The following is a 72,089-nucleotide window of genomic DNA, read 5'->3' as shown; positions in this document are numbered from 1 at the left end:
ATTGCAATGTGAGGGCAGTGTGGGGGCAAATTGCAATGTGAGGGCTGTGTGGGGGCAAATTGCAATGTGAGGGCAGTGTGGGGGCAAATTACTATATGGGGCAGTGTGGGGGCAAATTACTATATGGGGCAGTGTGGGGGCAAATTGCAATGTGAGGGCAGTGTGGGGGCAAATTGCAATGTGAGGGCAGTGTGGGGGCAAATTGCAATGTGAGGGCAGTGTGGGGGCAAATTGCAATGTGAGGGCAGTGTGGGGGCAAATTGCAATGTGAGGGCAGTGTGGGGGCAAATTGCAATGTGAGGGCAGTGTGGGGGCAAATTGCAATGTGAGGGCAGTGTGGGGGCAAATTGCAATGTGAGGGCAGTGTGGGGGCAAATTGCAATGTGAGGGCAGTGTGGGGGCAAATTGCAATGTGAGGGCAGTGTGGGGGCAAATTGCAATGTGAGGGCAGTGTGGGGGCAAATTGCAATGTGAGGGCAGTGTGGGGGCAAATTGCAATGTGAGGGCAGTGTGGGGGCAAATTGCAATGTGAGGGCAGTGTGGGGGCAAATTGCAATGTGAGGGCAGTGTGGGGGCAAATTGCAATGTGAGGGCAGTGTGGGGGCAAATTGCAATGTGAGGGCAGTGTGGGGGCAAATTGCTATGTGAGGGCAGTGTGGGGGCAAATTGCTATGTGAGGGCAGTGTGGGGGCAAATTGCTATGTGAGGGCAGTGTGGGGGCAAATTGCTATGTGAGGGCAGTGTGGGGGCAAATTGCAATGTGAGGGCAGTGTGGGGGCAAATTGCAATGTGAGGGCAGTGTGGGGGCAAATTGCTATGTGAGGGCAGTGTGGGGGCAAATTGCTATGTGAGGGCAGTGTGGGGGCAAATTGCTATGTGAGGGCAGTGTGGGGGCAAATTGCTATGTGAGGGCAGTGTGGGGGCAAATTGCTATGTGAGGGCAGTGTGGGGGCAAATTGCTATGTGAGGGCAGTGTGGGGGCAAATTGCTATGTGAGGGCAGTGTGGGGGCAAATTGCTATGTGAGGGCAGTGTGGGGGCAAATTTCTATGTGAGGGCAGTGTGGGGGCAAATTTCTATGTGAGGGCAGTGTGGGGGCAAATTGCTATATGGGGGCAGTGTGGGGGAAACTATTGTGTGTGGGGAAATTGCTATGTGGGGACATATTACTATATGGGGCAGTGTGGGGGCAAATTACTATGTGGGGGCAGTGTGGGGGAAATTGCCATGTGGGGGGCAGTGTGGGGGAAATTGCCATGTGGGGGGCAGTGTGGGGGAAATTGCCATGTGGGGGGCAGTGTGGGGGAAATTGCCATGTGGGGACAGTGTGGGGTAATTTCTATGTGGGGGCAAATTACTATGTGGGGCAAATTACTGTGTGGGGGCAGTGTGGGCAAATTACTGTGTGGGGGCAGTGTGGGCAAATTACTGTGTGGGGGCAGTGTGGGCAAATTACTGTGTGGGGGCAGTGTGGTGGAAATTACTATGTGGGGGCAGTGTAGAGCAAATTACTGTGTGGGGGCAAACTACTATATGGGGGCAGTTTGGGGGCAAATTACTATGGGGGGATTACTATGTGGGGGCAGTGTGGTAGAAATTACTATATGGGGGTGTTGCTATTGGGGAGGCACTGTAGGGGCAATTATATTATTTCTGGGGACACTATACAGGGATTATTGCCTGGAGCACAATATAGGGTGTTATTATTACTCGGGGAACTCTAAGGGACATTATAGCTGCTGTGGACACTATAGGAACATTTGGGGTAATTTATCAAACTGGTGTAACGCAGAACTGGCTTAGTTGCCCATAGCAGCCAATCAGATTCCACCTTTCATATTTGACAGCTCTTTTGGAAATCCAGTTCTACTTTACACCAGTTTGATAAATTACCCCAATTATGTCTATTAGGGTCACTATTTTTTCAGCAGTATAGTTCCTGGGGCATTGGGAAGCACAACGGGCACAGTATTGGGGGTGGCAGGATGACGCTGTGGGGACACCAGGATGATGAGGTGGATGGAAAAATTGAGAAATCTAACCTGTCTGTGTTACAAACTGTAGAGACGAGATGTGGCTGAAAGAATTTGCCATGGTGGTCTGGGTCAAATGGAGGAGAAGAGGAAAGAGAAGGTCTACATGACAGGAGATGTCACTGGATGTAAGAGGTATGTGGTGCTGTATTCTCCTCCATGTCTTTTTTATTACAATTATATGTATTTTAAATTTGGTGACTAAATTTTTCAGTTTAGGACCCAATTTGGGGTATTTATTTTTAGTCTGAAGATGTCATATGGCCTAAGAAGAGACTGTGGCGCCCATGAAGCACCGCAGCCTCTTCATACAAAAAAAAACACAAAAAACTAAAATGGAGGAGGAGGAGGGGGGGGGGGGCCCAAGTTAGGTAGACAGCCCCGGGCCTATCATGCACTTAATCCGCCCCTGGTTACAGACACAGGGCGTACAGGTACGCCCTGATGTCCTGGTACTTAAGGACACAGGGCGTACCTATACGCCCTGTGTATTTCCGATCACCGCTGCGCACCTTGGCTACATGTGAGGGGGGGGTCCCGTGACCCTCCCTGTCAGCGATCGCCGCAAACCGCAGGTCAATTTAGACCTGCGGTTTGCGGCTTTTACCTTATGTGGCGGCAGTGATTGGAGGTGCCATCGGGTCCCCATGCGGCTGTAGGGGGACCCGATGCCTTCCTTAGGCATCGGCTGGCTTCCGGTGACGAGCCTGTGAGATCCAGCCCCCTGGATCTCACAGGCCGGAAGCTGTATTAGTAATACACACAGTATTACTCATACAGCCAATGCATTCCAATACAGAAGTTTTGGAATGCATTGTAAAAGGGATTAGACCTCCAAAAGTTGAAGTCCCAAAGTGGGACAAAAAAATAAAGTTAAAAAAAAGTTGAAAAAATAAAGTTTTCACAAAAAAATTAAGTTTCAAGAAAAAATAAACAAAAACGTCATTTTCCCCAAATTAAGTTTATAAAAATTGGTAAAAAATAGGGGGGGAAAAAAATTGACATATTAGGTATTGCCGCGTCCGTATAGACCGGCTCTATAAACATATCACATGACCTAACCCCTGCGATGAACACCGTAAAAAATAATAAAAACTGTGCTAAATAAACAATTTTTTTTATCACCTTACATCACAAAAAGTACAACAGTAAGCGATCAAAAAGGCGTATGCCCACCAAAATAGTACCAATCTAACAGTCACCTCATCCCGCAAAAAATGAGACCCTAAGACAATCGCCCAAAAAATAAAAAACTATGGCTCAGAATATGGAGACACTAAAACATCATTTTCTTTGTTTTAAAAAAGCTGTTATTGTGTAAAACTTAAGTAAATAAAAAAAGTATACATATTAGGTATCGCCGCGTCCGTATCGATCGGCTCTATAAAAATATAACATGACCCAACCCCTCAGATGAACACCATAAAAAGAAAAAAGAAAACACGGTGTAAAAAAAAAAGCAATTTTTTGTCATCTTACATCACAAAAAGTGTAATAGCAAGCGATCAAAAAGTCATATGCACCCCAAAATAGTGCCAATCAAACCATCATCTCTTCCCACAAAAGAGACCCTACCTAAGATAATCGCCCGAAAACTGAAAAAAACTATGGCTCTCAGACTATGGAGACACTAAAACATAATATTTTTTGTATCAAAAATGAAATCATTGTGTAAAACTTACATAAATAAAAAAAATTGCATACATATTAGGTATCGCCGCATCCGTGACAACCTACTCTATAAAAATACCACATGATCTAACCTGTCAGATGAATGTTGTAAATAACAACAAAAAAAAAAAAAAAAAACGGTGCCAAAACAGGTATTTCTTGTTACCTTGCCTCACAAAAAGTGTAATATAGAGCAACCAAAAATCATATGTACCCTAAACTAGTACCAACAAAACTTCCACCCTATTAGTTTCTAAAATTGGGTCACTTTTTAGGAGTTTCTACTCTAGGGGTGCATCAGGGGGGCTTCAAATGGGACATGGTGTCCAAAAAAACAGTCCAGCAAAATCTGCCTTCCAAAAACCGTATGGCATTCCTTTCCTTCTGCGCCCTGCCGTGTGCCCGTACAGCAGTTAACGACCACATATGGGGTGTTTCTGTAAACTACAGAATCAGGGCCATAAATATTGAGTTTTGTTTAGCTGTTAACCCTTGCTTTGTAACTGGAAAAAAAATATTAAAAATGGAAAATCTGCTAAAAAAGTGAAATTTTGTAATTGTATCTCTATAGTCCATTATTTCTTGTGGAACACCTAAAGGGTTAACGACGTTTGTAAAATCAGTTTTGAATACCTTGAGGGGTGTAGTTTCTAGAATGGGGTCATTTTTGGGTGGTTTCTATTATGTAAGCCTCACAAAGTGACTTCAGACCTGAACTGGTCCTTAAAAAGTTGGTTTTTTGAAAATTACTGAGAAATTTCAAGATTTACTTCTAAACTTCTAAGTTTTGTAATGTCACCCAAAAATAAAATGTCATTCCAAAAATGATCCTAACATGAAGTAGACATATGGGAAATGTAAAGTAATAACTATTTTTGTAGGTATTACTATGTATTATAAAAGTAGAGAAATTGAAACTTGGAAATTTGCTAATTTTTCAAAATTTGGGGAAAATTTGGTATTTTTTTATAAATAAAAATGCATTTTTTTTACTCCATTTTACCAGTGTCATGAAGTACAATATGTGGCGAAAAAACAATCTCAGAATGGCCTCAATAAGTAAAAGCGTTTTAAAGTTATCACCACTTAAAGTGACACTGGTCAGATTTTAAAAAAATGGCCTGGTCCTTAAGGTGAAATAAGGCTGTGTCCTTAAACAAAGATTATTATTGCAGGATTTCTAGCTTGTATGTCACACTAATAAATGCTGCAAAGGCCCCAGATGTAGGGTATTGCCAAAAAGGGGTGTTTTTTTAAACCCAGAATATTATTGCAGTATTTCAAGCTTGTATTTCACACCAACAAATGCTGCAAAGGCACCCTATGTAGGGTCTTGCAAAAAATGGGTGATTTTTTAAACCCAGAAAATTATTGAAGTATTGCAAGCTTTTATTTCACACTGATAAATGCTGCAATGGCACCAGATGTAGGATATTGCCAAAAATGGGTGTTTTTTTTTTTTTAAACCCAGATTATTATTGCAGTATTTCAAGCTTGTATTTGAATGTCACAAATGCACATATGCTGTGCTGGTGCACTGAGCTTGCATAAAATGGCCGCCGCCGCCCACATAACTAACAGACGGATAAAAGTTATTTTTCTGTGTCACTGGGCTCAGGGCAGGGTAAAAAGATTGTGCACTGCACCCACAAAACTAAATCTATGTAGATTGCTGAGTTAACAAGCACTTCAGATTAAAGATTCTTTCCTATTCTCTCCCTAACAGCAGCAGCATCCTATCTCTACAATAATCAGAGCAGAGTGACGTGCAGCGCTACGTGACTCCAGCTTATATAGAGGCTGGGTCACATGCTGCACTGGTCAATCACAGACATGCCATAGTAGGCATGGCTGTGATGGCTTCTAAGGGCACAAGAGTAAAACGCTTGTTGATTGGCTGCTCTGCAGCCTTTCAAAAAGAGCCATTAACTCGCCGAACACTGAACTCTAACTTTTACTGAAAAGTTCGGGTTCGGGTCTGGGGTCCAAAAATCCTAAAGTTCGGTACGAACCCGAACTTTACAGTTTGGGTTCGCTCAACCCTACTTGCCAACAATCAGTGCTCTTCAGAAAATATACTATTAATATTTTCACAATTTTATATGAACTTGTCAGGTTGATTTTAAGATACACTCCTTAAATATGTTCTTGTAGACATTAAAATAATAAAGGGCGAAGAGCTACAGACATAACAGTGAGAAAGTCTAGCAACGGGTCATTCGTGTTCATTTGACTAACACTGGCATTGCAACAAAATAGCAGATGACAGGTTACTTAGGGCCAAAACCTGGTAGAAATTTTAATTATTATAAATGTCTGGAACAAAGGACTCCTTCACTGATCCTTCTGTTAATTAAAATCCCAGGATCAACCCCGGAGATGGAAAAATGGCTATGTTTACAGAAATGTTGTATACTTGGGCTTGGCATACATTACAGAATACCATTAGTGGTTGAATTATCTTTATAATATAATATTTTCACAATCCTAATGGATTTTTTTTCCAGGAATTATTTTGATTCAGTTAGGTAAGGTAATCCAAGTTTATATAGCTCTACTGAATTATATATTCCTAATAAATCTTTGTTTTTCCATTTTAACAAGAAATCCTTTCTGTTTAAAAGTTTTTCTATGCTACTTTTAACAAAGTGAATGTTCCTTTCCTCCTCTATAAATTTAGTTTCCACAGTATGTGTAGGTATGTGTTTTCTTATCCTAAGACAAATTGCCTATAAATATGAGAAAATAAATCCATGCTGCTGGTCGATGGTAACATGCATGAAGAGCATGCTACATACTGTGGCATGCAAAAGTTTGGACACTCATGATCAAAATTACTGTTACTGTGAACAGTTAAGCAAGCTGAAGATGAAATGATATCCAAAAGGCATAAAGTGAAAGATGAAAATACACTTTCAACATCTTGAGTAGGGATGAGCAAATTGAGCTTCAGATCATAGATCCAAAGTCAATTCGTTCAAAAACTTTGTTTTTAATGTTGTTTTCGTACAGCATTGAAGTGTATTGACTCTGTGTAGGTAAAGTTCGTATCCCCTAAAGTCACGAAATTACTTTGATATTCCTATCTGTGTCTTACAAAACATTTTAAAATTTGAATCCGAAGTAGGCTTTGGTACTGGCTGGTACCTCGAGACCAAAACCCGCTTCAGATTCCTATTTTAAAATGTTTCTACAGATGCAGACTTCGGGAAATATGAACTTTGCCGACACAGAGCTAATACATTTTAATGCTGTACGGAAACAGCATTAAAAATTAAGTTTTTTAACAAATTGACTTCGCATCTATGATCTGAAGCTCGATTCACTTAAGCCTAAAGCAATATCAGAGTATTATTTTGGTTTTATACAATTTTAGAGGAATAAAAAGGAAAGGAGTACCTTGCAAAAGTATGGGAACTCAAGGAGATTTGAGCACTCAGATAACTTTGACCAAGGTCTCAGACCTTAAATAGCCTGTTAGGGTTAAGGCTTGTTCACAATCATTAGGAAAGGCCAGGTGATGCAGATTCAAAGCTATATAAATAACTAAACTTTTCTAACCTTGTCCCAAAAAAACATCAGCCATGGGTTCTTCTAAGCAGCTGCCTAACAGCCTGAAAAATGAAAATGGTTGAGGCCTACAAAGCAGCAGAAGGCTATATAAGAAGATACCACAGCATTCTAAGGTTGCCATTTCTTGAATTCAAAATGTAATTAAGACAGCTAACAGAACCATTGGAGCTCAAGAGAAGGTCTGTAAGACCAAGACAATTTTCAGAGACAGCTGCTTACAGGATTGCTAGAAAGGCAAATCAGAACCCCCGTTTGCACAAGACCTTCAAAAAGATTTAGCAGACTCTGGATTTGTAGTATATTGTTCTACTGTTCAGCGACACCAGCACAAATATGGCCTTCATGGAACAGTGATCAGAATAAAACCTCTCCTGCGTCCTCAGACGTTTGAAAAAGAACATCCAAACAAGCCTGATGCATTTTGGAAACAAGTCCTTTGGACCAATGAGGTTAAAATACAGCTCTTTGACCACAAAGAGCAAAGATACAGTATGTTTGGAGAAAAAAGGGCACAGAATTTTATGAAAAGAACACCTCTACAGCCACTAAGCATGGGGTGGATCAATCATACTTTGGGGTTGTGTTACAGCCAATGGCACAGGGAACATTTCGCAGGTAGAAGGAAGACTGGATTAAATGAAATTCCAGCAGATTCTGGAAGCAAACTTAACACCAACTGTAAAAAAAAAATGAAGTTGTAAAGAGGATGGCTTCTACAAATGGATAATGATCCTAAACACACATCAAAATCTACAATAGACTACTTCAAAATGTGCAAGCTGAAGGATTTACCATGACCCCCACAGTCCCCTGATCTGAACATCATTGAAAATCTGTGGATAGACCTCATAGATAGAGCAGTGCATACAAGACATCCCAGGTATCTCACAGAACTGGAAGATTTTCTCAAGGAAGAATGGATGAAAATTTCTCAAACAAGAATTGAAAGACTCTTGGCTGGCTACAAAAAGTGTTTACAAGCTGTGATACTTGCCAAGAGAACTGCTACTAGGTACTAAACACGCAGGGTACCTAAAGTTTTTCTTTAGGCCCTTTTCCTTTTTTGTTATTTTGAAAATGCAAAAGATGAAGGGGAATGTGTCATCTTTTTGGAGATCATTTCATCTTCAACTTGATTAACTCTTCACAGTAACAGTAATTTTGACCAGGTGTACCCAAACTTTTGCATGTCACTGTATATGTACCTTTGTTTTAAATGTCAAAATAAAAAAACTTGAAGCGCTGCCTGAGAGATGGAACACACCAGCCATAATTTCTATGCTTGGTATGACATCTTTGTCCTGTGCTTGCACCTCACCTTGGCTGCATGGAAAGTCACATGTGAACCTGCTCGCAAGTTATGGTTTGGCTCATGATAAAGATAGCTGTGAGTCAAACAATGTTTTGTCTGCCAGATACAAAAGAACATCGGTTAAACCAGTCTAGATGTCCCCCATATACACTTTTGGAGTTACAGCAAGTGAGGTAAGAAATGTAGCACAATTTTTCTCTGGTGGAATAAAATCGATGTTGCTTCCTGTTACAGCAGTAATCCTAGGCTTGTGAAATTTTGTTCACATTTAGGCCTCATGCACACGACCATTGTGTGTTTTGCGGTCCGCAAATTGCAGATCCGCAAAACACGGAAGGCGTCCGTACGCGTTCCACAATTTGCGGAACGACACGACAGCCATTGATATAACTGCCTATTCTCGTCTGCAAAATGGACAAGAATAGGACAGGTTAGATTTTTTTTCCGGACCACTGAACAGAGCAACGGATGCGGACAGCACACGGAGTGCTGTCCGCATCTTTTGCGGCCCCATTGAAGTCAATGGGTCCGCATCCAAGCCACAAAAACTGCGGCTCGGATGCGGACCAAAACAACGGTCGTGTGCATGAGGCCTTAAGGGCATATGTCAGCAGATTTGTACCTATGAAACTGGCTGACCTGTTACATGTGCGCTTGGCAGCTGAAGGCATCTGTGTTGGTCCCATATTTATATGTGCCAGCATTTCTGAGAACAATGATGTTTTAATATATGCAAATGAACCTCTAGGAGCAACCTAGGCATTGCCATTACTCCTAGAGGCTCTGCTCTCTCCGCAGCTGCCACTCCTTCTGCATTTTGATTGACATGGGCAGGCGTGATTACATTTACACTGCCTAGTTGTTAATTAAAGTTCAGAGGGCACGGCAGTTGCAGAGAGGGCAGAGCCTATGGGAGTAATGGCAACGCCCCAGTTGCTTCTACAGGCTCATTTGCATATATTAAAACTTCATTTTTCTCACCAGTGCAGGCACATATCAACATAGAACAAGTGCACATGTAATAGGTCAGCCATTTCATAGATACAAATCTGCTGACCGATGTCCTTTAAAGTGTTGATTTAGTCAGTTTAAATTGGTTGGGCTCTGCTTTACTGTAGAAAAACAAATTTATTATACCTGAAACATCAAGTATAATCCATGCATACAGTTACAGTACTTATATATAAAAAAAACACTTACCCAAGTCTAGATGGTAAAGATTTGCCAGGTTATACAGATTTCTCAATATACAGCAGTTAACTGTCATGCCATAAGGGAACAGAAGTAAAACAGAATGGAAAGGAGATATAAAACTTACCTGTCCATCTCCGCTTTCCAGTGCTTCAGACATCGTGGTGGCTTTGTCAGTATGGAGATTGGCTGACTTGTCTGACTGCTCCTCTGGATTAACCCGTGCTTTTAGGAACTGGATTATACCCTGGACTGTCTAACTTCCCATTTGCCTTCCATGCTGACACTTTTAGTTCTTTCTAGTTCTTAAACCCTGACTCTGTTTGGATTCCCTCTGACTCGGACATTCCACTCTGATTATCTGGCATCAACCCCTGGTTCAACTGTTTCCTCTTACATCTCCACCAGTCAGAGACTACTCTGCACATGCAACTTGGGGATTTGCGGCCGAAGATGAATACCTGCAGTCCCTTTGATTCTGCTACTCAGAGTGGCCAATACAAAGCCTGACTGTGGACACGTAATTGCGTGTAATTCCCTACAGTACCATGACAATTTTTATATCTTGTCTCCTGAATGAGAGAGTGTAACTGTATTTTTTTCACAAAGAGCTTGTGCGATATCGGTCTTAAAGTGGTGAAGATTTCCTTTGGAGGTAGAAGATCACTGTATACAGCAGCATGCTCCATCTGAGGTTGTACAACAGATCTTTCTTCACTGTACTATGTGGCAAATGGTACTCAGTACACAGTCTCGAATACCACCTGCATGTTCCTTTAGAACATATGATGGAAGTGATTCTTGACATGTTTTCCTGCACGATATCAAGTCTGAAATAAGCCAAGATGCATCAGAGGCCCCATGAAGGGCCACAGTGGTAGTCTTATCCATATAGCACTATCCACACAGCACCTGGCAGTCAGGAAGTTCCATGGCACCCCTAAGTCCAGTGTGTCCTGGCACTTCATCCATTTTAAAGGTTTACATTTGCTTTATTACTCATATTAGGATATTACAGTATTTATTGCTTATGGCTTACTCATTTAAAACCCAATCTGTTTATTAAAATAGCAATGAATTTATAGGGATGGTACTTACTGTCGCCTTCCTATATTGTGTATGCAGGGCCGTATTTGACACTGTGCAAGAGATCAGTTAGTCAACTGCACCACACTAAGATCTAGAACTCTCCTTCAGAATGAACCTGTAACACACATGGAGAGAAGAGCACCATACAGCAACAGTGTAAGTATAGTGTAGTCAGGCTGTATTTGCCACTAGGCACAGGACCTACGGTGCCTAGGGCAGCAGCTTGTCGGCACCAGTTGACTCTGGGTAGTACAAGATATATATTTTTTTTATTTTACAACTCCTTCCCCTACCTCCCGATGGACTCAGTATCTTTGGAGTATAGAAGCTGGTGTCCAGAATGCTGGATCAGTGCTCCAGACAAAAAAAAATTACCAGGAGCCATTGGCTCCTAAACTAAAAAATTTAGGAGCCAAATTAAATTTTTTAGTCGCCAAATTTAAAATGCATATAATTTTAAAAAAAAGGACTTTGAGAAGATGAGACGCAGGTCCCAGTCGTGAGCCAGCACTACATATAGGAAAAAACAGCACCACATACCTCTCACATCCAGGGACATCTTCTGGGGGACAAGGTGACTAAAAATGGCGAATTGCGTGGTTTAGAGTTTTTTTTTCTGTTACGGCCTTCACCGAGCGGGAATATTTTTTAATATTTTAATAGCTCACATTTTTTGGGACGTGGCGATATGTAATATGTTTATTCTTTATTGTTTGTAAATTTTATATGTAAAAATGGGAAGGGGGCCATTTAAACTTTTAGTATTTGTGTTTTTTTTTACTTTTTATTTAATAACCATTTCTTCCCTTAGGGACTAGAACCTGGATCGTGTTATCCCTTGTGCTATTCACCCTGATAGAGATCTATCAGGGTAAATAGGACCTCACACATCTCCCTGCTGCCCTGGGCTCTGTGCACACAGCAGCAGGGAGCTGAACATGGCAGCCAGGGCTTGAGTAGTGTCCTGGCTGCCATGGTAACAATCGGAGCCCCAGCAGTGTAATCTGCCACTGCCACCACTGACCACTGGAGGGGATGGGACCCTGTGGCCACCATATAACAATGGGAGGGAGACGGGGACGACTTGTGGCCAGTGATAATGGGGGGGGGGGGGGGAGAGCACTGCGCCACTAATGAATGTAATTAAAAAGAGGACCTTTCATGGGTCCAAAGAATAAGAACTTATCAGCAGGCTGCATAGAGCGGCGCCCAGGGATCTAAGTGCACTTACTATTATTCCTGGGCGCCGCTCCGTTCACCCGCTGTGGCCCCCGGTATTTTCAGCATTCAGAGGAAGGAGGAGGAGACGCCAGTGTCTCTCCTTCTCCCTGACAGCAGCGCTGTCCAATCACAGCGCAGAGCTCAGAGCCAGGGAGGTTTTTTTCTCCCTGGCTCTGAGCTCTGCGCTGTGATTGGAAAGCGCTGCTGTCAGGGAGGAGACACACTGGCGTCTCCTCCTCCTTCCTCTGAATGCTGAAAATACCGGGGACAACAGAGGACGAACGGAGCGGCGCTAAGGAATAATAGTAAGTGCACTTAGATCCCTGGGCGCCGCTCTATGCAGCCTGCTGATAAGTTCAGATTCTTTGGACCCACGAAAGGTCCTCTTTCATACAATTGTCTGCATCGGTATAACAGACCCGTCACCCGGCCTCAATAACAGGGCGTGCGATCTGTGGCACCTGAGGGGTTAATGGCCGCGGATCGCATGCCCTGTTATTGAGGCCGGGTGCCGGGTCTGTGATACCGCTGCCTATACTTATGTTTTACATTCATTGGTGGCGCAGTGGCGACAGCTCCTCCCCTGCTACTCCTTCCTTCTCCACTGTGCAGTGTCCAACTGAACTTAGGCTGCGCAGGATCGCGGCGGTACAGTCGCAAATGGCGACAAGACTAAAAAGTCTTGTCGCCATCTGCAAATTTTAAGGCGCATTGGCGACCGTTTTGGTCGCCATCTGGAGCCCTGTGGATGAAAGATCTCACATGAAAGTAGACAAGGAGCTCCTGCATACATAAAGTATTAGACGTGATCAATCAGACTGCAAGTGCAGTAATAAATTACTAAATTACCAAGCAAATCTGGCTATGATGTTTCATGGCTCAGACCTAGTGGAAATAATTATAGAGATGAACGAATTTCAGGTTATGAAATTCGTTCACGCTTCGCTTACTGGCAAAAGGTGAATTGTGTTTGGATTCCCTTACCACGGACCATAACACAATTCTATGATGGAATGCATAACGGAATGCGCATTCTGTTATTCATCCGGTCATAATAGAAGTCAATGGGCTGCAAAACGGATCCGTCCCGTTTCCGTTATGCAGGGGAGTCCTCTCCTGCATAACGGAAACGGGACGGATCCGTTGTGCAGGCCATAGACTTCTATTATGACAGAATGAATAACGGAATTTCTCTAAAGGCATTCCGTTATGCATTCCATCATAGAATTGTGTTATGGTCCGTGGTAACAGAATCCATAATGCAATTCACCTTTTACCAGTAAACGAAGCGTGAATTAATTTCATAACCTGAAATTCGCTCATCTGTAGAAATAAATTTTATGTAGAATTCCATTTTTTTTTTCTTGCCTGTATTTGGTCTTCATTTGCTTTTACTGGCAGAGTAACCTAATAAAAGATTTACAGTTTAACACAAGGAAGTTTGCTAGTTGTCTTTGGACAGAAAGAAGCTTTTCATTTATTACTGTTATTTCAAGAACATTGCAGCGTTAGTCCCTAGAGCTCGGTTATATGTGGAAAAAAATAGAGCCCTGCAATAAGTACATCCTAATCATCGTTCAATTTATGCACCCCGACTATGATAGCAAGTTATTACTTGTTTCACTTGGACAGGAAAATACCTCAGTGCAAAGGCTTTTTAACTAAACACCAATGTAAAGAATAAGACTTATTTTGGGAGAATAAAACAACTTCTATGTGTTTGTAGAAAATTGCTCTTCTGTATCCATAATGCTTGTCTGTTAATGGCTTCCCCTGGCCTATGCAGGTTATATATCCACCAGAGGATCCAATATTTCTGTATTTATATGCAGTGAGGGTATGTTTATACCGTAGGTTGAGTACTGGACTGGGGATAATAATCAAAAGACCCATAATATGCTCTATGGTTATCAAATCTTGCATTTGACAAAATGGGACAGATCCATGCAGTATAAGATATTTCTTTCGTATATAAACCATGAAACAATTTACTCAAACACTCACTCTTGTACATTTTCAGTGCCCTACAGTATATTTCAATTGACTGATACAATGAAACCAAGCTAACATTGTCTGGGTATTCTTGCTCCATTGAGCACTAGTACCCACGTGAATCCTGCCAAAAAGAAAATTCAACATGTGATGTCTCTGTATAGCTAAATGGTTGGCCCTTAGAAACAAGTGTACCCAGCCCAGCCACAGTACCCTTGTAGGGCTTGTCCAGCTTTTTGGACAATTTTACATATCAATATCAGCATGCTCTACCTGTTGAAAAAGTCATACTCACCTGTTCCTTTTCAGCTCCCTTTAATGGTTTTCCTATCCCCATTCTATAAACCTCCAAACAGATGGGGGGTCACATGCTTTATTGCAGCCAATGACTGGTCTCTGCAGTAACATGTCCCAAAGTGGCATATTACTGCTGGGTCATATACCACTTGGGAACACATCACTGCTGAGGCCCGTCATTCGCTGCAGTGGCGCATGTGACCCCAAGCTCAGCTTCATAGTGGGTGTAGACTAGCTGCTATATGTCTCCCATGGACTACACAGGGAGAAAACAGAAGATTCTGCTCCCTGTCTCTCACTCATTCAGATCCACAATATTGAACATTATAAAAAAGTACTGAGCAGTACAGATGTGCATAAAGCATTAGGGGTGAGATAAAAATAATATTAGCTTCTGTAGCCTCTGTGTCTATGCCTATGTTTATTTTTTTTATTGATTATTTTTGTATGTAAAATTGGGAAAGAGGAGTGATTTGAATTTTTAATGTTTTTTTTCACATTTAAAAAAAATATATATTTCAATGTCATATTTAGTCACCTTAGGGGACTTGTACATGTGATCTTCTGATCACTTGCACCATAGACTGCCATTAAATACTATTGCAGTCTATGGGAAGCATTTTGCTATAACAGACCTGGAAATCTTCACAAGGCTCGAGGCTGCCCTAGCAACCAATCGGAGCCCTGCAAATATACCACGGTGGACTATTGACAGTGGCATCTGAGAAGTTAAATGATCTGAACCTACGATCCCAGTCACTGCTGACGGGCGTCAGCAGTATTACACAGCTGGCACTCACCATGTATGAAGTGAGATCAGCTTGTGAGGCCGCTCCATACAACCCCTTATCGCTTATGATGTACATGTACGTAATATAGTGTTAAGGGGTAAAAATAGTGCTAACCACTGTCTCCCTAAATTTTTTTATTTATAACAGTGCCCCTAAAATATTATTTGCCACTGTTGCTTTAACAGTGCCAGTGACAGAGTTTACCTAACAGTGCCATCCCCAGTATAACAATGCCAGTCTGTCACGGCCTCGGTTTTGTGCACGTGACACGTTGCCGTGCATGCCGGTTGCCAGTGGCAATGTGTTGATGTCGGCTTGTATGTGCTTTTCTACCCTTCTCCTGGTTCATCCCCTGTCTGGTGCTAACTTCCTGGCTGAGTGGGGCCACTAGGGTTTTATCTCCTGTGGCTCCCTGGCTGGGGTCAGTTGTACTTCAGCTGTCGTTTGTTCTGGAGCTCTGCTGCAGTCCAGGGTGTTCCATTTGCCCAGTCCTTTAGGGCCACCTAGTGGGACATCGATGTCTCCAGCGATGTCTTCCTTATGTATCTTCCATGTTCCCTACCTTACCTGTGTTGATGTTTGGTGTGGGTTTATGTTCAAAGTGTGATGTACGTCTTGTTGTTGTTTCATGTCCTGTCAGTTGGTGTTTTATGTCCGGCATGAATGCAAGGCATTTCCCTGTCTGTTGCACCTCCGGAAGGGGGTCTCAGGGTTCCACGGAGGTAGAACCAAAAGTCAATTCAGTGAGCTGTTGCTGGAGTGCAGGTTCCTTTGTGTGTCAGTACGTACCGAGTCCGGTATGGTGTTCAGATTGCAGTACGTTTGCATGGGTTCCAGTTCACCTTGGTGTGTCTTCTGTTGTGCCATCCAGCAGCTGGATGCATTCCAGGGTTCTTGGTTCAGTGGTTATTCCCGCCACTGGATACTTACCTGCCATTCCACTTGGCTTTTCTCTGCTATTAGGCCGGTTGAGACTCCTGTTCATCCGTGTCTTGGAAGAACAGATCGTCTCTCTCCTGCTCCTATGTGAGGGATTATCAGGTCAACTAAGGGTCCTAGGCTTCCTGGGTATGAGCCGTCCTACCATCCAGGTCCGTTCATATGGTGAGGAGTTAAGGTGTGGATTAGGGACGCTTTAGGAGGTGACCTGCTACCTGATCCTGGCATCCAGGCCTACTTGCTTTCCCAAATTCACAACATCGTACAGTGGGGAGTTTCTCCCACTCCCCAACCTAACACAGTCACATCACTGACCCATGTCAGTGCCCTTAAAATCGGAGCCAGCTACAGTGGCCCTTAAAAGTACCAGTCAACAGCCCCCTCTCTTACCTTAAGTGGTTTGATAGGTGGCTGCTATCATGACAACACTGGTGGTTCAGTGGTGGCAATAGAAGTTGTTGGGTGAAAGAGGTATCTGGCACCTTTTTTATGCTGACAACACGTACACACTGAATTGAGGTGAATGTGCATGTCGGGGTTAGGAGGAGGAATCGTGCCATGTGCCAGCCTGACACGAGAAGCACTACTGACCGTTAGTGTTGATCGAGCACCAAAGTGCTCGGGTATTCTGGCCGAACACATCGGGATTAGTGTTCATCACAAATATTCGAATTGCAAATTTTTATCACGAATTTTTTGTTTTATTTTAAAATTTGTTTTTATTGGGTTTTCCAATCACAAGGAAAGTATATATTGGTGACATATGATACAGAGCTGATACAGATATATCGAGAATGAATACAAGTTCACTCAAACAAAAGCTTATGCATAGCTGTACACAGTTCACATATGGCGCGTCTTAAAGAAATATTACAATAGCAGTCTAACTCTACTGAATGATTGGCAGAGAGTTTCTTTGCTCAATAAGGAGTACCCAAAAACAGGTAAGAACCAATAAACACAAAAAACACGTACACAAACGGAGGAGGGGGGGGGGAGAAGAAGGAAAGTGAGGGGGAGGGGCTGGTCAATTCTGCTGAACCCTAGCTGTAAACGAAACGTTTTCATGGTGAAGGAACATCAAAATGTGATCTATAAAAAGGCTACCTGGTTCCATGCTCAGGTATAGTCGTACCTCGGCCGATGCGCCTTATGACTATGACTTTGAAGAGAGAGATCACTTTGAGGAGTGCCGAGAAAACACAATATGCACAGTGTAATGATCCCTGGCTCCAATATAGAGCTCTTAACAAGTTACCCAACGTAAAAATTTAGAAATGCTTTCCAGGGGGTCCAAATAGCCTCGAACAAAAGTGGGGTTCTAGTGTCCTAATGTGCTATCTTTTCTAGTCTGTAGAGTTGATCACATTTTAGAATCCAATTTGGAATGGTAGGGTGGTCTTGCTTTTTCCACTGACTAGCTATCATTAGCCTGGCGGTTGCTATGAGGATATTACATAGTGATCGTGTATGTTTAGAACATCTGATTCCCGTGTATAGCCCAAACAAAGTTTAGGAGACAACGGGATATCTATTTTCGTCATTTCCGATAAGATATTACCTACTTCTTGCCAGAAGGGTATAATTTTTGTACATTGCCACCAAATATGTGCGTGAGTACCGAGCTCCTTATCACATCTCCAACATAATGAGCTACATTCTGGAAATATGTGGTGAAGGTGTTGTGGAGTGTAGTACCATCTTATCAAGACTTTATAGTTGTTCTCCTGTACCCTGACACACCTGGACACCTTCAGCGGACTCAAAGTTGCAAGTTTTACCTCGAAGGGGGTAAACTTGACGTTTAAATCTTTCTCCCACTGGAGTAGAAATGAGGGGGTATCCTCTCGCCCAAACGACAATAAGATGTCATATAATTTGGAAATTTTTCCCCTTCGGTTCTTTCACTTGCAGGACCAATTTCTCAAAGGGGGAATGACCTGAGGTAGACGACAGGTTCTTTAGAAGCGCTTTCAGTCTGTGTGTGAGGAAAGCACAATGGAAGGTGGAGAGTGGAGCCCTATCCAACTGATCACGGAGTTCGTCGCAGGAGGGGGTATCCGGGGTTGTGCACGTTTTCATTTTATCAATAAGAGTTTCTCAGAAATGTTTAGAAGCCTGATAAAATAAATCTCTGACTTGCTTTAAGATAGGGTAATTTGGTGTTAGTAGAGTGAGCCAATGAAAACGTGAATGGGCACGGCGTATTCAAAGTGTGGCGAGCGTGTGAATACTCCATAAAAAGTAAAAAGCGTAATGGAATATTTGACATGTCATTCTCTGACACAATATCTAATCTGCTAGTATATGTCCGTAGCCATTCTAAACATCTTAGACATATGACTGCCTTATGGTAGCTATATAGGTCCAGGACTCCAAGCCCGCCAAAACGTGGGCGTTGCACAACCTGTTTAAGCGGCAATCTAGGCCTTTTCCTATTCCAAAGAAATTTAGTAAAAATGCCTTGAACTCTACTAAAATACGCTTTAGGGATCGGTATTGGCAATGCTTGAATGTAATATAAAATTGTGGGTAAAAGCATGGTTTTTATTAAAGTTTGTCGTCCAAACCATGAGACAAAAGGGATATCCCAGGAATTAATGAGATCCTCCAGACGTTTCGGCAAGGGCAGAAAGTTTTCGGTATATAATTGAGAAAAGGATGGGGTGATTTTAATACCGAGAAAGGTGACGTAAGTTGTAGTCCATTGAAAGGGGGTTGTCTTTTGTAATGTGGCCATGACAGAGGGAGGGAGAGACACGTTTAGAACTGGATTTCGCTAAATTTACTGAGAAGTTGGAAATATCATGAAAGGTCTGAAGTGTCGACATAATAGCCGGAAAGGCTCTCTCCGGGTTGGTGATGAGTAACAATACATCATCCGCAAAAGCTGCAGTCTGATGTGTCGAGGAGCCAATTTTCACGCCCACTAGGTCGGAGTGTTGCCGAAACGACTGCAAGAGTGTCTCAATTACAATTATGAAGAGTAGAGGTGATAAAAGGGCAACCTTGCCTTGTTCCATTCGAAATTTTAAAACGAGGAGACAAAGTGCCATTTACCAAGACTCTTGCAGTGGGAAGGTGGTACATGGCCATAACACAACCGATGTATGAATCTGGTATGCCAAATTTCGCTAATGCCTGTGTCATGTAGAGCCAGTCCACCCTGTCGAATGCCTTTTCGGCATCCGTACTAAGGATGGCTAAGGGTATCTTATTTGTTTTGGCCCACTGCATGAGTCGGATTATTCTAACCACGTTGTTTTTGCCCTCTCTTCCAGGCACAAAGCCTACTTGTTCTGGCAAGATAATGTTTGGTAAGTATTCTTTAAGTCTGTTGGCAAGCACTTTAGCGTAAAGTTTGAGGTCATTGTTGATCAACGAAATAGGGCGATAATTCGCACATAGGGTGTGATCTTTCTTAGGCTTAGGGATAATGGTGATCTGCGCGGTGAGCATGTCTCGAGTAAATGTCCCTCCCTCTCTCACTTCATTACAAGCATTCACTAGACGGGGTAAAAGGATATCTTTAAACGCCAAATAGTAAGCTACCGGGAGGCCATCTGGGCAGGGACTTTTATTGAGAGGGGAACTTTTTAACGCCGCTTGTAGTTTAGTTAACGTAAATGGGGAGTTTAGCGCTGCAGTTTGAGCTGGGGATAGTCGGGGAAGATTTAGATTATCTAACCAAGCCCGAATGTTTTGTTTCTGGACCACAGTTTGCAAAGGAGATTGGGTATCGTGTAGATTGTAGAGTTTGCTATAATATTCACAAAATTGCTTCGCTATTCAATCGGTTTTGTGGACCATTTGAGCATCTTGCATTTTAATTTGGGAGATGAAGGAAGCTACCTTGCGCATTTTGATCTGTGACAATAAGACTTTAGACGCCTTGTTTCCGTGCGCGTAGTACTTATATTTAGAGGCTAAAAACAACTTAGCAGTTTGTGCATTTAATATATTTTTTAATTCAGAGCGCAAGGTGTCCAGACATGCCAAAGTGTTGTCCTTCAACTGCTTTCTATGCTGTCTTTCTAGTTCCGAGATCACAGAGGTAAGTTCGTCAATTTTCTTAGTTTTCTGTTTTTTAACAAAGGATCCCAATGCTATCAACTGTCCCCTTGTCACTGATTTATGTGCGTCCCAGAGGATGATATGTGAAGTGTTCTTGGTGTCATTTAATCGGAAGTACTCCTCTATCATCTTAGCTATTTTCGGGTTGTTAGACCCGTTCAACAAAGTTTCATTTAACCTCCATCGAAACTCTGCTTTAGGCATAGTTTGTATGGTGAAGGTGATGCTAACTGTAACGGTCCGTTTCAGCAGACAAGGGGTTAAAATCCATTCAGGCGATATGCCCCTTTCTGAGAGACAGGCACAGCTACTGCAGAACACCCAACTCCCGAACTGGATACAAAATAGCACTCCAAACTGGAACCTCACGAATAGCTGCAGACGAACAGGAATCAGCTTACACTCCTGGCAATCAGTCTCTAACAGCATACAGCGGATCCCCCCAATAACGAGACAAGACTCCGTGTTGAGGGTCAAGCAGTGGTCTGACTGTACTTCACGTACAGCCTCTTTTATTCATAAACCACAAACATAGTACTGCCCACAGGGGTTTGAAATACAACCAATCAGTAATTTACAACACATACAATGTAACTACAGCAACCAATCGTTCACGCCCCCAGAGGACCAGAAGGGAGACTGCGACACAGGACAGATACAACATATCCCCACAAGGCATCATGGTTTCCTCCTCTCTGTCCCGGAGACAACCGAGGAGCAATCCAATTATCTCTCAGGACAAAGGGAAATCGCCAATACACATGTGTAGACAACAGGACAGACATCACCATTTAAACACACAATGGGACAATGGCACAATAGAAACACACCCAGCATATTCCCCCCAAGCTGACAAGTTACACTTATTATAAATTGTTACAACTTTGTGAGTTTGCATTGTCCATACATATAACTTACATCAATTTAAACAGTATAACTTGGGGACAAACCTATCCAAAATTCACTTGAATAGGTTCAGGGGTTTAAAAGTTAGTATGGGCCATAATCCTGAGGCAAGAGGCCAGCAGCCAGGCCTCTCCAAAACCCAGTGGCGAGGTTGGTTTTGCCACACTAACTAGGGCGTGGTCCGAGAGAAGAATGCTTCCGATTGTAGAACATGCGCAGTTCTGTAGAGATTTCGCATCAGTGAAAATATAATCTAATCTTTGATATGATCTATGCGCCGCTGAAAAATACGTATAATCCTTCTCATTAGCTTGCATAGCTCTCCAAGAGTCAATCAATCCGTGGAAGGAGAGCGTTCTTTTAATCTTGCTGAGAGCTATGCCCGAGAGTGATAATGAGCCCTTGGAGGAGTCCAAATGTGGGACTAGAGTTACATTCAGGTCACCTCCAAGAAATATCGCCCCATCTGCAAATTCCCCAAATCTCTTTACGGTGTCTACAAGCCAGACAGTTTGTGTTACATTGGGAGCATAAATAGTAACAAACGTAAATAGTTGAGGGCCTATGGTACCCTTAATAAATAAATATCTCCCCTCCTCATCTGACAATGTGTCTGTAGGAACAGAATAGATTTATGGATCGCAATACTCATACCCCTAGAGGTGGAAGATATGGATGGGCTGTGAAACCATTGACTATACAACAAATGTGATAACCTAGGGATGTGGTTCCTGCGGAAGTGGGTTTCTTGCAATAAGGCAATATGGATTTTCTTTTTGTTGAGGTATTGACAAACTTGACTTCTTTTGTTAGGAACATTTAGACCCTGTACATTATAAGTGCCAATTTGAATATTAGCCATAAGTATTATAACATACCATTCTGAAGTTCGACTGTACCGGTAACAACAGGTGATGTAATAAGCGACCAGTAGAAGGAGGGAAGGGAAAGCCAGGGAAGAGGGGATGGGTCAAAAGACATACTACATAAAGGAGAAAAAAATTATCCTGTCTTCTACCAGGGAGTAGATGTAATTTATGTGGGCTTGTGCGTCATCTAGGCTGTAGGAGACTTGATTATCAAAGCCGATAAGGGTCTGCTGCGCCTTCTCCAGATCCTCCAGCCTGGTGTGCACATGATGTATGTCTGTTTTTATTTCAGAGAGGTCGCGTCTCAGCGGCTCCAAGGCATCCTGTAGCAGACCTTTCATGAAAGCCCTGGAAATCGGTAAATCATCAGAGCCAGAAGCTTCTTCTCTGTCACTCTCTCTTTCTCCTTCAGAGTCGGCCTCTCTTTCCTCCTGAAGGCCCGCTCTGCGACCCGGCGCCATCTTGGAATCTGACCTCGTGTCGGGTCTTCTAATAAATCTCTCCAGGTCGCTCTGGTTTGTCGCCTGTTTCAGCTTCCCTGGGGTGTCTTTTGGTTTCTCCTTGCAGGGTTTGCCCATTTTAGCTTCAGATAATCGCTGTGAAAAGCTCCAGAGGCTCGGTCTGCAGCAGAGCTCTTCACTCAGTGTGCATCCGGCTCGGCTGCTAGACTCCGCAACCCCACGAATATTTAGAATACAGTGATATACGGTATATTCTTAATTTCGAATATTCAAAAAAAAAAAAAAAAAAGACGAATATTCTAAAAAAAAATTATATATTTGTTTTTTAGAATATTCGTAATATTCAAAAACAAGAATATATAGCAATATAGCGAATATTCGAAAAAAAAAAGAATATAGAGCAATATAGCGAATATTCGAAAAAAAAAAGAATATAGAGCAATATAGCTAATATAGTGCTATAATCTTCTTTGTCTAATAGTTGTAATTTTTGTCTCATCTGAAGTTCCGATTGGAAAAAAATTACAACTATAAAAAAAAAAAAAAAAAAAAAAAACACATAGCACTATATTAGCTAAATTGTTCTACATTCGGGTTTTTTCGAATATTCGCTATATTGCTATATATTCTTCTTTTAGAATATTGCGAATATTCTAAAAACTAATATATAGCACTATCTTGAATATATTCGTTTTTTAGAATATTCGTCTTTTTTTCCATCTGAAGTCATGATTCCTCCCTGCTTAAGTAACTTAAGCAGGGAGGAATCATGACTTCAGATGGAAAAAAAAGACGAATATTCTAAAAAATGAATATATTCGATATAGTGCTATATATTCGTTTTTAGAATATTCGTAATATTCTAAAAGAAGAATATATAGCAATATAGCGAATATTCAAAAAAAAAACTAATGTAGAACAATTTAGCTAATATAGTGCTATAATGTTTTTTTTTTTTTTAATAGTTGTAATTTATTTCCAATCTAAACTTCAGATGAGAAAAAAATTACAACTATTAGACAAAGTAGATTATAGCACTATATTAGCTAAATTGCTCTAGATTAGTTTTTTTTCGAATATTCGCTATATTGCTATATATTCTTGTTTTTGAATATTACGAATATTCTAAAAAACAAATATATTCGTTTTCTAGAATATTCGTTTTAAAAAAAAAAATCTGTACAGTTGTTCTACTTTGGCATACTTCTCCCTGGCAAGCGTCCCCGTCACCATGGGAACGCCTGGGGGTTAGAATATACCATCGGATCTGAGTTTTCACGATCTCAATGATTCACATTACGAAAATTTGCAATCAACACTACTCCTAACGAATATTTGAATTCGCGAATATTCTACGAATATTTATGGAAACACCACCGAAATGGTTCGGGAACAGCATGGGGAGGATGTCTCGATGCATCTTGGACTCCCAGGTAACTGCTGGGAACCATGTTGTCTGAGTAGTACGCCACTTTTACAGACTGACAATAATACACATAAAACCCCAAAAAAAGAATCAATTTCAGAGGAAAAATTGTTAAGAAACATTCTTTCCTGTATATTTACTTGAATATAAAGTGCAAGTGCTGCCAAAAATTACAAGGAAGAGGTACTCCGATACAACCTGTATATCACATAATGGAGGGCCTCATTCACATTGTGGTACAATAGTGGGACTCCTACACTCATAAAGTCTATGCACTAAGTGAAAGGGCTGCCAAAAATTACAAGGAACTGACACTCCAAAACACCCTTTGTTACACATAAAGGAGGGCATCATACACACCCTTGAAAAATTAAGATTGATGGCCTGCTGGTGACCCTCAAAAACATTTGGAGCACGGGCCTGCTGATCTGACCATCTAAAATATTAGGGGCAAGGGCCTGCTGCCACATTGGTAACTCTGGATAACCTATGAGCGATCACACGTCCCTGTGACGACGACAATCCATTTGGATGTCTGCCCTATCAACTTTGGAGCAATTTTTCAACAAGGACCTTCCGGTATAGCACAGTTTTGCTTGTCCTCTCCACCAGAGGAATGAGAGATGAGAAGTTATCTTTGTAGCAGGGGTCGAGAAGGGTGAACAACCAGTAATCAGTGTTGTCTAAAATGCGTATAACGCGCAGGTCGTGGGAAAGGCAGCCTAACATGAAGTCAGCCATGTGTGCCAGAGTACCAACAGGCAAGACTTCGCTGTCATCATCAGAAGGTGAGCTGACCCTGTAAAACATTATATGAGAGGGCCTGCAGGCGAGCTGACCCTGTAAAACATTATATGCGAGGGCCTGCAGTTGGGCTGACCCTGTAAAACATTATATGTAAGGGCCTGCAGTTGAGCTGACCCTGTAAAACATTATATGCGAGGGCCTGCAGGTGAGCTGACTCTGTAAAACATTATATGTGAGGGCATATATGCGAGGGCAATATATGCAACAAATAAGCATGTTGATTTGATGGAAGAGGAGGAGGAGGATGAGAAAAGGAAGATTTAACCATATACCCTTTTTGTGGTGGAAGGGGTGCATGGGAATACAGTGTATTGAGTACATGAAACAACACATTTAAAGTGCCTTTGTTCATCCGCTTTTCTCTGGTGGAGTCGAGAAGTCTGGGGCAATCCCGGACTTGTTTATTTTTATAAGAGTCAACCTGTCAGCATTTTCAGTTGACAGGCTGATACGCTTATCTGTTATAATGCCACCAGCAGCACTAAATACCTGCTCAGACAAAACACTGGTGGCAGGGCAAGCCAGCACCTCCAAGGCGTAGAGCGCCAGTTCGTGCCACATGTCCAGCTTGGACACCAAGTAGTTGTAAGGCACTGAGGGATCACTGAGCACACTGACACGGTCTGCTACGTACTCCTTCACCATCTTCCAAAACTTTTCCTTCCTCGAGACACTAGGCCACGTATCAGGGTGAGGGTGCAGACGGGGGGGTCATGAAACTGTCCCAGGCCTTGGAGAGTGTTGCCCTGCCTCTGTTGGAACTGCTGTGTGTTCCCCCTCGTCTCCCCTCCTCGTTTGCCCAAGGAAGTACGGACTCTGTCGCCAGCGTTGTGAGATGGAAATTTTTGGAGCAATTTTTGAACAAGGACCTTCTGGTATTGCACTGTTTTGCTGGTCCTCTCCACCTGAGTAAGGAGAAATTAGAAGTTATCTTTGTAGCGGGGGTCGAGAAGGGTGAACAACCAGTAATCCGTGGTTGTTTAAAATGCGTATAAACGAGCGGGTCGTGGGAAAGGCAGACTAGCATGAAGTCAGCCATGTGTGCCAGAGTACCAACAGGCAAGACTTCGCTGTCACCATCAGGAGGATGACTGTCCATCTCCTCATTCTCTTCCTCCTCTTCTGCCCACCCACTCTGTACAGGTGGAATTGGAGCTGAGGCAACCGTCTCCTGCTCCTCTTTATCGTCCAATTCGCGCTGAGAAGACGAAGGGAGGGTGGTCTGGCTATCGCTCTGTGTAATATATTCTTCCCCCATTTACACCTCTTCCACATGCAAAGCGTTGTCCATAATTGTGAGCAGCGAGCGTTTGAGTAGACACAGAAATGGGATGGTTACGCTGATAATAGCGTTATCGCCGCTCACCATCTGTGTTGATTCCTCAAAGTTTCTTAAAACCGAGGTCAGACATCCATGCCCACTCCTCGCTTCTGATTAGCGGAAGCTGACTGGAAAGGTGACGACCATGTTGCAGCTGGTATTCCACTATTGCCCTCTGCTGCACACAAAGCCTGGCCAACACGTGGAACGTCGAGTTCCAGCGTGTGCTCACGTCGCACAACAGCCGGTGAGCTGGCAAGTTAAAACGCTGCTGCAGCGTTGACAGACCGGCTGAAGCTGTTGATGACTTGCGGAAATGTGCACACGGCGCACCTTCACCAGTAGCTCAGGCAAATTGGGGTAGGTTTTGAGAAACCGCTGAACCACTAAGTTTAAGACGTGGGCTAGGCATGGGATGTGTGTGAGCTTGCCGAGCTCCAAAGCCGCCACCAAGTTACGGCCATTATCACACACAACCATGACTGGTTGTAGGTTGAGTGGCGAAAGCCACAGCTCAGTCTGTTCTTCTATCCCCTGCAACAGCTTTGCGGTGGTGTGCCGTTTGTCCCCTAAGCATATCAGCTTCAGCACGGCCTGTTGACGCTTCCCCACTGCAGTGCTACACCGCTTCCAGCTACCGGCTGATGGCTGACTGGTGCAGCACTCGGATAATTCAGAGGTGGAAGTGGAGGGGGCGGAGAAGGAGAAGTGGGGGTTAGAGCCACTAACGTAGGTGCTGGCGGAAACCCTGATGGAATTAGGAGCGGCAATCCTCGGCGTCAGTAGCCTGTGCCATCCCAGGGTACGACACGCTCACAGCCTCCACAATTTTCTCCCACTGTGCAGTCGGGAAAATGTAGCGTCCCTGGCCAAATGCACTAGTCCTTGTGTCTGTGGTTAAGTGGACCTTCCCAGTAACTGCATTGGTCAGGGCACGTATGACGTTCCGGGGCACATGTTGGTGTAAGGCGGGCACGGCACACCTTGAAAAATAGTGGCGGCTGGGGACAGCTGCCGACATCAGGCTGTGGAAGGCCTCAGTGTCCACAAGCCTAAATAGCAACAGGGACAGGGAAGTGGATGTGGTCGCTGATGGTGCTTGCGAAGGTCTAGGTGCAGGGTGGGAGGCATCCTAGCCTGCACCTTCGATAAGCGATTGGCCAGCACATACCATAGGGGAAGAGAAGGCAGTGGTGTGACCCGCAGACACAGATTGTGGACCCAGGCTTTCATCCCACTTATTACGGTGTTTGGATGCCATGTGGCGGATCATGCTGCTGGTGGTGAGGTTGCTAGTGTTCACTCCCCGGCTCATTTTCGCATGGCACAGGTTGCAAACTACTATTCTTTTGTCGTCCGCACTTTCCTCAAAAAAGCGCCATACTGCGGAACACCTACCCCTTAGCAAGGGAGATTTCCACAAGGGGGTACTCCATGTAACAGTTGCAGGCCTGTGTGGTGTGTCCCGCCTTCTCCCTTTTGCCAACCCACTGCCTCTTCCAGCCTGTTGCGGTGCTAAAGATCCCTCCACCTCTGTACTGCTATCCTCGCTCAGCTTTCCACCTTCCCAGGTTGGGTCAGTGACCTCATCGTCCACCACCTCCTCTTACACTTCCTCACTCTGATCATCCTCTTGATTTGTTGACCTAACCACAACCTCAGTGATTGACAACTGTGTCTCATCCTCTTCATCAACTTCTTGAGACAGTAATTGCGGTTGACTCATTGGCAACTGTGTCTCATCATCATCCACCTCATTAAACACTAATTGCCATTCCCCACCATCATGCTCTTGTGACTGAATGGTCAAGAGGTTGGGAATCAGAGCACAAGATCTCATGTCCCTCTTCAAGCGTGCTTGGCCAGAGGGCCAAATCAAGTAATGGCGATGAAAAGAGCTCCTCGGAATTTCCGAGTGTGGGATCACTTGTTTGGCCAGACTCTCCATGGTGGGAGAAAGGAGGATCAGGGTGAGGATTCTGATGACCAGACTCTTGGCTAGTGAGACTGGGCTTGGTGGAAGACAGGGTGGTGCTTAACCAACTAGAAGCCTTATCTGCTGCAATCCAACCGACCACCTGGTCGCACTGGTCTGACTTCAAGAGTTTTGTCCTCCGACGCCCTGCAAACTGGGACATGAAGCTAGGTATTCTGGATGATTGCTTTTCTTGTGCTCTGGCAGCAGGCACAGTTTTAACGCACCCAGGGCCACGGCCTCTGAATGAACCATCAGCATCATGGCCATTTCCCCATCCCTCAATGCTCGCCTTCTTCATATTAAATGTCATATGCATGCTTGACACACAAGATGTGGCACGGATGTCACAGTTCACAGCAAGCACAGTATATGGAAAAAGTATGTAAAAGTATGGAAAAAGGAAAATAGATTTCACTTATATTTTTCCTATCTCTTGCCCTGACACACAGAAGGTATTGCACAGATGTCACAAATCACTGTAGACACCCTCTATAGAAAAAGTATTGAAAATGATGGGGGGAAAAAAAAAATTATGGCTGCCACCACACAATGATTATATTGCTGCCACCACACACAATAGTCCTTAAAATACTTTTGGGTCGCGAAACGTGCGGGAAGGAGACTCGAGCATGGCGCTCGAGCACATGCGGTACTCGGCTGAGTACCGCCATGTGCCGAGCATAGCGATGCTCGAGCTGAACAGCAGTTCGGCCGAGGATGCTCGCTCAACACTACTGACCGTCCATCTATCTCATCTCTACCCTGAGTACAAACGAGTTAACACAGGGTAAGAGTCTGGAATGTGGCATTTTATTATCTGTATCTACACACTTGTTAGCACATCATAACTGCAGTGTGACAAGAACCAGCATAGGGTGTGGTGTTAAACGAAAATAACATTAATATTGGAGGCAGGTTTCATAGAAGTAAATAGGACCACATTTTCTAAGTCAGTATTGGCCTAATGGCAAGATTATAGTATTTGGAAAGATTCCAGGGTAAAATATGGCTCCAGATTTATCATGTGGTGAGAAAATCCTTGAGAGCACATACTATTAATACAAGTTTTCATATAGAATAGTTTATTCAGATATGCAGGGTTTTCTTTCTTTACATGAAAAAATCTGGACCTTTCTGCCTATGAAAAATGTTCAGACTATTGCCAAAATATGTCCTGCTAAACACTGCTCTGTTTTCTCAAGTCAATGGGGTAGATTAATCAACACTGGAGTAGGGCCCCATTCACACAACCGTATTTTTGGTCCGCATTTTTGTGGATCCGATGCGGACCTGTTCATTTCAATGGGCCCGCCAAAAATACAGACAGCATTATGCCACAGGTTGTTACAATTACAGCTGTACCAGATATGTTTACATTAACGTTATGCACTAAAACTAGCTCAAAATCGAATAAAAAATTGTAAATTACTTTTTTTGTTTTGTTGCTCTAGGGGACTTTTACTACTACCAGATTCAGTGGCAGATTATAATAGGGACGTTCGGGTCGGCATCACTGGGGGGCCCAACGCCAACCCGAACGCCCACATGCTGCAACGGGGCACGGGAGCACATAGTTCCCTGCCCCGCCACCTATTACCGCCATAGGCTTCAGGCCTAGTAGGCCTGAGGTCTACGTGGTAGTAAATGCTCGGCGTAGGCGTGCATGATGAAGTCATTACGTGCAATGACGTCGAGCGCCTGTGCTGGGGCGCAGGGCTTTGATGTACACGCGTCTGCCTCACCATCACGGACACAGGTAAGTATTAGCCTTTAGTTATTTTTTTTTGTGTGTGCCAACTTTGGGGGGCAGAAGAGGTCAAATTACTGCAGGGACAGTGGGGGCAAAGGATTACATTTGGGCAAATTACTTAATGGCGGGCAGTGTGGGGGCAAATTACTTCATGGGGCAGTGTGGTGGAAATTACTATATGTAGCAGTGTGAGAGAAATCACTATATAGGGACAGTGCGGGAGTAATTATTACTATATGGGGGCAGTGTGGGGAAAATTACTATATGGGGGCAGTGTGGGGGAAATTACTATATGGGGGCAGTGTGGGGGAAATTACTATATGGGGGCAGTGTGGGGGAAATTACTATGTGGTGTGGGGGAAATTACTATGTGGTGTGGGGGATGTTGCTATTGGGGAGGCACTGTAGGGGCCTTTCTATTACAAGACATATTAGGGGACACTATTTTTGGAGACCCTATTTAGGCATTATTACCTGGAGCACAATATAGGATGTTATTATTACTCGGGGCACTCTAGGGGACATTATAATTGCTTTAGACACTATAGGGATCTTTGGGATAGTTTATCAAACTGGTGTAAAACAGAACTGGCTTAGTTGCCCATAGCAGCCAATCAGATCTCTCCTTTCATTTTTGACAGCTCCTTTGGAAAATGAAAAGTGGAATCTGATTGCCTGCTATGGGTAACTAAGGCTACTCGCTCTACTCGCGTTTTGTGCAGATCTGTCATGGATCTGCACAGACGGATCTGTTCAGATAATATGTCTGCATCCATTCAGAACGGATCAGTTTGTATTATCTTTAACATAGCCAAGATGGATCTGTCTTGAACACCATTGAAAGTTAATGGAGGACGGATCAGTTTTCTATTATGCCAGATTGTGTCCTAGAAAACGGATCCGTCCCCATCGACTTACATTGTGTGTCAGAACGGATCCGTTTGGCTCAGTTTCGTCAGACGGACACCAAAACGCTGTAAGCAGCGTCAGCTTTTTAAGCCCAGGAAGAGGCCATTGCTCTGGTGGAATGGGCTCACGTTAGAAGGCTCCGTAAGGCCCATTTGGGAGTGACAACAGGATATTGTGTTCTTTATCCAACATCCTATAGAGGCTTTGGAAACCTTCTTCCCCTTGTTTTGACCTGAAAACTGAATTAGGAGGTTATCGTCCTTTCTGAATTCCCTAGTAGCTGCCAGGTATTGGAAACTGTTTCCCTTACGTCTAGGAGATGGAAATGTTCTTGTGTCGAGTTTTGAGGATCCGGGCAAAAAGAAGGTAAGATTATCTCCTAAGATTATCTATGGAAGTCAGAGACAACTTTTGGAAGAAAGCCAGGATCTAATCTAAGCATGATACTGGACATATTGTAAGATAGGGTTCCCTACAGGAGAGGGCCTGAATTTCCCCCAGGCGTTTAGCTGTTATAGCTATAAGGAAGGCTGCTTTGAATGAAATGGGTTTTATGGAAATATCCAATGTAGGGGTAAAAGGAGACTTCGTCAGACCCCTCAGAACCAAGTTTAGATCCCACAGAGGGGTCCTAGGGGTTAAGGATGGTCTCAGTCTGGAAGCGGCTCTTATAAATCTTTTTATCCATCTATGATTAGCCAGATTAAAATCGTAGAATGCACCCAGGGCGGAGACCTGGAATTTGAGAGTACTTGGTCTAAGGCCCAGATCTAATCCCCTCTGAAGGAAATCAAAGATATTCTGGATACATGGTGATGACATATCCGAGGAAGTATCCCCTAACCAACTACAATACCTTCTCCAGATTTTAAGGTAGATAGCTGAGGTAACTTTTTTCCTACTAGCTTTTAATGTACTAATAACCCTGTCCAAGAGGCCTTCGCTTCTCAAAATCTCGCTCTCAGGATCCAGGCTGACAGCTTGAAAAAACTGGGATTCTGATGAACAATTGGGCCTTGAGACAGAACGTTCCCCAGCAGCTGTATTTCCAATGGTTCCTCTAGGGCTAGTTTCTTCAGGATGGCGAACCAGCCTCTCTTTGGCCAGTAGGGAACTATTAATATCATGGTTACCGGATCCCTTAGAATTTTTTTCAGGACCCGAGGAATTAGAGTCCTTAGTGGGAAAGCATAGGATAGGTCCTATGACCATTTTATCGAAAAGGCATCTACTGCCCACGGTTTTTCCCTGGGATTTAGGGAGCAAAAGCATCCAATTTTTGCATTTGTCTGAGAGGCGAACAGGTCTGTCTGAGGTGAGCCCCATTTTTTGCAGATCTGTTGGAAGATTTCTTGGGTTAAAGACCATTCCCCTGGGTCCAGTGTTGTTCTGCTCAGATAACCTGCTTCTACATTTTCCAAACCCTTGAGATGGACTGCTGTAATTCAGAGGACGTTCTTTTCTGCCCAAGAATTTTTTTTTCCTGCTAGTAGCATTAAACTTTATGACCTTGTGCCTCCTTGATGCTTTAGATATGCAACAGTCGTGGTATTGTCTGAGAATATCTTTAAATGTTTTCCTCGTAACATGGCCTGAGATACCTTTAGGGACTCCCAGACCGATCGTAACTCTCTGTAGTTTGAGGATCTTTTTCCTACTACTTCTGACCACATCCATAGCCGCTTGGATCGGTCATTATCTGTATCTGTGGCGTTGTCCACCAGGTTACACCAATTAGTAGATTTGCCCTTTCCTTCCACCAGTTCAGATCTAACTTTACCTGTTAAGGAATTGTTATCTTTTTGTCAAGAGATGACCGTTTTCTGTTCCATTTTCTCAGGATCCAGGATTGTGTTACTCTGGTGTGGGCCTGACACCATGCTACTGCTGGAATGCAGGACGTCATCAGTTCCAGGATGCCCATAGCTTTTCTGATAGAGCACTCTTTTTGAGCTTGGAAGTTTTTTATTCTCTCCCTGAAAGATTTAATCTTTTCCTGTGGGAGTGATGACTACTGGGATTTTGAATCTAGTAGTACCCCCTAAGAACTTTCTTCTTGATAATGGTACTAGGCAGGACTTTTTTATGTTGGTTATCCAGCCTAGCTCTGAAAGTTTCCGTAACACAAATTCGGTTTGTCTGGATGTTTCTGAATTAGAATTCCAGACTATAAGGAAGTCGCCTAAGTAGGGAAAAATTTGTAGCCCTTCCAGTCTGAGCGGGGCTATCATCTCTTCTACCAGTTTTGTGAATACCCTTGGGGATGACGAAATCCCGAAAGGGAGAGCAACGAATTGAAAATTATGGATTATGCCCTTTTTGTCTTTTAGTGCAAATCTCAGATATTTTGGTGAATTTGCGTGGATGGGGACATGGTAGTAGGCATCTTTTAGGTCGATGGATGTCCTGTATGCCCCTTACTTGATTACTGGAATGATAGATGATATGGACTCCATCTTGAATCTTCTGTAAGTGATTGACTTGTTTAGCCCTTTTAGATTTATAATAGTACGGGAAGAACAGTCTGGTTTTTGGACTAGGAATAATCGTGAGTAAAAGCCCCTTCCTATTTCTAATTTGGGTACTTCTATCACTACTCCTAATTGTTTTAGCTCTACCACTCCTTGCCAAATATTTGATAGCACGTTTTGATTGCGAGTCGTTATTTGGCATCTTTTTGGAGGTTTTGAGGAAAATTCTATCTTGTAACCATCTCTGATGATATCTAAGGCCCAGGGATTTGGGGCAACCGATTCCCACTGGGTCAGAAATTTCCTCCAACTTTGGCGTCATTGCTTGTCATTTTGTTGGTTATGGGGATTGAGGAGAAACCCTTTGCCCCTGCCTCCTTTTTGGTAACTCCAACGTCTCGTTTTGCCCTTACCTCTGTAAGGCTTAGGCTGTGAACTAAAGGCACGAAAAGGTTTCCTTTTTTTCTCCTCAGGAAAACCCTTTTTCTTATCAGCTGTCTTCTCTAGGATAGCATCCAGAACTGGGCCAAATACATACTCTCCTGAGAAGGCGATGGAGCACAATTTTGCTTTGGATGCCCTGTCGCCTCCCCAGGATTTCTTCCATAGAGCTTTTCTGGCTGAATTGGACAGGGCCCCATCTTTTGCAGCGAATCTGACAGATTCGGCAGAAGTGTTCGCTAGAAATGCTGTTGCTGACTTAAGGAGGGTAATGGAGTTTAAAATTTCCTCTCTAAGAGTTTTATTTTTTATGTGGTCTTCTAACTCATTGAGTCAAATATACGTGGACCTGAATATCAATTTTTGGGGTCTCGTTAAAGATCTTAGTTTCAGATTGGTCAAATAATCTATTTTTAAATTCCCTGGAGACACCCAACCTTTTTTCAGGATCTGTCCATTCATCCATTATCATGTCCCTGATGTTTTCATTTACCGGGAATACATGAGACTTCTTTACACGTAATCCCCCAAACATTATGTCCTGAACTGACCGGGGCTTCTGGATATCCTCGATACCCATGGTGGCTCTAACAGCCCCTAATAATTCCTCCATATCTTCAGATGAAAAGTAATATTTTTTTCCATCTTCAATCATTTCTCCCTCTGACAGAACATCGCAATCAATATTTAGTCTAGAGGTGGAGGCCCCCTCATCCATGTCCTCTGCTTCAGAGGAGGACGGAATCAATATTTTGGTCTTTTTGGCCGGAGGTGTATGGGGGACTGGCACAAGAGAGACCAGGGAGGATTTAATTTTGGATCATAGATCTCATTTCATTAAGGATAGATGGTTGTTCCTCCTTTAACAGTTCATTAATGCAAGACTTGCAAAGCCTTTTTTTTTTATAATTTTCAGGAAGCTTCGTTGAACAAGTTGCACATCTTGCAATCCTCTGTTTAACTTTAATCCCTAAAAAGAAGAGCAACCAGGTATCCGCAAAATAATAACATGAAAATAAATGCAGAATTTTTTTTTCCCCCTTGGGGGAACTCACGACAGGAGCAACCGAAGGTGGATCTGCGCCTTCCATGTGGCTTCCAGGGGCTTCAGGAGTGGACATTCTGTAGCTGGCTGGGAGCAGGAATCAGTGAAGACCAGGATGATTTGAAATCGCCCGCTCTATATTCGAAAAAGCAGCGTCTGATGTCGTCAGGGCACTCCTGCGCCTCCCCACGTGACCTGGCTCCGCCCCCTAAGGCAATGGCGGGAACTAAGCGCTGAGCAGTGTGCAGTCTCCAGCCTGTGTGGACTCACTCTGACAGCTTTAGCAGCCGACGCAGAGGAGAGAAGGAAGGAAGCACAAATTACCCCCGTTCCATATGATGACTTTTTGAAAAAAATAAAAAAAAACTCTTCACCTCCCCCAGGGAGGTCTTTCTGTGTGATGCCCGATAGGGACAGGAAACACTCGGGTGAATGTGGGTGGTAGCTTTTAAACTCTGTGTGTTCCTTCCCCTATAGAGGTCAAGGGGTCAATCTCATGTGTAGACGTCATGGTGGATGAAATGGAAAATATTATTCCCATACAGTGAACGGTCTAATGGAAAAAAAAAAAACTAAATGGCACATCTTTAACCTTGCCCCTTTCATGCTAAGCCGCACCTCCTCAGCAGATGAGGCACAGTAGATTATTGTTTTTGGCTTATTTACTTCATAAATAGGTCTGAAATAAAAAGTACCAACTTATTCCAAACATTCTCAAAATTTTGGTTTGATTTACACCAGGCAGAGCCACTATAGTAGTGGTGGGCCATTTTTTGTTAGGCTACTTTCACACTGGCGTTTCTGGGTCCGCTTGTGAGATCTGTTTTGGGCTGCTTCTGAGAGCCCTGAAACGGATCAGTTCAGCCCCAATGCATTCTGAATGGATAAGGATCTGTTCAGAATGAATCAATTTGGCTGCGTTTGGTCTCCGTTGCGTTTTTTAGACAGTCACTAAAACGCAGCTTGCAGCGTTTTGGTGACCGTCTGACTATGCGGAGCCAAACGGATCCGTCTAGACTTACAATGTAAGTCAATGGGGACGGATCCATTTTTCACAGACACAATATGGTGCAATTGAAAATGGATCTGTCCCCCATTGACTTTCAATGTAAGTCAAGACAGATCCGTTTTTACTTAGACTTTTTTTGAATGAATAATGCAAATGGATCCGTTATGAACTAATACAAGCGTTTGCATTATTGGTGCGGATCCCCACCAAACGCGAGTGTGAACGTAGCCTTACCTTAAAGGGGTCCTGCAGTTTGTTTAAACTGATTATCTATCCTCTCGACACCCGGGACCCTCGCTGATCAGCTGTTTGATAAGGCAGTGGCGCTCCAGGAGTGAACAGAGCTTAGCCCCGCCCAGGGCAGTTGATACTAGTCGTGACATCACTGGGCCTGCGGTAAACAGTGAGAAGGCCGCGCTACTCCTGGAGCGCCGCTGCCTTTTCAAACAGCTGATCAGCGGGGGTCCCGAGTGTCGGACCCCCGCCGTTTAGATGCTGATGATCTATCCTGAGGATAGATCATCAGTTTAAAAAAACTGCAGAACCCCTTTTAAACGAATTGTCTCACTTCAGTAAGTTGCATTTATCATGTAGAGAAAGTTAATACAAGGCACTTACTAATGTATTGCGATTGTCCATTTTAGTTCCTTTGCTGGCTGGACTCATTTTTCCATCACATTGTACACTGCTCGTTTCCATGGTTACAGACCACCCTGCAATCCATCAGTGGTGGTCATGCTTGCACACTATAAAAGCGTCAGCCTCTCTGGTGGCCGTGACAGTGGGAGCACACATAGGCTAGCGCTTTTTCCTATATTGTGCAAGCACGACCACCACTGATGGATTGCAGGGTGGTCTGTAACCATGGAAACGAGCAGTGTATAATGTGATAGAAAAATGAATCCTGCCAGCAAAGGAAGCAATATGGATAACAATACATTAGTAAGTGCCTTGTATTAACTTTCTTTACATGATAAATGCCATTCATTGAAGTGACACAATCCCTTTAAAAATGTTTTTTATTGAGTAAACCTCCCCAAAAGGAGAATAGTAGCAGTCACTTTTGGAAAACCATGCAATAATGTATGTGATTTTCAGTAGAAATAGTTCTAGGAACATTCCCAAGAAAAAAAAAAAAAAGGAGTAGAGTGGCACATAGTCCCATTCAGAACTGCAGATGTTTTACAACCAGAGTATAACTTAGGGCTCACGCACACAACCGTATCTGTTTTGTGCTCTGCAAATCACAGATTTGCAAAATACGGATCCTGGCCACGTGTTTTTTTTTTTTAAATGGTGACCCTATCCTTGCCCACAAAACGAGGTGCAGAATGCTCTCCATGCATCATCCGTTTCCATGGACACTCCTCAGCTGAAAATCAATTTTCAGAGCATCTCCTATAAATGGTCCGTGTTTTTCATGGACCCATAGACTAGAATGGGTGTGATGGATTCGTAAACACCGACAAAAATAGGGTACGATTCTCTGCTAAAATCATGGATCCATGTACTGTGTTAAAACACGGATGAGTGAACGTACACAATAAAATGAATGGGTACGTGTGCTATCCATGGAGAACGCGGACAGCACCGCTCCGTGATTCACTGAAATGTGACGCTATTCCTAAGTGCTTCTCATCGATTCTATCCCTGGAATTCCAATTGAATATTACTATTTTGTCCATAAAACTGAAGCAGTTTGGGTAAGAAAGCTTACTGCCTATACAACATAAATATGATCTGGCAGGCAGTGTAACCTAATTTACGTTTGGCTTCTTGTCAGCAAAGGTAATTCCACTCCGTAAGTGCGTTTCCTGAATAGATCATGAATGGTAGACTAGTTTTTTCTTTAGTTTTTTTTTTATAAAACAGAACATCTTTATGAAACACTGCCACACTGTGGTCACATTACTACACTGCAATATTACAGACAAAAAAAACTAGGGGGCACATTTATTAAGACCGGCGTTTTAGACTGTTTCCTAGCTGTCTTACATTTAGACCATTTTCTACGCCTACACCAGGAGTAGAAATGATGAGTGAGACAAGCCTGCCGCCCCATCTCCATCCCCTTCCAGACCATGGCGTTTGACAGCATCTGCGCCAGATATGCACCACAAAAGTCGCGTATATCTGGTCATAAATTACCCCCCAGGTTTTTTTTTTTTTAAAGAGGACCTTTCACCGGTCCTGACAATACAATATAAGTATATGGCACTGTAGGACATTAGCAGATGTCATCGCTGCAATTTTTTTTCGGATCGACTGCTCTGTTGCCCCACTGTGCTCCCCGTTCTGGTTTCGTGCCCTGTATGCTAATAGATGGGAAACCAGTCACAGCCAGGGAGAAGGTGAGCTTTTTTTTCTCCTTGGCTGTGATACGCTCTGTTTCTGCGACTGGACAGCTCATGTTCCGTACATAGCCATAAATATAGTACCCCTCACCCATTACTTTCCGGGGTATTCAGATGTTTTCTCTTTCGTCTCTGAAATAAAAAGGTTGTCCTTTGACTTTTCACTCAGGCCTCCTGCACACGACCGTAGGTGCCCTGTTGACGTATTGCGGACCCGCAATACACGGGCACCGTTCTGTGTGCATTCTGCATTACGGATGCGGACCCATTAACTTCAATGGGTCCGCAAATCCGGAGCTGCAGAATGGTGTGGAACGGAAGCACTACGGAGTGCTTCCGTGGGGTTTTGTCCTGTACTTCCATTCCGCAAAATGATAGAACATGTCCTATCATTTTGCGGAATGCAGACCCATTAAAGCTGCGGCTGCCCCACGGTCGGTGTACGTGCATTGCGGACTGCAATTTGCCTCAACACTGTACATCTACTAAAATGTCCAAAAAAAGACATAAAAATGGCTACGCACATTATGTAAGATACAACTTACAGTAGGAGATCCTGTAATGCCCTATGCATTTCCATAGCCAGCTCATCATACGGTGAAATTATTCATTCAGCCGTAACGTGGGTTCATTTTAGCGTGTGTGTTACAGCCGCAAATCCCAGCCCTACCTCAGGTCTTTCATGCTGTTAGGTCATTCAATTTGTGATTGGCCAGCGAATCTCTGCTGTACAAAGTACAATAAATGAAGTTCTAAGTTACAGGGAGTAGTCCGGGCCTCACCTCCTGGGGCATCAGACATATGTGCTGTGAAGTGAGGCGCATCAACCTCTGCTTCATCAGTGCAAGGCGCATGCACCCCAATGCTCGAGACAAGGCCCGAACTCTTCTCCCGCTAACTTAGATCTTCAGTCACTGTACTGCCTGGATAGATTGATATGGGCACGTTTGAGACCCTAAATCCCAGCTTCACAACAGCATGTTGTGCAGTTTATGGGCATAAACCAGGTGGACAGGCTCTCGCTTAAGGGGCCCCTGTGATTACCTGTGAGCAAGATAATAAAAGGAAAAACAGTACAACTGTAGTAATCTTGCCACCCCCCTCCCTCACAAATCAAACTTACTCCACTGAGAACAGCCTGACGACCCATTATTTGGTACAAGGATGTTCAGCTTGGAGCCCCATATTTCCAGGTTCCCCCCGAAAAGCCATCTGCTTTGGATGGTGCATCGTCTACCCCACATGCAGGGTTCTATCCAATCCTATGTTGAAGCCAAAGTACTGGCATTTTTTCTCCAAGGGTTGTGAGGTTTTCCTAAACGTGTGGGGTTGTATTCTGCATAGTGCAGGCTACATTCAAGTCATCAAAAGGTGCCGGCTCCAAAACTGTGAACGATAAACCACGGAGGACCGTAGAACACGAGTATGACTGTGTGCGAGGTGTATTTTTATTTTAAATATATTTTATTTTCCAAAAGATAAAAAAAAAAATCGACAGTTTTCCATTTCAATGTCGCAAAACAATAGAATAGAATACAATAATAAATTCATCTTGTCTTATACAGAATTTCCCTTTTGTTTTTTCTTTATTTTTTAGCCTCCCTATCCCTCCCTCCACCCCCCTTTTCTTTCCGCGGAGCTGCCGTATCTACATCGACTGTCATTGTTTCCAGTTACCCCAAATCCGCAACCAGGCCGCCTTTTTCCCCGCTGTTTGAGCTAGAATATGTTCATACTGCTTAACCCTATTCATCCGCTCCATCCACTCCTGAAAACTAGGGTATTTCATGGTGCCCCAGTGTTTAACAATTATTATTTTAGCCAGTGCAATGCCCCGAAACCAAAGGATCTGCTCAGTTTTATTTTTATCGATCTCTGGGAATATTCCCAGGATAGCGTAGTCAATACATGCCTGATACTTTATAGAGGAGCAATCCTGCAATTTCCGGAATATTTTAATCCAATATTCATTTATCCCTGGGCATTCCCACAGCAGATGTTTATAATCTCCTATATCTTTATTACATTTATAGCAATTCTGTTTCCTGTCTTTATAAATAATATGCAGTAATGCTGGTGTATAATAGAGACGGTGTATGATTTTCAAAAGAATCCATGCATGGGCAGGTGACACAGTTGATCTTTTAATGTTTCTGTACACAATGTTCCACAAAATGGGTTCCCCCTTGTGTAGGTCTCTTTCCCATTTAACCTCACCCCTAAATGTGATCATTTTCGTGTGTTCATATTTTAACTTAGCGTAGATGTGTGATATAGAGGTATTGACTGTCATATCTTGACAAAGATCTAAAAAAAGTGTTCCTTACAATATTTAAGTAATTCTTATTCTCCGTGTAATATATAGCGTGACGTAGTTGTTCATATCGAAATTATCTATAAATCCTAATTTAGTGTCTAATAAAATTTCATTTAGGGGCTTAATCTGTCCTTCATAAAAAACTTGTGCGATTAAATATATCCCATATTTTTCCCAATATTCAACGTCACCCAATTGCATAACTTGTGGTAAATGTGCGTTCCCCCACAATGGGGTGTACTGAACTGCTTCAGATGCACCCACCATGTCTCTAATTTGTTGCCAGATATAACCAAGCATTCTACTAAACTGATTTATTATTGTTTTCTTCTTAAAAATGCCAGTTTCGAGAATGTGAAAAAGGTCCGACCATGGTCTACAGTGCTCCCCAAAAAGAGACCGAATGCATTTATTCTTTCGATTCCTCACACACCATCTCAATTGTGCAGCTAAATAATATCCTTTTAGAAAAGGGATGGACATTCCCCCCTCTTCTTTATACAGATACCGTATCTTAATTCTAACTCGCTTGCGGCCCCATATCAGTTCATTGAAGAGAGTCTCTAACTTATTGAAAAACTTATCTTCTATCGTTATCGGGCTAGCATTAAATACATATAGTAACATTGGTAGTAGTGTCATTTTTTTTTTTAGTGCTATGCGGTTAATTTGTGACAAGGGGAGTTTAAGCCATGTTCTAATTTTTTCCTTAACTCTATCTATTATTGGGAGTATGTTCAGTTTCGTATAATGTTCCAGTTTGGTCCCTATCTGGATACCCAGATATAGTAAAGAATCTGCTGGGGTCAGTGCACTAACCCGAAAATTATGGCCCAGTGGGACCGGACGTCTTAATGGGAGAAATTTTGATTTCTCCCAGTTTATCTCATATCCAGATAGGCATCCAAACTCATCCAGACTTTCCATAACCCTGGGCAAGTTTATATACCCCTTCCCCAGAAAAAGCAGCATATCGTCCGCGTATAAACTTATTTTGTCAGCTTCTCCCTCGCACCCAAAGCCCGATATTTCCCCGTCTGTTCTAATTCGTGTGCGAGGTGTATTTTAGTTTAGGCATAGCCCTACCTGGCCCTTGCTGAGCGTTGTCTGACCTTATTAATGCAGGCCTCCAGCATTTGAGGTTCCCCACCAGAAGAGAATACAGTATCATCTTTCTGCTCACTGTTTTATGGAGTAATAAACTGTGTTCTTTGTTTTCTTACTTATTTTTATTGTACTGATCTATAAAACATGTTTTATTAAACAAATATTACAAAAAAAAACTTTATATAATTATTGCAGCAAAATAGATTTTGTTTTTTTGTTCTTAGATAGTTTCAGCTTTATACATAACAGTACAGCTAGTATGCATGAGCACTATATGTTCTGGTAATCATACAGAATGTTGTGTGTGCGCCACCTGCTGGCTGTGTGTCTAAACACAAAAAGATGGGATGTCAAAAAACAGCACAAACCAAACTCTGAAATCAACAAAGTTTGTGCTTAAATATTAAAAACTAACAATAAAAATTTATGCAACCAAGTGCAGTTTACGAAAAGCTACATAAAGATATGGAACTGCTTTAGTGTTCATGATAGTTACATAGTTGTTAAGGTTGGAAAAAGACATACCGTAAGTCCATCAAGTCCAACCTGTAATCCTGCTATATCGATCCACGGAACAAATTCCTGGATCAATGTCCATCTTCCTTTTAAAAAGAGGTTGGGTCAAAGGGAAAGGGTGTGTAGAACAAGATTTCTATACATTGTAATAAGCCTCAATGTATAGTCCGTTTATATATTTGTACAAGTTAATCATATCCCACCCCTTAGGCTACTTTCACAATAGCGGCAGCCTTTTCCGTGCTGCTGAAGTCCACTCTGGCCCAATTCACTATAATAGGGGCATGCCGAGAGGCTGCCGTACAAAAAACACAGCATGCTGTAGTTTTATTCCGGCCACCTCTCAACAGGTTTGTCGTGCTGTGGCCGGACCTCCGGCCCACCACCATTATAGTGTATGGCGTTAGAGCGGACTTCCGGCGGCACGGTGGATTTGCGTTAGCATGGATCCAGCAGGCTGTACCCCCGCCGGAACAGCCTTCCAGAAAAGGCTACTGCAATTGTGAAAGTAGCCTTAGACATCTTCAAGGCTAAACAAATTCAGTTCATTTAATCTTTTCTGATAACTAGGATCTTCCAGGCCCTTTATGAGTTTAGTCGCTCTCCTCTGTACTTTTTCTAACTCCAGGGAATCCTTTTTATAAACTGGTGCCCAGAACTGAACTGCGTATTCCAGTTGTTGCCACACCAACGCTTTGTATAGTGGCAATATTACATCCCTGTCCAGCAAATCAATACCTCTTTTAATACAAGACAAAATTCTGTTGGCCTTAGGGGAAGCTGGCTGGCATTGCATGTTGTTATTTGGTCTATGATCTTCTAATACACCTAGATCCTTAATCCACCCATAATCTGTAAGGGTCCATTCACACGTCCGCAATTTCGTTCCGCATTTTGCGGAATGGAATTGCGGACCCATTCATTCCTATGGGGCAGCATGATGTGCTGCCCAGACACGGAATTGCAGACCCGCACTTCCGGGTCCGCAATTCCGTTGCCGAAAAAAATAGAACATGTCCTATTCTTGTGTAATGAAGTCAGGCGGCACAGCATACTGGTTGAGGGGTGCTCGGTTTGTGTGGAGGTAATCCCAAAATCAGAATAGTGAAAGAAAACCGGCACTCCCAAAAATCTTTGCTGGTGATAGATTTATAGGTCACTAATATGACGCACGGCGTTTCGGCACTCACAGGTGCCTTTTTCAAACAAGAAGTGAGCAGCAGTATGAGTGGAAGAACATACAAACAAAACAGGTTTAAATAACCCACCCCTGGTCATGTGATGATGACATCACGTTGCCGGGGAGACACAAACAACAATGTGAGTGGACGCCTCCTGTTGAGTCTTCACAGAGGTCACACCCTGGAAAGTAAATTTCAGTTGCACTGTGAAGAAAAACATTGTTGCAAGTAAGTGACACAAATTGTGCATATGAACATATCCTAATAGCAACATTCATTAATTGCTATATATTGCAACAGTGTGCAACCGACAGAGAGAGAGGCAAAAAAGAGGACTAAGCAGTCTTATAAAAAATCTTATAAGAAGCTGTTAATCGCATAGTCCCGGTTTAACCCTTTAGGAGCCAGTGTCTGTAGCCGATGGATCCAAAAAGCCTCGCGTCTGAGTAACATTTCTATACGGTTCCCACCCCGTCTAGGTAAAGTGACTTCTTCAATGATCTGAAACCGGAGTTGTGAGGCATTGTGTCGCTGCTGGTGAAAGTGTTGAGGAATGGGGAGTAATAAATTCTCATTGCGTATGGTAGATTTGTGTTTACCAAAGCGTTCCTTCATGCGCATGCTGGTCTCACCCACATAACACAGACCGCAGGGGCACTTCAGCAGGTAGACAACAAAGGAGCTGTCACATGTGAAGTGTCCCCCTCACTGGGATCTGCTCACCTGTGTGGGGATGTGAGATACATGCCCCTTTAATGACACTTGAGCAGTGGACGCAATTGAGACAAGGGAAGGTGCCCTTTCTGACAATGGCAAGTGTCCTTTGTCTAATGTTTAGTTTATTGCTGCCTATGTCGGCCCTAATCACCATGTCCCTGATGTTTCTTGCCCTTTTGTAGCAGATCATGGGAGGGTTCTGGAGTTCTGCAACAGTGGGGTAAGAGGATTTAACTATATTCCAATGTTTATACATGACAGATCTGATGCGATTAATCCACGGATGATATTTGACCACAAATGGAATTCTTTTGGGGTTGGATTTTTTTGGTGTTGCATCAGTACTGTTGATTTTGGCCCTTTGTTGTAATAAAACAGAACTGGGATATCCTCTTTGTTTGAATTTGTCAGTCATCTCACTCAATCGTGTGTCACGAGTTGTGGGATCACTGACAATTCTGTGGACTCTTTTCTACTGGGAGTAGGGTAAGGATTTTTTTACTGCAGGGGGATGGTTACTATCATAATTGAGTAAACTATTACGGTCAGTCTCTTTGGTGTAGAGGTCTGTTATACACTTGCCGTCAGTCCCCTTTATAACCCAAGTGTCCAAGAAGGATATTCTGTGAGGATCCCAGTGGAGTGTGAATTTTAGTTCAGGCCAAATATTATTGATGTAGTCAGTGAATTCCTGTAAGGTTTCCACAATATGCAAAATATGTCATCTATAAATCTTTTCCAAAATTTGCAATTTGGAAATGAAAAATGGGATTTGGATATATATAATCATTCTCCAGCTGTGACATATACGTATTTGCATACGGCGGTGCGGCGTTAGATCCCATCGCGGTCCCGCAGCATTGTTGGTAGTATGTGTCCTGAAATAAGAAGTCGTTTTTTTCTAGTACAATGGTAAGCAATGAGGTGAAGAAATTTTTCTGGTCGGTATTGTAATGACTGTTGTCTAGTAGTGATTTTACTGCCGCTATCCCCTTTGCATGGGTTATAGATGTGTATAAACTGGATACATCATATGTGACCAGTAGGCATTCTTCACCTACATGTACCTGGCTAAGCTCTTCTAGGAAATGCTGTGTGTCCTTAAGGTACGAGAGGGTTCTTTGTGTAAGAGGGGTCAATACCTTGTCTAGTAACATGGCTGGGGGAGAGAGTATGGAATCTGATGCTGCCACTATAGGTCTACCTGGGGGACGTTCCATCGATTTGTGCACTTTAGGCAAGGTGTAAAACACTGGTGTAATGGGATGCTGTTTTATTAGAAATTCTGCCATTTTCTGGTCTATAATTTTTTGTTCTAAACTGTTCTGTATCAGGATTTGCAGTTCTCTTTTAATGTCATATACTGGATCGCATGGTAAGATCGCGTATGTTTTAGTGTCCGACAATTGTTGCAAAATTTCATGTGTGTAATACTCCTTGTCTATTACTACAAGGGCGCCCCCTTTGTCCGCGGGTTTGAAAATAAGTGATCTGTCATCAAGTAGGTGATTGATAGTCTGTCTCTCTAATGCTGTAAGATTTTGATGTAAATAGTATTGTCCTCCCTTAAACTGTGTAAGCAAGGTACTAATGCCTTTCTGGACTGGCTCAATGTACGTTTCTATAGGGTGTGCAGTTTTAGGTGGCATATACTGACAATTGCGGACAAGAATAGGCATATTCTATAGTGCCGGCAATGTGCAGTCCGCAAAATGCAGAACACACATTGTCGCTGTCCGTGTTTTGCGGATTCGCGGCTCCGTGGATCCGCAAAACACGTTGCGGACGTGTGAATGGACCCTAAAACATATGCTGCATACAGATTATTAGCCTCCAAGTGAATAACTACATTTATCTACTGTATATTGAACCTCATTTGCCAAGTGGAGGCCCAAACAGTAAGTTTGTCCAAGTCGGCTTGCAACTTAACATCTTCCATAGACTGGACTGTATTACAAAGTTTGGGGTCATCTGCAAAAATAGAAACCGCACTATTAATCCCATCCTCTGTCATTTAAAAAAAAAAAAAAGCCTGTCAATTCAGCTGTTTTGACTAGAGATGAGTGAAGCGTTAAAAAAAATTGTTATAATGCTGTGCAGAGATCCTTTTTCTGTACAGCATTAGAATGTACTGCCTCTGATGAGGCGAAATCCATTCGGACTTCGGTAATTGATTATTACAGTGAAAAACCTTCAGCTCCAAGGTACCGCTCGGAACCGAAGCAGAGTTCGGTTCCAAGTTTTGAAGTGTTTTTTCACTGTAATAGTCAATTACCTAAGTTATTCAACGAAGTCTCACGCGACTTCGTTAATAACTTACTTCGGCTCATCGGAGCCAATACATTCTAATACTGTACGAGATGGATCTCCATACAGAATTATTCCGAAGTTTTGAACGAAGTGACTTCGGATTATACATCCAAAGCTTGCTTCGCTCAACTCTAGGTTTGACCATGCTAAGCTGCAGAGGACGCTTGGAAGGGACTAGAGAGAATAGTACAACTATGCCTGGAGCTTTTATTATCAGGAGTAGGGTTGTTGCGGGTATCGAAATTTCGATACCCAATCGATACTTTTGTCCCGGTATCGATACGATACCGGGATTTCCGTTTTTTCGATACTGGGCTGCGCTTCTGCGCAGTCTAGTATCTCTGAACATGAGCGCGCTGCTATCGGCGCGCTCATGTTCTCTCTCAGCAGCACGGGGAGAAGGAAGCTGTCCTCCCTCCCCCTGTGCTGCTGCCGCTGCCACCAATGAGAAGAGAGGGGCGGAGGAGGGGCGGCAATGAGAAGAGAGGGGCGGAGGAGGGGCGGCAATGAGAAGAGAGGGGGTGGAGGAGGGGCGGCAATGAGAAGAGAGGGGCGGAGGAGGGGCGGGCGCACTGCGCCACCAATGATAGGATTACTATCGGAGCGATGGGAGGAGACATCAGCTTCACTAGTGGGCGTTCCTTCTTCCTGCGCTGCGATTGGACAGCGCTACAGCCAGGGAGAAGGAACGCCCACTAGTGAAGCTGATGTCTCCTCCCATCGCTCCGATAGTAATCAGCAGCATGTGGAGCAGGAGAGGAGACAGTAATGGGGCACTGCAGGCGAACGGAGCGGCGCCCAGGACTAAATGGTGAGTGCTGAGACATCGCTGGGCGCCGCTCTGTGTGGCCTAATAGTGAAAGTCTGGACTCATATACAGTAGTCAGTCTTTAACACATACAGGAGGCGGGTGCCGGCAGCAGAATCGCATTGCCGGCACCCTGCCCCTGACAGGGAGCTGCGATCAGCGGCAGTTAACTGCCGCTGATCTGCTAGTACCCGCCTCCTGTATAAAGGGGTAAAATCATTGGTGGTGCAGTGTGCCCCCCCCCCCTCAATCCCCCCATCCCATTAAAATCATTGGTGGCACAGTGCGCCGGCCCCTCTCAACCCTCCAGTATTAAAATCATTGGTGGCAGTGGCCACAGGGACCTCTCCACTCCCCCTCATTGGTGGTGCAGTGGCAGCTTCTGATCGGAGCCCCAGCTGTGTAAGCCTGGGGCTCCGATCGGTTACCATGGCAGCCAGGAAGCCCTGGTTGCCATGGTAACATCCCTGATGCTGTGTGCACAAAGCACAGAGCAGCAGGGACAGTGTGGAGTCCTATTCACCCTGATAGAGATCTATCAGGGTGAATAGGAAAAGGGATGAAAGATCCCAGGTTCTAGCCCCTAAGGGGGGAAATAGTTATTAAATAAAAAGTGAAAAAAAAAAAAAACACTAAAATATGAAGTATAAATCACCCCCCTTTTCCCAATTTCACATATAAAATATATAAATAAACATATAAATAAACATATTACATCGCCACGTCAGAAAAGTCCAAACTATTAAAATATAAAAAAAAAATCTAGGTGGTGAATGCCGGAACAGAAAAAATAAAATAAAAACTGCGCGATTCGCCATTTTTAAAAATGAGGAATGCACGTGGCTTTTTTTGTTTATTTTTTTCGCGTGGTATCGAATGGTATCGAGTATCGCAATACTTTTTCATGGTATCGAAACCGAATCAAAAATTTGGTATCGCAACAACTCTAATCAGGAGTAGTAGGAATATGAACTTTTATTCTGTCAGATTGTGCTCCTGCAAGTGCCCAAAGGTGAAGCTTCGTGGAGAAGTGTTCTGTCCAGTCAGATGCTTTACATCCCCCTTTTTCTGAGTGACAGCTGTGGCATCCAACCAGCTGATCACTACAGCTGTCAGAAGAGGGGAGGGATATGAAGCAGCTCAATGCAGAGAGCACTTCATAGTGAAGCTCCGCTCTGGATACTTGTAGGAGGAGAACCTGGCAGAATAAAAGTTTATATTCACACTACTAAGCACCGTCTGTGTTGCATATGTTTTACTTGCGGGTCCACTGTAACAATGGCTATCTTTGTCCGCAAAACAGACATGTTTTATCTTTTTTTGCTGGGCTAAGGAACGGACATACGGATGCAGACAGCACACCAAAATACGGGGCCTTGTCAAAGCGGCTGTTAAGGTTTAAAAGGATGTCTTTTATAATCCAGTTACAGCTCTAGTGCATCGACTGCAATGACTGAAAGTTGCATGTGAAGCCTGATGTGCAAGTTGGTTTATACATTGTTGTTTTTTCCACAGCCATAGGGTGAGATATAAAAATGTTGCAGATTTTACACAAGCAGTTCTGCTGCGATCTGACCACCAAAATGCTACAGCATCCACCAGAAGTATGGCCAGCTTCTGAAGAGCATATTCAGCCTGGGAAACATGCTCCATGTGGGAGCAGTATTTCCCTGAAAAGAACACTGCTCCTCTGTGAATTCCAGTCTCTCGAGGGGTTATTGAACTGTAGTCACTGTATTGCGCGACCACAGCATACTCACTGTCATTTTGGAATTCAGTGCATCATAAATCATCATGATGCTGCAAGTTCACATCAGAGGAGCAGTCACACTGCAGGTCAGCCAGGAACAGTTATTTTATCCATGAATAAAGCGGCCAGTGAGGCTCCTCCTGAGCAGACATTTGAAGAGAAGCATACTTACCTGCTTCCTGGCGCAGGCTTCTTCGCTCCACTGGACACTCTAGACGTAAACTCCATTAGATGCTACTGCAGCCAATTGCAGGCCGCAGTGACCTGCTCTCCTAGCATCATAACAAACTGTCACATGACACAATGGGAACAAGGTCACCGCTGCGGCCAGCAATTGGCTGCAGCTAAGTCAAAGAGGAAGTTACATCCAGAGAGCCCAGGAGAGCAGGAGCCTGCGCCAGGAAGCAGGTCTGATCTGGAAGGTCAACCTCCCCCTCACAGGTGCACAAACCCTATCCTGTAATCAAGGTAAAACACAACACAACCATGGGTGGCTAAAGTGCTTAGCATTAACTATTTATTGAACAAATTTCTGCACACGATAGTTGCATGGAGCCACCTTGTGGGATATGTTAGCAGAAGATTTGGAATAAGACAAACAGGCTGATGAGTTCCTGACACAAACAATGGCGGAGGTTAGTGCGGGTCAGACGCCACATCATTCTTTAATATAGGCGTTGCAGAAGACTCTTTGCTCTCAGTAAGAGCTCGAGGTTGGTGAATAAACACACTGAATTTAACCCCCTGGTTATTGGCCGCTCTCACAAAGCCACTATTAGCAGTCATCGTGATCGCTCTTAAAGAGTCCCCAGTCCCAAATATGGAGACAGAGCGGCTATTAACTTTGGAGCTGGAGCACAGTTTTAAGGCACGCACAGAAGGTTGATCAGGCACTACATTAATTCTCTGTATGAGTGATGCAGCTCGTTCCCTCTCATGTGCTCCTCCTAAAGTCTCCAATATGGACTGGAAATCCCGCACGGCACATTCACAGGCAAAGAGCTCCTTGCCCTCCATAAAGGAGTCCAGCAAAGGTAACACTTTCTCTTGCCTTTCTTGTGCTGCTTGTTCTGTCAAAACCTTATCTTTAAAGATAAAATGGCAGCCGCCATGACTGAGAGCAGAAACGTAAGTAATTAATGTCGTGATGTCTAAGTTCACGCGGTTGCAGACCTCAACCTTGATCTCTCTGGGAAAAGCCACGCTGGCAACTATATTTTCCCTATCCACCTCGTCAATATGAAGAAGCTCTGAGTCATCCTCCTCCACGTCCGATTCACTACAGCTTAGATCGTTTTCTTCTTGAGTAATCCCCACAGATGAGTTAACAGCAACGATATCCCCCCGTACAGATATCCCCATCTCCTTTAGCTTCTCAGCCATAGGTTTGGAGACACTGTTGTAGAAGGCAAATATGATATGAGGACTGCTAAACTGCACAGGCTGCTGGCGGCTTGCTTGCAGGTAATCCTCCGCTTGTTCAATGACGCTTTTGTCACCATATTGGCCACGTCCAATCCATATGTTATGGAGGGCCTCAGCCTTTCTCCCTATGGCTTTGATCCATGTGTGGCCACCATTGGCAACCACATCGACCACCAGTGTTTGCTTTTCACCAAACTGGTCATTGTAGCTGAAGACATGGAGAACACTGACCACATCTTCCAGGCTCTCGGCTGACTCGATAATGGCTTGTAGGTGAGTGAGATTAGTGCTTTTTAAATGAGACTCCTTAATCGCTACTTTTCCTGCCTCCACTTTTTGTAAGAACTTTAGTTCTGCCCTCAGTTTGCTGCATAGTTTTGCTCCACCTTCAACGCCTCCAGCTCGAGACCTTGAGAGGACTTCTGCTCTCTTTATTAGTTCTTTGGCAATTTCTATACGATCACAGAGCATCGAGTCCACGGACATGTTGGAAGCATTATTCCTAATAAAGTAAAAGAAAAAGATTAACACCAAAGCCTGTAAATTCCACACTGGCTTGTATTTGGTAGTCTACAAACGGCAGCAAAAAAAAAAAGATTGAGGAAGCATTCACATGGTGTCCTCAAACCGCGGATACTGGCCGTGTGCGTGCCGCGTCATGGTGCGGACCCATTGACTTCAATAGATGTGTGGTCTGCATGTCGTGGCAAAGTACAGAACATGTCCTATCATTTGCGGTGAGGCTGCACGGATGTGGACAGCAAAACACACAGTTGTGTGAATGCACCCTTATAGTGCTGCACCTTAAATTGTGTACACTGTGACAATTGTTCAACCTACCCTCGGTGTGCTGCAGAAAGTCCTCTAGTCCCCATCTACGGCTTGTGTAAAACACCTGCAGCTCTTCCTCCATAAGTTGCAAGATGGCAGCAGTGATGCAAGACACCCACATCACTGATTACTACTCTGTAGCTGGATAGATCCTCCTCTGCACTTGTCCTGAACATGTTAATTTACTGTTCAGCGCATGCGTAGAAGAGGATCCATCCAGGAACCATGCAGAAAGTGGCAACGTGGGTGACTCGCATCACTGCTGCCACCTTGCAATCTATGGCCGCATAGTCGGAGGTGTCTACACAAGCCATAGATGGGGACCAGGGGATCTTCAGCAGCACACAAGGCTAAGTTCCGATGTGGCATACAGTTGTATTACCAACAGGTCATTGCATATTGCTACCTATTCAAACAAATTGGTCAACCTTTTCAAACCTTTTTTTGTCCTTTTTTTTTTTTTTTTTTTTTTTTTAACACTTGAAAGGAACATGAATTTTAAGCATTTTCTTGTAAGTGCACTTGCCACTCTATGGGCATATTGTGAGAATAGTGTGGGCTCAGAAGTGCCAATATTATCCGAACGTGTTATTCAAGGCATTTAAGGCAGTTGCTGTGGTCAATACCCAGTGCAGTTAAGATAGGGGCTTCCTCTGTTACCCCACTGGCCAAACAGTGACGTAATTGTCCGGTGCCAATGGGTTACCATGAACCTAATGAAGACCTAATGTTTGCTGGAGGTAAGGCCTGATCGGATACAGTGTTGCAGTGTATTACGTATATCAGCGAATAAGTAGCCGCATGGTCAAGTCCCATAATGGAAAAAACATTTTCCATTAAGAAATGCTCTAAAAAAAAAAAATATAAAACTGGTATTACCACAACTTTAACAAAACTACAAAACTAACATTATTTATCCCCACATGCGACACTGCATATGCCCTAGTTTCTAATGCGATGCACAGTTACTAGGGGTGCACCGAAATTCCGGCAGCCGAAAATATCGGCCGAAAATGCACCTAATCCACTTCGGCCGATATTGTTACATATCGGCCGAAAATATGGGGTGTGGGATTTGTCACCCACCATCTGCGGGCGGGCGGTTTACTTTGTCACTGCATCTTTATTTTACCTTACAATCGTGAGGCTCCAGTAACTAACAACTCTGCAGGCAGAGCGGAGGCCGGCGTAACGTCACTTACTCACGTGACGCGCCTGCTCCGCCTCCTTCATTCATAAAGTGGGCGGAGCAGGTGCGTCACGTGAGTAAGTGACGTTACGCCGCCCTCCGCTCTGCCTGCAGAGTTGTTACTGGAGCGTCACGATTGTAAGGTAAAATAAAAAGATGCAGTGAGTGATGCTGTGAGCAGCAGGGCCGGGGCTGTTATGGGTAGGGGGATCGGTCTATGGCACTGCTATGGGGAGGGGGGATCTGTGCACTGTTATGGGGAAAGGGATCTGTGCACTGTTATGGGGAAAGGGATCTGTGCACTGTTATGGGGAAAGGGATCTGTGCACTGTTATGGGGAAAGGGATCTGTGCACTGTTATGGGGAAAGGTATCTGTGCACTGTTATGGGGAAAGGTATCTGTGCACTGTTATGGGGAAAGGGATCTGTGCACTGTTATGCCCATAACAGTGCACAGATCCCCCTCTCCATAACAGCGCCACCCACAGATCCCCCTCTCCATAACAGCGCCACCCACAGATCCCCCTCTCCATAACAGCGCCACCCACAGATCCCCCTCTCCATAACAGCGCCACCCACAGATCCCCCTCTCCATAACAGCGCCACCCACAGATCCCCCTCTCCATAACAGCGCCACCCACAGATCCCCCTCTCCATAACAGCGCCACCCACAGATCCCCCTCTCCATAACAGCGCCACCCACAGATCCCCCTCTCCATAACAGCGCCACCCACAGATCCCCCTCTCCATAACAGCGCCACCCACAGATCCCCCTCTCCATAACAGCGCCACCCACAGATCCCCCTCTCCATAACAGCGCCACCCACAGATCCCCCTCTCCATAACAGCGCCACCCACAGATCCCCCTCTCCATAACAGCGCCACCCACAGATCCCCCTCTCCATAACAGCGCCACCCACAGATGAATTTCATTCATGAAAAAGAATTATTAATAAAATCATTAAAAAATAAGTATTTTAAAAGTATTTGGGCAAAAAGGCAGTTTCGGTTTAGGGCATCCTGAATTTTCGGTTTCGGACCAGAATTTTCATTTCGGTGCACCCCTAACAGTTACACAAAGAAAGCCACTGATGGAGGAGTCTGGTCACATGTCTCTCCTTCAGCGGCCATGTTCTGGATGGGAGCAGTGTACGGTCAGTGAAGACACTGTTCTGAAACAAGGTGGTGGAACTCCCAAAATCAAGACAAAAAGATAGATTCCATAATCGCAATGATCATCATCGTCAGGAGTAAGTCACTTGTGATGGGGTTTACTAGACAACCCCCTTTAAGCCACTAGGTGTAAAGGAATTTTTAATTTTACAATTATTACCACTTCATGACCGCCCATAGACTATAAAAGTCCTATGGGCGGTTGTTTATCTCTGAATGGACGTTTTAGAACGTCCATTCAGAGATGGCAGCTGCACGCTAATTGTGCAGCTGCAGAGCGGGGGGGGAGCACCCCAGAGTGAAGGCAGTGACAGTTCTCAGGTGTCCCTGCCTTCTAAATTGCTGTATACATAAGCTATGCACTTCCGGTCCCGGCCCGGCGATCAAGTGACCGCCGGGGTCGGGGTAGTTAATGAAATAACATAGTATATAATAGGGATCGACCGATATAGATTTTTTAGGGCCGATACCGATAATATATGAACTTTCAGGCCGATAATTTATACCGATATTCATATTTTTTTTTTAAATAAATAAAATTCCCACACAAATCTGCTGAAAATGATTATGTTTATTGTTAACGTGTATTTTTTATTTTGTAAATCTTTATTTTTCATTTATAATTAATATATTACTTTATTTTTACACTATTAGCCCCCTTAGGGACTAGAACCCTTGTCCTATTCACCCTGATAGACTTCACACTGTCCCTGCTGCTCTGTGCACACAGCAGCATGGAGCTTACCATGGCAGCCAGGGCTTCAATAGCATCCTCGCTGCCATGGTAACTGATCGGAGCCCCAGGATTACACTGCTGGGGCTCCGATCAGAACTTCCACTGAGGAGGAGGAGGGGACCCTGCGGCCACTGCCACCAATGATTTAACCCCTTAAGGGCTCGGCCCTATTTCACCTTCTGGATTTAACTGCTGATAACTTTAAAACGCTTTGACTTATCCAGGCCATTCTGAGATTGTTTTTTCGTCACATATTGTACTTTATGACACTGGTAAAATTAAGTAAAAAAATTCATTTTTATTTATAAAAAAATTGTAAAAAATTTCAAATTTCCAAGTTTCAATTTCTCTACTTCTATAATACATAGTTAATACCTCCAAAAATAGTTATTACTTTACATTCCCCATATGTCTACTTCATGTTTGGATCATTTTGGGAATTATATTTTATTTTTTAGGGATGTTACAAGGCTTAGAAGTTTAGAAGCAAATCCCAATACCCAATTTTTAGGGACCAGTTCAGGTCTGAAGTCACTTTGCGAGGCTTTCATAATAGAAACCACCCAAAAATGACCCCATTCTATAAACTACATATGATTTTTGGTTGTTCTATATTACACTTTTTGTGAGGCAAGATAACAAGAAATAGCCGTTTTGGCACAGTTTTTATTTTTTGTTATTTACAACATTCATCTGACAGGTTAGATCATGTGATATTTTTATAGACCAGGTTGTCACGGATTTTTTTATTTATGTAAGTTTTACATTTTTCAGTTTTTGGGCGATTACCTTGGGTAGGGTATGATTTTTGCGGGATGAGATGACGGTTTTATTGGCACTATTTTGGGGTGCGTGTGACTTTGATCGCTTGCTATTACACTTTTTGTGATGTAAGGTGACAAAAAATGTTTATTTAGCACAGTTTTTATTTTAAAAAATTATTATAGAGCCGGTCGATACGAACGCGGCGATACCCAATATGTATACTTTATTATTTTTTTATGTAAGTTTTGCACAACAGCTTTTTTAAAACAAAAAAAAATTATGTTTTAGTGTCTCCATATTCTGAGCCATAGTTTTTATATTTTTGGGGCGATTGTCGCAGGTAGGGGCTTATTTTTTTGCGGAATGAGGTGACGGTTAGATTGGTACTATTTTGGTGGGCAAACGCCTTTTTGATCGCTTGCTGTTGTACTTTTTGTGATGTAAGGTGACAAAATGGTTTATTTAGCACAGTTTTTATTTTTTACGGTGTTCATCTGAGGGGTTAGGTCATGTGATATGTTTATAGAGCCGGTCGATACGGACGCGGCGATACCTAATACGTATACTTTTTTTTCCTCTATTTTTTAACTTTATTTGGGGAAAATTAAGTTTTTGTTTATTTTTACTTGAAACTTAATTTTTTGGGGAGAAAACTTTTTTTTTCACTTTCTTTTTTGTCCCACTTTGGGACTTGAACTTTTGGGGGTCTAATTACAATGCATTCCAATACTTCTGTATTGGAATGCATTGGCTGTATGAGTAATACTGTGTGTATTACTCATACAGCTTCCAGCCTGCGAGATCCAGGGGGCTGGATCTTACAGGCTCGTCACCGGAAGGCAGCTTACAGCCGCATGGGGACCCGATGGCATGGAAGGCAGCGCGATACCGGTACGTCATGGGTCCTTAAGAACTCGGTAACCATGCCGTACCAATACATCATGGGTCCCTAGGGGGTTAATACTGGGGGGCTTGGGTGGGGGGGCACACTGCACCACCAATGAGATACCTCTCTCATTCATTCATATACAGGAGGCAGGAGCTGGCTGCAGAATCACATAGCCGGCTCCCGACCTCTATGACAAGTAGCTGCGATCTGCGGTAGTTAACCCCTCAGGTGCAGATCGCAGCTACTTGTCACAGAGGTTGGGAGCCGGCTATATGATTCTGTAGCCAGCTCCCGCCTCCGGTATTTGAATTCATGAGAGTTATCTTCATTGGTGGCGCAGTGGCCCCTCCCCTCCTCTTGTCCTCCCTCCTCTCATTGGTAGCAGTGGCACAGGGGGGAGGGAGACACCGCTTCCTTCTCCCCTGTGCTGCTGAGGGAACAGAGCGCTGACAGCAGCGCAATCCGTGTTCCCGATTCATTATCAGAATATCGGCAAAATAGATGCCGATAACGTTCATAATCCTGAATATCGGCCAATAAGATCGGTAAAACCGATAATCGGTCGATCCCTAGTATATAAGGCTGAAAAAAGACATTTGTCAATCCAGTTCGGCCTGTTATCCTGCAAGTTGATCCAGAGAAAGCAAAAAAAAAAAAAGGTACAAGCCAATTTTCCCCACTTACGGGGGAAAAAATTCCTTCCCAACTCCCTGGATAAACATAAAAAAAAATTAAAAAATAAAAAGTTAAAAATATATTTTTTTTATAAAATAGACATATTTGGTATTGCTAGTTTCGTGATGGCTGGCTCTATAAATATATCACATGATCAGTCCGATAAACGCCATAAAATAATAAAAATAAAAACGGTCAAAAAAAGCAATTTGTCACCTTACATCACAAAAAATGCAATACCAAGTGATCAAAAAGGCATATCTCACACAAAATGATACCAATAAAACAGTCACCTCAAGCCGCAAAAAATTAGCCCCTATATAAGAAAATCGCTCAATAAAAAAACCTATAGCTCTCAGAACATGGAGACATTAAAACATATTTTTTGTTTCAAAAAGGCTATTATTGTGTTAAAGTGAAAAAATTAAATAAAAAGTATACATATTAGGTATCGCCGCGTCCGTAACAACTAGCTCTATAAAAATATCACATGACCTAACCACAGATGAACACCGTAAAAAAAAAAAAAAAAAAAAAAAAACATAACTAGTCAATTTAGTCTATTGACAAAGAAAACAAGGGCGGGACAAAAGTGTGCTGTCATGGAGACTTCAAGGAAACCAGATTACCGGTGAGTGTAACACTCATTTCCCCAATCATCTCCATGACAGCACAAACTGAGAACTAACAAAGTAACTTAGGGGGGGAAGGGGGGGGGGGGGGGAGAGCTACAGCACCTAGGACCTTACGTCCAAAGGCCAAGTCCTCGTCGGAAAATACGTCCACCCTATTATGCTTGGTAAAGGTGTGGGCCCTCTTCCAGGTGGCCGCCCTGCAGATTGTTCTAACGAAGCAGAGGCTCTCTCAGCCCAGGAAGTGGAGACCGATCTAACCAGGTGGACTAAGGGATGGAGGCACCTCCTTACCGGAAGCTTTATAGGCCTCGGAGATGGTGCATCTAATCCAGCGGGATATAGAGCTCTTGGCTGCCTTCTTACCCCTATTTGGACCTGCAAACTGGATAAATAAATTTTTGTCGATACACCACTCCTTTGTGGCGTGTAAATAATGAAGAACTGAACACCTAACGTCTAAATTGTGGAATCTAGATTCCTGCTCGTCTTTAGGGTTAGGAAAAAAAAGACGGGATAACTATATCTTGTGAACTGTGGAAGGAGGAGACCACTTTGGGAAGAAAACAGGGGTCTAACTTGAAAACGAGCTTGTCCTCCAGCACCCTGAGGAAAGGCTCCTGTATGGACAGGGCCTGATGCTCGCAAACGGAGGATATGGCCACTAGGAAGATGGTTTTCAGAATGAGCCACTTAATGGATCGGGAGAGAAGCAGCTCAAACGGTACATCCGACAGCCCTGACAGGACGGTGTTAAGGCTCCACGGTGCGACCATGTTCCTGACTCAGGGATTTAGTCAATCCGCTGCTTTGAGGAATCTTGCTACCCAGGGGACTTCATAAAAGGCTGGTATTATAGAGGGCCCCCAAGGCCGACACCTGGACTCGCAGTGTGTTGGGAGCAAGGCCCAAATCAACCCATCCTGGAGGAATTCCAGGATAGGAGGGATAATAGGGGTGGACTGGTTGAACCTGACTGCGCCCCAGGAGGCGAACTTCCTCCAAACTTTGAGATACGCTTTGGAGGTGTTGGACTTACTACTGAGTAAGAGGGTCTTAACTACTCTTTCAGAGAGCCCTAACCCTAACAAGGAGGGATTGCTCAGAATCCAGGCGGACAGCTTGAGGAGGTTGGTATTAGGGTGCGGGATGGGACCCTGGGTTAGAAGGCCCTCCTCCGGCAGGAATCGGATGGGATCTTCTGAGCCAGAATGGGACCACCAGAATCAGTCTGCACCTTTCAGACAAACTTTTGGAGCACTCTTGGAATTACTGGTATCGGGGAAAAGGCGTAGACTAGGCCCGACGTCCAGCTCTGGGTAAAAGCATCTATTGCCACGCATGGGTCTCTTCGGTTGATGGAGAAGAAATCCTGAACCTTGTGGTTCTTCACTGAGGCGAAAAGGTCTAGGATGGGACTCCCGAATCTTTTGGAAAGCGGTCTGGGACAAGGACTATTTGTCTGGATCCAGACTTTGCCGACTGAGGTAATCTGCCTGGAGATTAAGGAATCCCTTCAGATGTACTGCCGCAGAGTTCTCTGTAGTTGGAGGACATCCTTCTCTGGTCCTCAGACCAGATCCCCTGAAAGGCCTCTGAAGCCGTGAGGGCCCCCCCAGCCCCGGGAGCTGGCGTCCGTTGTGAGGGAAAACACATACTCCTGCCTCCAAGGAACTCCCGTTTCCAGGTTCTTGGTCTTGAGCCACCAGTCCAGTGAAGCCTTTACTTCCTGGGACACTGACAACCTTAGGTCCAGGGATGATTGAGACCTGTTCCATTGACTTAGGACCAGCTTCTGTAAGGGTCTCATATGGAATTGGGCCCAGGCTACCGCAGGAATGCAGGAAGTGAGATGGCCCAGCATTTCCATGCCCTGCCTTATTGAGCAACAGGACTGCTTGGTGAAGTGGAGGACCCTTGACTTCAGCTTTTGTATCTTTAGCGGGGGGAGAGCGGATCTTTGAAGAGTCGAATCCAAGAGGATACCCAGGAAAATCTTCCGATGGTCTGGGAGCAGGTCGGACTTCACCCGGTTGACTAACCAGCCCAAGTTCTGGAGGCGCAAGAGAACCACTTGGATGTGCCTGTTAAGGATATCTGAGGTCTCTGCCACTATTAGCAGGTCGTCCAGGTAAGGGACAATTATTATCCCCTCCTTGCTTAGGGAAGCTACGACCTCCGCCATAACCTTGGTGAATATGCGGGGTGCCGATGATATGCCGAATGGGAGGCACTTGAATTGATAGTGGCGGGCTGTCCCACCGCGAACCTCAGGTATCTTCTGGAACGGACCTGTATTGGGATATGGGAGTATGCGTCGAAGAGGTCTATTGTAGCCATCATAGCCCCTCTTTTGATGAGCTTCACCGCTGACTTGACGGTCTCCATCCTGAACTTGTGGTAAGTGATGTTTGTTCAGGGGTTTTACATTTATGATGGTCCGAAAATTGCCATTCGATTTCCGGACCAGGAATAAGGGGGAGTAGTGACCCCTCCCCAATTCTTCGGCAGGGACCCTTTCTACTGCCCCCAGGCGTAATAAGTTTCTTACGCCCTCGGATAAGGGAGACTCGAGGCTCCTGGGGAGCTTGGTCAGGAAGAAATTCTGCGGAGGAAGGGAATCCAGCTCTATAGTGTAGCCATGTTCTACGATGCCTAATATATATGGATCTATGATGGTTTGTTCCCAAACCCCGACAAAGGAGCTGATCCTTCCTCCGACCGGGATGATGTCATTGTTTTGACGAAGAGGGATCTCCCCTGTTGGGATTGAGAAAAATTTTTTTTCCTCTCCCGCCTCTCGTAAATCCGCGACCCTCGCGGCTCCTTCTATCGGCCCTGGGATCCTGCTGGGGGCTCCGAAAAAGGAGACTTTTGTATTACTTACCAGTAAAGTCTCTTTCTCGCTCTTCCTTGGGGGACACAGGAAACCATGGGTATAGCTCTGCTCCCTAGGAGGCGTGACACTAAGTGAAAGCTGTAAGCCCCTCCTCCATCAGCTATACCCCTCAGCCTGGAGAAGAGACTGCCAGTTGCGTGTCCAAGTAGTGAAAGATAACCACCAACCGGAAAAAAGAACTGTCGAGCCCCAACGGGGGCAACCAAGCCGGAACCACAACTGTAACCCAAATGAAGGGCGGGTGCTGTGTCCCCCAAGGAAGAGCGAGAAAGAGACTTTACTGGTAAGTAATACAAAAGTCTCCTTTTCTCGCCCATATTCCTTGGGGGACACAGGAAACCATGGGACGTTCCAGAGCAGTCCCAGAAGGGAGGGACCAGAACAAACTAGACCAACACCAGAGGCATCAATCAACTGCCGCCTGCAACACCAGACGGCCTAAAGCAGCGTCAGCCGACGCATGAGTATGCACCCTGTAGAACTTGGTGAAGGTGTGCAAGGAGGACCAAGTGGCCGCCTTGCAAATCTGCTCCGTAGAAGCCCGATTCCTCTGAGCCCAGGAAGCCCCGACCGCTCTAGTGGAGTGAGCGGTAACACCAAGGGGCGGAACCTTGCCCTTGGCGAGATAAGACTCAGTAACAGCCATCTTGACAAAACGGGCGATAGCAACTTTGGATGCCGCCATCCCTCTGCGCGACCCCTCCGGAACCACAAAGAGCGAGTCAGTACGCCTGAAAGAGCTGGTTACCTCCAGGTAAACCTTGAGCGCCCTGACAACGTCCAGGCGATGAAGCTCCCTCTCCCGCGGGTGGGAAGGGGAAGGACACAAAGAGGGGAGAACGATGTCCTCGTTCAGATGAAAGGCGGAGACCACCTTAGGAAGGAAGGAAGGGACCGGACGAAGAACCACCTTGTCCTGGTGGAACACTAGGAAAGGTTCCAGACAGGAGAGTGCAGCCAATTCGGACACCCTCCGAAGAGAGGTGACGGCTACAAGGAAAATAACCTTGCAGGACAGAAGTCGCAAGGAAACCGTCCGCAGAGGCTCGAAAGGGGAAGCCTGGAGCGCTGAGAGAACCAGGTTCAGGTCCCAGGGCGGTACCGGAGGACGGTACGGGGGAACCGCGTGAGCCACACCCTGAAGGAAGGTCTTGACAGGACCAAGGGGGGCCAGTGGGCGCTGAAACAAAATGGACAGCGCAGACACCTGACCCTTCAAAGAACTAAGGGCCAGCCCTTGGGCCAGTCCGCTCTGCAGGAAGGACAAAACGGTGGGGAGAGAAAAGCGGAGCGGAGGAATCCCCAGATCGGCACAGAACCCCAAAAAGGTCCTCCAGGTCCTATAATAGATCCTAGAAGAGGACGGCTTACGGGCGCGGATCATGGTGCGGACGACGTCCGCAGAAAAACCCCTACGCGTCAGGACGGTGGTCTCAACAACCACGCCGTCAAACGTAGGGACCCTAAACGCGGGTGGAAGATCGGTCCCTGAGAGAGAAGATCTTCCCTGGCGGGCAGCGGCCAGGGCGCGTCTGCCAGGAGCAGCATGAGGTCGGCATACCAAGACCGGCGGGGCCAGTCCGGAGCGACCAGAATCACCGAGACGCCTTCCGCCGCTATCTTCCGAAGGACCTTGGGCAGGAGAGGGATGGGAGGGAATATGTATGGGCGCGCGAAGCCTCGCCAAGGAAGAACGAGGGCGTCGGCTCCGCAGGCTCCCGGATCCCTGGCCCTGGACAGATATGCGGGGACCTTGTGATTGAATTTTGAGGCCATGAGGTCCACGTCCGGTATGCCCCAACGAAGGCAAATGGCCTCGAACACCTCCGGGTGAAGAGACCACTCGCCGGGGTCGACGGTGGTGCGACTGAGGAAGTCCGCCGCCCAATTGTCCACCCCTGGAATAAAAATTGCAGATAGGGCCGGGACGTGGGCTTCCGCCCAACGGAGAATGCTGGTGACCTCCCGCATTGCTGCAACGCTGCGAGTGCCCCCCTGGTGGTTTATGTACGCCACGGCCGTGGCGTTGTCCGATTGCACACGAACTGGATGACCCTTCAGCAGATGAGTCCAGTGTCGCAGAGACAGAAGGGCCGCTCTCAGCTCCAGGACATTGATCGAGAGTTTGGACTCCGATGGAGACCAAATGCCCTGGACGGATCGGGGAGGAAACACGCCTCCCCAGCCCAAGAGACTGGCATCGGTTGTAACCACCAACCAGTTGATCGGCAGAAAGGACCTGCCCAGAAGAGGGGACTGCAACCACCAGCGGAGAGATGACCGTACCGGAGGCGATAGATGGAAGGGATGATCCAGAGACTCCGGCGATTTGTCCCAGGAGGAGAGGATCGCCCGTTGGAGAGGGCGGGAGTGAAACTGCGCAAATGGGATTGCCTCGAAGCAGGCAACCATCTGCCCCAAGACCCGCATGCAGAAGCGGAAGGACGGTCGACGGTGGAGAAGGAGACCCTGAATCGCCCGACGGAGGGTCAGACGTTTTTCCGAGGGAAGACGTACCTCCGCCGCTTCCGTGTCTAAAAGCATTCCCAGGAAGACCAGTTGTCTGGCGGGAGGAAGGGAGGACTTGGGGAAGTTGATGACCCAACCGAATCTCGCCAGAGTCTCTAGAGTGAGATCCACGCTGGCAACCGCTTGGGAAAGGGACGGAGCCTTGATGAGGATATCGTCCAAGTACGGTAGCAGAAAAACACCCCTGGAACGGAGTAAGGCCAAAACCGGGGCCAGGACCTTGATGAACACCCGGGGGGCTGTTGCCAGCCCAAAGGGAAGGGCGACAAACTGGAAGTGGAGGTCCCCCACGGCGAATCGGAGGAAGCGATGGTGACACCGGGCTACCGGAACATGGAGGTAGGCATCCTGTATATCGATGGAAGACATGAAATCTCCCTGCTCCAGGGAAGCCACCGCGGAACGGAGGGACTCCATCCGAAACCGTCGAAGGAAGAGAAAACGGTTGAGCTTTTTGAGGTCCAAAATGGGCCGCACCGAACCTCCCTTCTTGGGAACTACAAAGAGGTTCGAATAGAACCCTTGGAACCTTTCCTCTAGAGGAACGGGGGTAATCACCCCTCTGTCCAGTAAGGCTTGAACAGCCGCGGAGAACGCAGCCGCGCTTTTCGGGTCCCGCGGGGGGCGGGAGCGAAAGAACCGATCTGGAGGGAAAGACGCAAATTCGATTTTGTATCCTGAGGACACAATTTCGAGAGCCCAGGCGTCGGAGATGTGAGCCATCCAGATGTCCCTGAAAAGGAGGAGCCGGCCCCCCACCCGGGTGGGTGGGGGCGCGCCTTCAGGCAGAGGATTGCTTTGCTGCGGGTGTGCGGGCAGCCTGCGGCCTGCGCCAGGAGGGCTGTGCCCGAAAAAACGGCTTCCTACGTTTATCCTGGGGAGGGGCCGAAGCGGCAGCTGCGGGGGGAGCCCCAGAGGTCCTGCGGGAGGACCGAAAACGAGACGCACCGGGGCGTCCGCGGGGGGCGCCCCTGGCTTGGGGTTGAGGGAGATGGGTGCTTTTACCACCCGTGGCCTCCGAAATAAGCTCGTCTAGGCGGACCCCGAAAAGGCGGGAACCCGCAAACGGTAGCCCCGCCAAGGAACGTTTGGAGGCAGAGTCCGCTTTCCAAACTTTCAGCCAGAGCTCCCTCCTGACGGAAACCGCCAGGGCGGAGGAGCGTGCAATAAGGGCTCCCGCATCAAGGGAGGCCTCACAAACAAAATTCCCGGCCCGAATAATAAGCTGGGCCAAGGAACGTAGGTCCTGGATGGGGACGTCCGAGTCCAACTCCTGTTCCAGCTGCGCACCCCAAGCAGAGATTGCTTTACCTGCCCAAGCAGAGGCAAAAACCGGTCTGAGAGCAGAACCGGAGGCAGCAAAAATGCCCTTGGAAAGGGTCTCCATGCGACGGTCCTCCGCTGACTGAAGAGAGGACCCGTCGGGAACAGGGATGGCCGTGTTTTTTGACAGACGGGCCACAGGGGGGTCCACCTTGGGTGGGGACGACCAGGTGGCCACGACATCGGCTGGAAATGGATAGCAAATGTCCAGCTTCTTGGGATTGACAAAACGGGCGTCCGGGCGAGCCCAAGCCTTAGACACCACGGAGGAGAAATCAGAGTGGATTGGAAAGACTTTTGAGGCCTGCCTGGGTCTGATAAAGGAGACGCTAGCTGCGTCAGAGCTAGGGGGGTCATCCTGCACCTTAAAGGTGTCACGAATATCCGAGATGAGTTGACTCATCGCTGAGGCTAGCTTGGACGGCAGGGCCGAGTCCATTTCCAAATCTGAAACCGCCAATTCACCTTCAGAGAGCGAATCCTTTGGAGAGGAGAGGCTCGTCTGGGTGCGCACGCGTGGCGGGGAGAGGGAGGCATCCGAGGAGGAGGCTCGCTCTACTCTAAGACGCTTCTGAGAGTGCCTAGCTCGGGAGGGGTCACTAAGAGGGAGTGAACCCGCTGCAGCGGCAGAAGCGGTGGACCCGGAGGGCGCGACAGTAAAAGTAGCGTCCTGCGGGGTAGGTGGCCTGTCTATCAGGCGGCCCACGACATGAGTGAGGCTTTCCACGGCCTGGGACAGGGATCTAGCCCAGTCAGGCGGGTCAGAGGAAGCAGGGAGCGACACAGCGGGCGACTGAGGCTGCGGTGGAGCTCGGCATGCAGGACAGTGCGGATCAGACTGCCCCCGGGGAAAGGGTTCCCTACAAGCAGTACAGGCATGGTACCAAGGCTTGGCAGCTGCAGAAGGGTCTGACATGGTGGAAAAAAATGTTGCCTTATGGGAGACCCCAGGGCAAAAGGAACGGAGATTACACCCAACAACAGTACTGGCACGGAGGGGGTTAACAGTCCTACCAGACCCTGCAAGCGGCAGCAGCAAGGGAAGCAGACTGAAGGAGGCTGTGGAGGAGAGGCAGCCGGCACGGGGATGAACAGCTTCAGGATCGGACGTAGAGAGGATTCAGTCTCTTCTCCAGGCTGAGGGGTATAGCTGATGGAGGAGGGGCTTACAGCTTTCACTTAGTGTCACGCCTCCTAGGGAGCAGAGCTATACCCATGGTTTCCTGTGTCCCCCAAGGAATATGGGCGAGAAAAACTGTCTCCTGGACTTGGATTTGTCCTCTGGAAAGCCCCTCTTACGGTCCGTGGCGTTCTCAAGGATCTTGTCCAGGTCGGACCCGAACACATACTGACCGTGAAAGGGTAGAGATATCAGCCTGTTCTTTGAGACGGTATTGCCCGACCAAGCCTTAAGCCACAGTACCCGTCTGGTAGTATTGGAAAGGACCACCGTGCGGGCAGATAGTCTAACCGATTCTGCGGCGGCATCAGCAAGGAAGAAGGCGGCCTTCTTTAAAAGAGGAAGACTGTCCAGGATCTCCTCCCAAGGAGCCTTATTCTCTATATGGTGCTCTAGTTGTTCAAGCCACATGGCGAGTGTACGAGCCACGCACGTTGCTGCTACCCCCGGTTTTAAGAGAGCTGCTGTAGCCTCCCATGTCTTCTTGAGCAGGCTCTCGGCTTTCCTATCTAGAGGGTCCTTGAGCTGCGCCGCGTCCTCAAATGGTAGGACCGTCTGTTTTGCCACCTTGGCAACGGGAGCGTCAACCCTGGGAATGGCTTCCCAATCGGCACAGTCTGGGGTATCGCCTCTTAAGACCCCGTGGGATAAAGGAACCCTTCTCCAGCTTATCCCGTTCTGCCCGTATCATCTTCTGGACATTGTCCGGGACCACCGACTTGTGCTTCTCCCCTAAACCTGCGAAAATCTCCTCTTGGACTGACTTGGACCTCTTAGGGATCGCCATCCTAATAGTGGCCCTGATGGTTCGGATCAATTCGTTGATATCCTCTGGGTTAAAGAGGAATCTCCTGTACACACTACTTTCCTCCGATTCCAGAGATCTAGCAGTAGTTTCCACATCTCATAATTGCCGGATTCCTCACTGCGCCTGCGCCGACTACGTCACAGTGAGGAAGCCGACATCAGGAGAGCGGCCTTCACTCACTGCCCCTGCGCCGAAGACAGAAGTGAACGGCGCAGGTGCGGGATTTCGTCAACGATGCGGTGGACCGTGGCATCAATCAAGACGAGCGGGGCGGGCAGAACAGGGGACCTGGGCGGGATAAAGGGTGAGTGGACGGAGCCTCTAGGTGCTGATTTTACGCCCACATAGCACCTAGAGGCTCATTAGCATATTATAAAAGTGCATTTTTTTTTTACAAAAACGGCTGCAGGGACAAATGTCAGAAACATACTGTTATGTAGTGCTGACATTAGCGCATCGCTAATGTCAGTCAGCTACATAACAGTATTTCTGGTGGTAGAAACCCTTTAAAGAAAAAAATTGATTGAAAGGGAGAATCTGACAAAAAAGTGAAATTTTTAAATTTGATCTCCATTTTACTTTAATTCTTGTGGAACACCTAAAGGGTTAACAAAGTTTGTAAAATCAGTTTTGAGTAACTTGAGGGGAGTAGTTTCTACAATGGGGTAATTTATGGGGGGGGGGGGGTTTCCACTATGTAAGCCACACAAAGTGACTTCAGACCTGAACTGGTCCTTAAAAAGTGGGTTTTGAAAAAATGTGTTAAAAATTTAAAGAATTGCTTTTAAAATTCTAAGCCTTCTAACGTCCTCAAAAAATAAAATGACATTTACAAAATGATGCCAACATAAAGTAGACATATGGGGAATGTTAAGTAATAAATATTTTATGAGGTATGACTGTTTTAAAAGCAGAGAAATTTAAATTTTGAAAATGTTTAAAAAAAAATTGTAAATTTGGGATTTTCTTCATAAATTAGGCTAGTTTCATACTAGCGGCAAGGAACTCCAGCAGGCTGTTCCGGCGGGTGAACAGCCTGTCGGATCCGTGCTGCCGCTAATGCACGCTTGCCCCCCAGACTACCACTTCGGCCCCAATGACTATAATAGGGGTGGGCTGGAGTTCTGGTGGCAGCACGGCAAACATGCAGAGAGACAGGCGGAAAAAAACTACGACATGCCGTAGTTTTATTCCTCCCGCCTCTCGGCATGTTTGCCGTGCTGCCGCCGGAACTCCAGCCCACCCCTATTATAGTCAATGGGGCCGGAGTGGTAGTCTGGGGGGGCAAGCGTGCATTAGCGGCAGCACGGATCCGACAGGCTGTTCACCCGCCGGAACCGCCTGCTGGAGTTCCTTGCCGCTAGTATGAAAGTACCCTAAAGATGAAATATATTGACTCAAATTTATGACTATCATAAAGTACAATGTGTCACGAGAAAACAATCTCAAAATGGCTTGGATAAATAAAAGCTCCAAAGCTATTACCACATAAAGCGACATGTCAGATTTGCAAAATTAGGCCTGGTGAGGAAAGGGGTAAATGGCCCGGTCTGGAAGTGGTTAAGCTATATTTACAAGTTTAAAGAATTGTCTCACTGCACACGCTGGTGGAATATCACTAGGATAGGCAGCAATGTCAGAGAGATGCGGTTGCTATCCCAACAACTGGGCTCCCAAAGCAAACAAGGGCGTATTGTGCATGCACAGCGGCCCTATATTAATTTCTATGGGAGTACCAAAAATAGCTGAGCTCTGGTTTGGATACTTCTGGCAGACCCATAACAAGTGGCTGCGCTTACGAGGTGCGCTCGCTCGGCTGTTTTCAGAATTCCCATAGAAGTGGTATAATGGAACGCAAGGGAGTGTGCTCTCCTTCACTTTCGGGGCCCCATTCTAGAAATAGGGATGCGTCCCAACACCTATCTGACCTTGGTGGCATATCCAAGTGATGTCTGAGGTGACACAACCCCTTTAATGGTCACTAACAGGGATGAGCGAATTGATTTGTCTCATTAACAAGAGTTCTTGACCAGGGAGGGGCTGTGCCCACTGATGAAGAATCTCCCCCTGCCACTTGTTTGACAGAGCCAGACATCTTGCAATCCTTGACAATGTCGCACTTGTGGTGCTGCTGAGAGTAGCAGCACCACGAGTAGGGGGATCTGCTTCCATTACCACAGCAGCAACAGTACATGCACCGGCACTGCTACACTTCTGGGTATAGGCGCATGAATAGTGGCTGCTCTGGAAGCGGAAGCAGAGCCTCTGCACTTGCTATCAATCAAGCGGCAGAGGAGTTTCTTCACCAGCAGTGACAGCCCCTCACAGGTGAAGAACTCTGGTTCATGCTGCAAATCGATTTACTCGTCCCTCGTCACTAAACTATCAACAAACGTCGCACAAGGCCGCGTTCAGACGGGTGTATTCAGTCAATGCAACATGGTTTGTGTGATGGCCGCATCTCCTGGACCAACCGCGACTCATTTGAGCTGAACTCTCATTATTACAGTGATTTATAAGGCTTGGAGTTCCAGGCCAACATCATTTGAGTACGGGACAGCTGTCAGACTAACTAAATCAACAGTACAGACAAAAGAAACTTTGTAATATATCTTATTTGAGAAAAATATCTCTTTCTACACCACTATCAAGCTCTTCTCCTAAAGTAACATGCACTCTGAATTCTGAGCCAAACGTACCTTCACAGACTAAAGATGGGCTCTCAACTCACTGATGAATCAGATTACAGCTGCCCAAGTCTACGAAAAGAAGAGGAGCATTGAGCTGCAGCGCTAGAGAGACATCGAAGCTAACAGTAAGGCTATATGCTGGGCTTTGGCCGAAAAATACCGCTACATGCAGAATGACAGCCACCTTCCCACTGGTGGCACAGCTTTTTCCTTCTTTAGAAAGAGCTGATGTACTGTTATGGCGCAGGCTCAGAAGCCGTGCCCACGCCATCACTTATGGGTGTCAGCTGTACTATACAGCTGGCAACATGCTCTAACAGAAGGGATTAAAGATAACTCTGATCCCAGCAGTTTAACCCCTTAAATGCCACAATAAAGGCTGACTGCTTCATCTAAGTGGTTAGAGAGAGCAAAGGGCCTCCCTGTCCCACCCATTAGCCACCCCAGCGATGTGATCTCAGGGTGTTGAGCGGTATTCATGGCAGCAACTGATCTAACAATGGCCCCAAAGCCTGCTATGTACAGAAGCCTATTCGGCAGTGCATTATATGAGTGATCAGAAGACTACAGGTCCAAGTCTACTACTGGGACTTAAAAACTTGCAGTAAAAGAAAAAAAAAAAAAAAGTTAATGAAAAATAATCAAATTTACATATGGTGGACAGCTTAAAAAAAACAAATTGCATGTAAAAATGGCTAATTCCACATCCCAAAAGCACAATAAAAAAAGTAATATTGGCGTTCGCATCAGGTGGTCTCCATCAGCCAATCAGCACAATTGTTTCTTGCGGGAATGCTGAATGGATGAAACCCCCTACAGGACCGTTGTACACAGTAGCAGGCAGGCTGCACTAAGTGTCAGTCATAATGTATGATCCATCTATGCCAATGCACCTCTGCCCTCCACTTGTGTCAGCCACAATGCCCCACTAATAGTACCTACCAATACCCTCCATCACAGTGTCAGCCACAATGCCCCTCTAATAGTACCTACCAATGCTCTCCAGTGTCAGGCACAATGCCCCACTAATAGTACCTACCAATGCCCTCCATCAGTGTCAGCCATAATGCTCCACTAATAGTGCCTACCAATGCCCTCCATCAGTGTCAGCCACAATGCCCCACTAATAGTACCTACCAATGCCCTCCAGTGTCAGCCACAATGCCCCACTAATAGTACCTACCAATGCCCTCCAGTGTCAGCCACAATGCCCCACTAATAGTACCTACCAATGCCCTCCATCAGTGTCAGCCATAATGCCCCACTAATAGTACCTACCAATGCCCTCCAGAGTCAGCCACAATGCCCCACTAATAGTACCTAACAATGCCCTCCAGTGTCAGCCACAATGCCCCACTAATAGTACCTACCAATGCCCTCCATCAGTGTCAGCCATAATGCCCCACTAATAGTACCTACCAATGCCCTCCATCAGTGTCAGCCATAATGCCCCACTAATAGTGCCTACCAATGCCCTCCAGTGTCAGCCACAATGCCCCACTAATAGTGTCTACCAATGCCCTCCATCAGTGTCAGCCACAATGCCCCACTAATAGTGCCTACCAATGCCAGCCATAATGCCCCACTAATAGTGTCTACCAATGCCCTCCATCAGTGTCAGCCACTATGCCCCACTAAGGCTACTTTCACACTAGCGTTCGGAGCGGATCCGTCTGATGTTTCATCAGACGGATCCGCTCCGATAATGCAGGCGTTCGCATCCGTTCAGAACGGATCCGTCTGCATTAAAACTTAGAAAATTTTCTAAGTGTGAAAGTTGTCTGAGCGGATCCGTTCAGACTTTACATTGAAAGTCAATGGGGAACGGATCCGCTTGAAGATTGAGCCATATTGTGTCATCTTCAAGCGGATCCGTCCCCATTGACTTACATTGTAAGTCTGGACGGATCCGCTCGCCTCCGCACGGCCAGGCGGACACCCGAACGCTGCAAGCAGCGTTCAGGTGTCCGCTCACTGAGCGGAGCGGAGGCTGAACGCTGGCAGGCGGATGCATTCTCAGTGGATCCGCCTCCACTGAGAATGCATTGGGGCCAGACGGATGCGTTCGGGGCCGCTCGTGAGCCCCTTCAAACGGTGCGCACGAGCGGACACCCGAACGCTAGTGTGAAAGTAGCCTAATCGTGTCTACCAATGCCCTCCATCAGTGTCAGCCACAATGCCCCACTAATAGTACCTACCAATGCCCTCCATCAGTGTCAGATATAATGCCCCACTTAGGGCTCTTTCACACTTGCGTTGTCCGGATCCGTCGTGTACTCCATTTGCCGGAATTACACCCCTGATCCGGAAAAACGCGTAAGAACGCATAATTTTTTCTTTCCGGATGCGTCTTTCCAGCTTTTTTGGTAAGAGACTGATCCGGAAATCCTGAAGCCAACATCAACGTTTTTTTACTACGGATCCGGAAAAAAACCGTTTATGTTGGCTTCAGGATTTCCGGATTGGTCTCTTTTCGCGCCAGCCAAGTCCTTCCTACTTCCTGGCGCAGACGCAACTTCCGGATCCGTCGTAACAACTGAAGATGTTAGGACGGATCCGGAATAATACATTTCAATGGGCTATTATTCCGGATCCGTCGATGCGGCAAGTGTTCAGGATTTTTGACCGGAGCAAAAAGCGCAGCATGCTGCGGTATTTTCTCCAGCCAAAAAACGTTCCGGTCCTGAACTGAAGACATCCTGAACGGATTTCTCTCCATTCAGAATGCATGGGGATAATCCTGATCAGGATTTTTCCGGCATAGAGCCCCGACGACGGAACTCTATGCCGGAAAACAAAAGCGCAAGTGTGAAAGAGCCCTAATAGTGTCTACGAACCTAACTGCAATGCACTCCTGGGATATGCAGGTGCTCGACTGTCTCATGTGACAAGTTGCTGCCTACAGAAGTCCTCCAGATAATGTGAGTATAGAAAAAAACAATGAAAAGTGAGCAGAAGTTGCATTGCTACATTGATTAGCTATTCCTAACCCCTTTACCCGGTAGCTGTTCCCACAGTGCACCGCGGGAGGAGGCACAGCAGCTCCCAGCCACCTGGCGCTCTTATCAGGCCTCCTGGATCCACCTCTCAGATTCCCAAGCAATATTGTACGTTGAGGGATGACAATTCACAGGCCCACCCACCAGGTGACCGTGTAGGGAGAGCTGACATCTGGGGACACATAGTGCACCATACCATTATGCCACCTGTCTGATATACCCCTGTAATGGGAGCAGTGGTGCATACAGCAGAGCTGGGCTTGCCACATGGCTACACCAGAGGAGTCCGTGCACTAATACAGGAAACCTCAAACATTGTACAGCGGCTTTACCTTCACTCCCAAGAAAGACCGCCATATCACAACAAGCTGCCCCAGTGGACAAACTTTCCTCACCTGCGCTGCACAGTAGTAGCCGGGTCTACACCGCTAGCGTCTGGACAACTCGTGCGCATGCGCAACCAGCGCTCTGCCTGTCGGGAGCGGCACTACGTGGGCGGAGTTCGTTGCCGGGCTCCGTGTATTGGAATTCAGTGCTCAGTAGCAGCTGCGCCCCCTGCCTGCGGGATGTGGTAGAGGCGTGAGCGTAGCGTAGAAAAGGCGGGAAGTTCGGGAACGACTCAGATTAGAGTCCTTCGCTTCTGGTTATTGGGGTTTTACACTGACTACTATGAAATGCTACCCGAGGGGCTTTAATGGGTGCCCAATTGCC

General features: G+C 45.3%; 1 protein-coding gene across 2 annotated transcripts; it reads right to left on the bottom strand.

The window, feature by feature from the left end:
* Positions 1 to 49,130: 49,130 nt before the first annotated feature.
* On the bottom strand, positions 49,131 to 71,850 carry C5H7orf25 (chromosome 5 C7orf25 homolog). 2 transcript variants are annotated; one of them, XM_040432290.1, is made up of 3 exons: positions 71,774 to 71,835; positions 68,389 to 68,448; positions 49,131 to 50,562 (listed from the first exon to the last, which is right to left on the bottom strand). In XM_040432290.1, exon 3 carries the CDS (start codon positions 50,544 to 50,546, stop codon positions 49,272 to 49,274), a length of 1,275 nt encoding a protein of 424 aa, XP_040288224.1. In that variant the 5' UTR covers positions 50,547 to 50,562; positions 68,389 to 68,448; positions 71,774 to 71,835; the 3' UTR covers positions 49,131 to 49,271. The 2 variants fall into 2 exon arrangements, with proteins under 2 accessions (XP_040288224.1, XP_040288223.1); XM_040432289.1 differs by lacking the exon at positions 68,389 to 68,448 and having other exon boundaries at positions 71,774 to 71,850.
* Between the last annotated feature and the right edge of the window lie 239 nt (positions 71,851 to 72,089).

Source organism: Bufo bufo, chromosome 5 (assembly GCF_905171765.1).
Source record: "Bufo bufo chromosome 5, aBufBuf1.1, whole genome shotgun sequence".
NCBI classification, from domain to species: domain Eukaryota; kingdom Metazoa; phylum Chordata; class Amphibia; order Anura; family Bufonidae; genus Bufo; species Bufo bufo.
The sequence above is the reverse complement of the archived record's forward strand: the minus strand, read 5'-3'. Positions and strand labels throughout refer to the sequence as shown.

Coding starts and splice junctions, on each gene's coding strand:
- C5H7orf25 (XM_040432289.1), bottom strand. CDS start 71,832: ATGCGCACGAGTTGTCCAGACGCTAGCGGTGTAGACCCGGCTACTACT. Junction 50,563..71,773: donor GCTACTACTGTGCAGCGCAG/GTGAGGAAAGTT, acceptor TTACTTTATTAG/GAATAATGCTTCCAACATGT.